At 41.6% G+C, this 72,089-nt stretch overlaps 1 protein-coding gene across 1 annotated transcript; it reads right to left on the bottom strand.

The window, feature by feature from the left end:
• Window positions 1–58,929: 58,929 nt before the first annotated feature.
• On the bottom strand, window positions 58,930–63,330 carry LOC148026863 (uncharacterized). Its single transcript, XM_087690350.1, has 6 exons — window positions 62,380–63,330; window positions 62,218–62,286; window positions 61,185–62,021; window positions 60,748–60,828; window positions 60,030–60,513; window positions 58,930–59,891 (listed from the first exon to the last, which is right to left on the bottom strand). Exons 1-6 carry the CDS (start codon window positions 63,328–63,330, stop codon window positions 58,930–58,932), a joined length of 3,384 nt encoding a protein of 1,127 aa, XP_087546476.1.
• Window positions 63,331–72,089: the final 8,759 nt, after the last annotated feature.

Below are 72,089 nucleotides of genomic sequence, written 5' to 3'. Positions count from 1 at the left end.
AAAAGATGGATCCAGTAATAAGTTTGCCCACAAGTTTTATGGCCCTTACACGATCCTTAAGCGAATTGGAGATTTGGCATATAAACTAGAGCTTCCCTCTTCTACAAAGATTCATAACGTCTTCCATGTTAGTCAGCTCAAGCCCTATTATTGTGATCCAGTGGATATAGTTGATTAGGTGCCACCCATTGATGAAGATGGTCTTGTTCAGTACATCCCAGAGGCTGTTATAGGTCAGTGTGAAAAGAAGCTTCGATCACGTTCTATTGTGGAATATTTGATCAAATGGAGAGGTTTATCATCTGAAGAGGCTTCTTGGAGACCTCATTCTATATTGGATGAGTATCCATACTTGAGGGAGACATTGGTGGCTGAAGCCTATTGCTTATGGAGCTAGTAATGATGCAGACTGGTTCAGGACAGCACGTTGTTTTAGAACAGTTTTAATCGTACCTAATTTTCAGAATTAAGCTATCTATATGGGCTTAAAGTACTTCAAGAGCTTCGTTTTGATATATGGTACATCTCATTTGGACACTTCTATCAAAAGTTATGGCAGATTTGGTCCAGCCAGGGACTGTTTACTCAGCAAGCTGTCTACTTTGTTCTGGGATTATTTGTTGAAGACTTTATGGATCCATTTGCTTCTGAAGTATTTCAAATCATGTATATAGCTGGGGCTTACTTCCGTTCTTCAAATTCAGCTCATGTAGTGGTCATTTTTCATTCATTTCCCATTTGTAAAGCTGTAAAACAGAGTAGTACTCTATTCTATCCATCTTCTTTCTAGTTGTTTCTAGGTTTGTTTTTTAGGACAAAAACTTTTGGGAAGGGATGGATTGTAAGAAGCTGGGAATAACAAATTAGTGTTAATAATATTGATATTATGCCATGTCACACTAACATTGGTATAAAAGGAGAGAAGATGTAATTTTTCACATCTTTTTTGACACAATAATACAATTACAGACTTTCTCTCTCTTCTTGCTCACAGCTTCTATGGCTTCCCCTTCTTTCCTATCTTTCTCTCTCTAAATCTAGTCTTTCTCTCTCCTCGTCACTCTTCTTCTCTCTCTTCCTACAATCTTTCTCTCTCTTTTGCAGTCTTCTCTCTCCTCTTTCTCTCTCCCTAGTTCTCTCTCTGACAATTATTTTGAACCCAAGTGATGCATACATATATTCATGACTAACCTCCCCAAAAAGCTCAAGGGATCTACCTTATAGAACATTTAAGATATTATGTGAGTTCAAAAGAAAGGGCATGATATTTAGTAAAAAAAGTGATTTTTAAATTTTAATTTGAAGAAATATCTATAAGTTTAATAAAGTAAAAGTGGTCATATCTTAGCTATGGATGTGGAGGGGAAAGTGTGTTGCTTCTATGTATCAAAGAGAGGAGTGTTGTTGTCCATGCCATCTTCATCATGAGTTGTGGTAGGCCTACACTGATGGATCTACTACTGGAATATTGAATATAATGCATGGTACATAGATACTGCTTTTAATTGTAAAAAGAAAGTTCTCAATGCTTTGCACTACAATAAAGTGGGTGCAATTATTGCATGGCTTCATGATTAATAACGAGTGGAGGGGTTGACTAATTTTGAGGAGCCCCATGATTTTCTTTTTGGGAAAAAGTATTAGGTGTATGGAGGACTTCGATTATCTCTATGGTGGGGGGAGAGAGAAAAGAGTAGATACCACATTGACAATTTCTTTTGGAGCATGTAGCTTGGCAAGGTGAGTGCATGGATATGGGGACTACGTTTGCATGAGAGGAGCAAATTCTTGTGATATAAGGAAGCATGAAGTCACGATGGAGGTAGAGCTGAGGAAGCTGATGCTAATGAGTAGCATTACAAGGAGCATATTTGTGATGAGAGAGCCACTTTAAGTGGAGTGAACCATATTGTTGAAGATGATCACCATGCTTGTGGGGCTTTTAGAAGTCCGTTCTTCTCAACAGCGAGTAGTAGAGGTGGTACTATTGCCAAAGTGGAAGACAGAAGAATGATTTTGTGTTTTGAAGACAGCAAATGGAGTACTGAGAAGAGGCCTGCAATGAGCTAAAGACTTCAGTTAGACGTGGCAACACTCATCGTGCTACCTAATATTATTAAAGCTATGGTAGAATCTTAATCGAGAAGGCTACGATTATCATCTTGAGAGGCTAAAGATTGTAGAGGCTGCATGGACTGCAATCATCAATTCCTGCTATCCTTAGAGTGAGTTTGATAGAAATCCGGCGCTCATTCTATCCTTAGAGGAAGGATGTGTCATTAATTTACCTATTGTTACAAAATGGGATAGCCACTATTTCTGATTTCGAAATACGTATGTCATAAGGTGCAATTTCGTGAATAAGTCCTAGGTATTATTATTTTATAATAAATTTTGGTTGAAAATGGTTGGAAATGATTGTATTTGGTTGCCAATGTTCTGATTTATCGATTATATTGAAGTAATCAATAGAAATTATTCGTATAATAATTTTATGCTAGACACGTAAAACTTGCGACTATGTAGTTTAAGGGAAATTATGTATTTTTGGGGTTTTGTCATGTGTATGTGGTTCCTATGGGTTGAAATATGATAATAAAATTATTCTCAGTAATATCAATCAATCAAAACTTATGTTTGTGAATGTATGGTAGAACTAAAGCATGCGTTTTAGCCTCAGTTAAGTCTTATCTTATGCCAAAGTGGGTTTTTATTGCTTTTCTAAAAGAAAAATACATGGCAAATATGCCTTAAATCTACCAACAAATACATAACATTCAATGATAGGAAGAAGGGGGTTATTGAGTGTTTAAAATAAGTTGAACTTTCATGTTTTATGATGCATGGCAGGTAGGGTATGTTGTTGTCTAAAATTAAAAGGGTCTAGTAGTATGAGAATGCTCAGTACTAGTCCTAAGCAACGCAACAATCACGGATTATGAAAAAAGCATTAAAAAAACTATTTTTGCACTTTTGTGATGCTGATTGTTAATGAATAAACTTGTTTGAGCATGGTAGTCATACACAATTGCATTGCACGACCATATGGTATCATCTTAGATGCATACAAACTATTTGTAAGAGCAATAACCTATATTAAGAGTGTGAGGTACCCTAAGCTGTAGGGTTAGAGATTCAATTCCTTCAAGAATATTCTATGAAGTCTATCGATTATCTCCTGGATTGATTCAATCAAAAGAATGGAGCTTGTTTCGAATGTGTTTTATGTGTTTAACACATCGCATCTTGGGGCCAATCCTCGAGGTATAGGAGAGCTGTAGTGCAGCCACGATAATTGGCCAAGGGGTGCTCCCTTTGTGTGTGCTTACATAGTGTATAACACCAATATGTTTAGGGACTCCCTCTAAGAAGTGTGGAGAAGGATATCCATTGAACTACAAAATCCTACAAATGTAAAAGTTCTGTATTCAAGGTTAGGGTACTATATCCCTTAGACGCTCCTGGTTGCAAGGACATGTGGGGTTGTTTCAGATGAGTAGTAGTGGCTGGACTGGTGCCATAGAGCCAATGTAGGGCCCGTTTTAGGTCCCAATAGGTGGTACATTTAACGGGAGTTGCTAATAAGTGGCAGTTTTTGAATCTCAGTCAATAGGGACCAATTTATTAGTTATGCCAAAAGGAAATGAGATAGATTCAAAAGACCATCAACTCAAGCTTCAGAAGCAAGAAACAGCCAAATGAGCTAGATGAGAGGCCCAGATTATTAGAAGATATTCTCCTCAAAGGAGTGTTTTGATATCCCTATAAGGGAGGGGTTAGTAATCCTAGCCCTACGCATAGTCCATTAGGAGAAGGAAGTTCTGGTACTTCTCCTCTTCCAGTTACTCAGGCCACTTCGAGTGGAGTAATAGTTCCCATCATTGAAACTTCTTCAGTAAATCCAGTTGTCATTGTGGCGCAACCCATTGCAATCCTTAGAGGAATGCTAGACTTGCCAATTGCCGTAGGATTTTCTCTACCCATCTTTAATGGATTAGCAGAGGAAGCTGCTGTGGAACTTCATATCAATGAATTCCAAAAGTTAATGTTTAAGTATCGAATTCAAGATGAATGATACTTGATGATGTTCTTTAGTATGACTCTAAAAGGACGAGCTTCAGTATGGTATCATAGCCTAGAGGCTAGAACCATAACTTCGATTATGTGATTATCGTGGTATTTATTGCCAATGTGTATGGGTTCTCCCTCTGAGGAATTTATAGAAAGGGAAACGTTGTTATACAAAACTATAAACGCATAGATTAGGCTTTAGGGCATTTTGTCCTTTGGAAAAAGATAGACTCTCCTGGCCCGCGAGGCTGTGAGGGTGTGTTCATCTGTCTCATGAGCATGAGGTCTGGCTAGTGCCATAGCGAGTGCCGGCCCATTTGAGGTCCCATTAGTGGTGCGTCTGCAGGGAGCTGCCAACAAGTGGTGGTTCTCGAATCTAGGGTTGTTAGGGACAAAAAAAGTTGGTTTATGTCCTTTGACAAGGACCATCAAGTCGAAATACAAAAAGCAAAACGTGCTGAGAGGGCTAGACGGTGGTTGGAGATCGTAAGTCGCTATTCTCCTCAAAGGAGTAGCCCGATATGCATAAGAGGCAGTGGTCTTAGTAACCCAACTGCTGCATATAGTCCTTTAGGTGCAGGAGGAAGCGCAAGTTCTTCCTCTCTTCCACCAACTCAACCCACTTCAAGTGGGGGTGTGATCCCATCAATCCAAACTCCATTGTCAATCTGATTGTCGTCATGGCACAACCCATTGCAATTCCTGTAGGGATGCCGGATTTGCCAGCTTTAGGAGTGCCTTTGCACATTTTTAATGGGTTAGCCAAAGAAGATGCGGAGTTTCACATTTGTGAATTCCAAAGATTAATGTTTAATTACTGTATCCAAGATGAGGGACATCTTATGATGTTCTTTAACATGACCTTAAAAGGAAGAGTTGCAGTATGGTATCATAGCATAGAGACTAGAACCATAACCACAATTGACCAATTTTATGCAACTTTTCGAGGAGAATATGCCCCTGAAAGAGGTGGCCAATACTGGTTGCACGTTTTGAATGTAACATGCCAAGACCCCCATGAGAATGTGAAAGCCTATGCTAAGAAGCTTAAGGAAGTGTTTCGTAAGTTACAAACTTACATTCCCATTCCGCCGACTGCCCAATTGCAATACTTTTTGCATGGATTGGATTTCAATATTCAGGTGCAATTGAGCAGTGCGGCTTTGGCTGATATAGACACCACCATCACGTGGGCAGAAGGAGTAGAGTCACGATTACAAACGGCCTACTCCTCTCGAATAAATCTTAATGCGGGCCTAGTACCTGGAGGCAATCTACCGTTGATAAATGAAAGTCAAGGGATGCCTATGAATAACCCTAATGGGAGAGGAAGCATGGTTCGAAATCTACCTTTGTTGCCAGCTCGTCCCAGTGTGACTATGCCTATGGCTAGTCAGTTGGCTCCACCAAATGTTGGAGGCCAAGTTTCGAACCCTAATGTTGTTCCTGTGAGTCAACAACCAATGCCCAATCAAATTGTTAGGCCAATGGAATGACGGATAGACGATCAAGGCTATGAGTCGAGTGCCTCTAATGTCCTTGGCAAAGTTAAGGATATGATGAAGCACTACCCTGACATGATTTTTGAACAATATCGACAAATAGTTGTTGACGTCAATTTCTTGAAGAAGCAGCAGAATCTGATAGGGAGTCGACGCCCTGAAGAGGGTGGTCCCTCAAGATTCAGCTGTAAGTGGTGTGGCGGACAAAATTTCCCTAGAAACTATCCAAATGTTAAATGTGATATTTGTGGGAAGTCGGGCCATTTAGCTGCTACCTATTGGAGTAAGATTAGTTCCCTTCAACAAGGGAGTAAACAGCCGGATCTAGTTAATCATAGAGCGCAAGGTGATAACCTCCAGCAAAGTGATGGACCAAGACAAATATTGCAAAGGGGAAAGACCTCTATAGAGAGGAGTTGCCACAAGGCAATGGAGTCAGCCTTATCGAGGCTGTACGCATCAATGGCACTGAAACCTCTAACCTACGAGCCATGACAACTAACCAAAAGGCTCAAGAGGGTGATAAAGATAATGCAAAACCGGTCAAGCGAGGAAAACCCTATGCAAGGGGATAAGGGGACACAAGTCCTGAATCCTGGCGTGGAAGGTGGACCTTTAAGGCCTGTTGACAAAAAAATCGATCCTAAGAAGGATGAGGAAGTGCCAAGAAAGAAGGCAAGAGCTAAAAAAGAAGCACCAAAGCCGGTCCCGAGACCAAAAGAAAGGATGGTTTGGCGAGAAAAGAGAGCTTTGGCTACCTATCATGATTTTGATTTGGCAAGTTCTCTTTGCGAAGTCAAACCAGATGTAAACCTCTTACAATTGATTAAATTATCTCCAGGAGTACGCAAGGAATTCAAGAAGATCCTGCGTATTGGGTATATTGTAGAACCTTTGGGCATAGCACGAGTAGGGGAAGATTGGTTTAATCATGCTGAAAAGAATTGCCCTAGGGTTCCAGCATACGTGGATGGAATATTAGTGGAGCATGCTATCGTAGACACTGGGTCCTCCGTCAATATCATGAGTTCAGAGTTGATGGAGAGGTTGGGTCTAGGCATCCAAAAAGATAGCTTCACCCTTCTTAGAATGGCTGATGATAGCCTAAGGCAACCAGAAGGCTGCGTTACTAAAGTCCATGTTACAGTTGCAAGTGTAGAATGCTTCTTGGACTTTAGGGTAATAAGATTTTCAGGATGTCCTAGCTATCGAGTCTTGCTCGCAGGCCTTGGATCTTACGAACACACTGTCAAGTCAATATACCCGTAGGTCGAGTGGTTCTAGGTAGAGGTGCTGATCGAGTAATAGTCAATGCTTACCCTGAGTCTCCTCAGAGTGAGAGAGCTCCTTTATCCTCTACTGAATTAGAAACAACAGATGATCCATCTGGTAGTGGGACATCATCCAGTGAAGAATCTAAAGAGGGGTTCACTACTACAGAGGATATTTATCAGATAACTCTAAATGAGCTGATAGAGCCGCAAGATAGGATAAGAGACGCAGATGTGATTGAGTTAGACCTTGGCACGCCGAATGATTCGCGGCCAATTAAATTAGGTTCCATGCTCAGTTCAACAAAAAGGGAGGACTATGTGTCCTTGATTCAAGAATTATGCGATATCTTTGCTTGGAGTTATGACGAGCTGAGAGGCATTCCTCCCAGCCTGGCTATTCATACTATTCCTGTAAAAGAAGGCAGTCGTCCTGTGCGTCAGAAAGTAAGGTGTATGCCTTTTGAATTGAGGGACGGGCTGTTTGAGGAGTTACAGAAGTTACGAAAAGCTGGTTTAATCTTCCCTGTACAGCACACCGAATGGTGTTCACTAGTTGTTATCAGGAAGAAGAAGAATAACCAGATCTGACTATGTGTAGATTTAAGAGAGCTGAATAAGAAGACGGTTAAGGATTACTACCCGTTGCCATTTATTGACCAGATTTTGGATCAATTAGTGGGTAGGGAAATATACTCATTTATGGATTGCTTTGCGGGTTACAACCAGATGGTGATTGCAGAAGAGGACAAGTTGAAAACAACTTTTATTACTATCTTTGGTACTTTTGCATACCATGTGATGGCCTTTGGATTGTGCAATGAACCTGGATCATGGCAACAAATAGTAGACAAGACCTTTGGTGACATCTCCCTAGATAAGTTGAAAGTATTTATTGATGACCTGGGGGCGGCCACTGTAAGGGAAAGGATGTTCATTATTTTAAGAAAGTGCTTTGAGCACTGTAGACAATTTTGTACCGCTCTTAACCCACAGAAGTGTGTCTTTGGAGTACCTTATGGGCTATTGCTAGGCCATGTGGTCAGTTCAATAGGGATCACAATTGACCCTGAAAAGATCAAGGTCATAGTCGCTATGAGTCCACCACGCACTTCGAAAGAGGTGCATAGCTTTCTGTCATCGAAAGGGTACTATCAGAGGTTTATAAATGCCTTGGCAGAAAGGACGTTGCCATTAACAAACTTATTATCCTTTAGCTGTCTATTTGTATGGAGCAATCCTTGTAAAGTAGCTTTCAAGGATGTGAAACAGGAGCTAGTAAAAGCACCCGTTTTAAAAGCACCCAAAAGAGGCAAGATATTTTACATATTTTTAGTAGCCACCATGCATAGTATCAGCTACTACTTAGCCCAAATATGGGAGAAAAAGTGGTATCATCTGATAGCTTTTGCTAGTCGAAAACTGGGTATATCAGAAATTAACTACACCTACATGGAGAAGTTGTGCCTAGAGATGGTCTCCGTGACTAAAAAATTCAGGCACTACATCCTCTATGAGAAGGTAGTTTTCTATACGAAGGCGGAAGGGCTTAGATTGCTTATGAACAAGCTACAACTGCCTGAACATGTGGCAAAGTGATTAATCACTTTTGCAGGAGTTCAATTATGAGATTAAGAGTAAACCACCAAGGTTGCAAGGGATTGTGGAATGCCTTGTGGATTTTGGGGAGCCGAAAGAGACTTTAGCTGAAGGAAGTGATATTGAAGAAATGTTTAAAATTGATACAGCTTCTATCCCATCTTGGTATTCTACTATCACGCATTATCTATCAACAGGAGAGACTGGAGCTAGTTTATCAAAATCTGAAAAGAGGAAAATCAGACAACAGGTTTTGAAGTTTTCCTTGATCGCAAAACACTATATCGGCAGGGTGTTGATGATATCTACCACTGATGTGTGATGCCTGATGAGGTTCCTTTCATCTTGGAAGAGTTCCATGACTCTGCATGTGGAGGGCACTTCGCTGGACGATTGATGTCATAGAAAGCATTAAGAGTTGGATATTGGTAGCTGTCCATCTTCCAAGACTCTTTTGAGTATGTTAAGAGATGTGATACCTATCAAAGACATGACAGCAGAGAGAACATGAAACACCCACTCACGCCTATTATGGCTATCCTTCCATTCTAGAAGTGGGGCATTGATTTTGTGGGTCGTTTCACCCCATCGTCTACTACCCAAAAGAGGTACATTATAGCAGCAACAACTGATTATTTCACAAAATGGTCGGAAGTGCGGGCGACGAGGCAGGACAATGCAAAAGAGACTGCAAGTTTTCTTTTAGAGTAGATTATCTACCATTTCAGTCCACCAAAGGAACTAGTGTCGGACCGTGGAACCCAAGCTCGTGGCAAATCAAGCACAACAAAATGACCCCTTATAATCTACAAGCCAACGGGCAAGTCAAAAGTACTAATAAGCAGCTTGTGGTGGGTATCTTGTCTAAAATAGTCTCGGAGAAGAAACGAGACTGGGACAAGAAGTTGTATGTGGCAGTATGGGCATACAATACAACATTCAAGCGAGCTACCGGCCATACTCCATTTAAATTAGTTTATGGAGAAGAATGTGTGTTACCCCTCGAAATCGAGTTGCCAACCATACGGTTTGCAAATAATCACTCTTTGGGAGATGAGGATTCACTCTTTGAACGTTTCACGATCATAGCCCACCTGGATGAGCTGAAATTGCAAAGCTTATTACACCAGGAGGTAGCTAAACGTCGGATGAAGCAGTTGCAGGACCTTAAAGCAAAGAAGTATACCTTTAAAAAAGGGCAATTAGTTCTGTACTACGATGCGCAAAGGGAGCTGTTTCTAGGGAAGCTGAAACCTAGATGGGATGGCCCCTACAAGATTGTCAGGATAGGGAAAAATAGGTCTACGGCTCTACTACCTGATCTGCAGGGAGTAGAATTTAAAAATAAGGTTAATCTTAATAAGATTAAACCTTATTATTTCTAAGTATGCTAACACGAAGAAATGCATTGCAAGTCCATGCTGGGGCGGATCTGAGACTTGCAAAAGAGCTTAAAGCTGGTTGATGGAGCGGTTAATTCCTTATTTGGACCACCCATATCTGGAGTAGAGATACCATCAGGGGAAACTCATCCGATGGAGCAAAGGATACAAAGTGATTGAGCAAGAAGACGGAACCTTTGTGTGGGAGATCAAAGTCTTCTGCCATCACTGTTTACGAATGTTGACAAGTATCCAGTTGAGTTTAAAGAAGAAGGTGGGATGGAGCCGTCAGTTCACCCTCTAAACATGCTAAATTTTGACTATCATAATTACGAATAGAGGAGTTCATGATGGCAAGCTGTGTAAACCCATTGTGGACGTACACATTAAATTTTGACGGAGCGTCTAGGGGCCCTAATAAAAAAGGGAGTGTTGGAGTAATAATCCGAGATCCCCGATGTAGAGTTACGATGAAGTTAGCTGCTTATCTCGGGGTAGGATTCACTAACAACATGGTGGAGTATAAAGCCTTGATTATGGGACTGCATATTGCCAAGCAAGGTGGTATTCAGCGGTTATTAGTAAAAGGGGATTCCTAGTTGATCTTGAATTAGCTAGATGGGACGTACACAGTGCGGAATCCCATCCTTTGTATGTATCATCGAGCTACCATGGCCCTACTTGAGGAGTTTGAGAGAGTGTCTCTTCAGCTGATTCCACGTTATTGGAACCAGTTTGCGGATTCACTGGCAAACCTTGCTTATGAAGAAGACATTTTCTTCAACTGTGGTCCTAGTTTGGATATTTCTATCAATAATGAGACAGGACCCGGTCGCTTGTGGGGAATGTTATCAGAGCATGCAATATATGGTAGGCGATGGTTGATATGGGTGATGCAAAGAGTAGTCGAGACCCATCTACCGTTGTTGTCCTGGACCAATAGGCTGATTAGACAACATGTTATGCGTACACCTCTTGCTATATATGTAGGAGGGATGGGTCATAATCTTATGCATTTAGCTTAGGACTGTGAGCCCTATTTTTCCTCCTTGGAAAGGAGCATATTATTGTATATCTATACTATTTCAGGAAGGGATGTGTAGGTGCTATTCTGTTTGATCTCGTTAGGCCAAGAGGGCTAGTTTTGTGAGGTGTTAAATGCTTTATTTCATTAGGCCAAGAGGGCCAGTTTTCTATTTAGTATAGGTGCAGTTAATGGGTTTTTGTTTTAGTTCTGTGCTAGACAGGTTTAAAGAAGAGCTTGGAAAGAGCCTATGTCGTGCGGGAGGCTTCTCGTGGCCCTATCCAGGTGATATTTCTCCTTTACGAGTACCGTGTTTTTATGCTATATGTGTCTGTATACTTGTAGGGGATTTGTTTTTTCTTGTTGGGGACCGGCATCCAAGGCATGAAGTCCTAGGTTTAGGTTAGATCTGTCTAAGGGAGGTCTGAGTAGTCATTGCCTCCTGTAAAGACATTGCCAGGCATCGAAAGACATGTTTTAGGAAGTAGCCTGCCGAAGGAAAATGATGATGATGATAGAGGAAAAAAACCCCTGAATATCTCAACGAAAATAAATATATACAAAGGTGTGTAAAAAGGGGTTCTAACCCCTATAAAAATAGAAAATAAAAGAAAGGAAATTTTATAAGTAGTTAATCATCGCCTTGTGAAGGCCTGGTAGGTTTCTGGGGACGAGTCAGACCCAGGGTCGATACCTTGTCTTCCTAGGGATGGCGTCTTGTTGGAAAAGAAGAAAGTAAGGAAGGTTGGAGTGAAAATAAAAGTGAGCGTCAGAAAAGGATTCAATATCGCCTTGCGAGGGCTTGGTAGGTTCTTGGGTACTGAGACAGGACCTGAGGCCAATGCCCTGTTCTCCTTGGGTCACTACGCTCAGCTCCCTCCTTTTTACATGCTCGAGTATGGAAAAATAAAAACCTAAAAGAAGAAATGTGCTAACAGAAATACTACTTGATCAGGCTATAGGAGTCCTCGCCTAGTAGGAGCTCTTGGTTATGTTGTCCTTGGTTAGATAGGTAGTTCAAACCACCACTTAGGGTGACCTCTTTGATAGTTTCTTTTAGTTTGGCCGTGTTGGAGCAGTCACTTAGTGACTAGCTTCAGACCTTCTATCAGATTATGCTAGGCCTACTCCTTGTGGATGTCATGCCTTGGTTTTGTCAGGGGGTAGGGTGAGCATTGTGCTGTGTTTTAATATGTATCTATTTTGTATCAGCTTGATGCTTCCTTTGCTTGTTTTGTGCAGATCTGTTGTGGGATATTTCGATGGGCTGAGTCGCCCTATCCCGTGGTCGCCAATGAGAGCGGAGTTTTGAGCCTGGGATGTGCCTCAAATTTGCCAAAAAATCCGGAATTTAGGGGAAATATTTAACATCGAAGGTGAGAGCGGAGTTTTGAGCCCGGGATGTGCCTAAAATCTGCCAAAAATTCCAGAATTCAGGGGAAAAATATTCAACATCGAAGGCGGCGGCTGCAGCTAGGACGATTTTAAGCACCAAGTGAAAGACGGCTTTTAAAAGGCGCCCGAGCGACACCTGTGGATTTTTGATCATTTTTTCGACTGCTATGCAAGATGCCAGGAGTTGCAATCAGTGCGAGATGCCGAGACAAACGTGCAGGATTTTTCAGAGGCCGAAACGAAGCCCAAACACGGAAGAGGCCAAAAATGGGCCAAGATTTGAAAAGGTGGACAAATTTTAAACCAAAGGGGGGGTGCCCTTTGGGAATTTTAACCCCTCCCCTCAATTTTTGTGGAAAAAACGTGGAGGAAGCATGAGCATGGCATGGAGGAAGGCGACAGCAACAGGCACTGAAAAATGCGCCATCCCCCCTCCCCCCCCTCAAATCATGAATGTGGGCTGAAAGTACCCCATGAATCAGACATTGGGCATCAAATTCTCCCTCTTGGCTGATCATATCGCCGGTCTTCGTGCAAGATATGGCTGTCCAGATGAAGAGATCAGAATCTAGTCTTTCTCTCTCCTCCCTCTCTCTCTTCCCTATGGGTTGTTCATGTGCACCATCTTGATGAAGGAATCGAGGAAGGAGAATGAAGACAGTGGTGATGAAGATTGATGGAGATGCTGAAGATTGATGTACAACATTGGGTTGAGAGCAATGGAGGCTCTGTCTGCTGGTTATGCAGTCATTCAAGGCATCTTGGGTTACGTAAAAACATTGTATGACCATTTTTATGAAGAAAATGAAGGATTTTTGATAGTTTATGATGATAATTATGTTCTTATTGGATGAAAATTTGTTTTTGTTCTGGTTGCATCATGATTAATTGTTGTGTATCAAAAAATATTGATTTTGCAATGATTTACATGCTCTATTTAATTCTCGTAAACCCGAAATGCAGTTTTTTAAGCGATAAAATGGTAGTTTTTCCGTTTCGGGTGGGTAAAAGGTGTTCCCATGGGGGGAATATGGAAGATAAATTGAATGTTAGTATGTGAAGTGATTGGAACAAGAAAAACTAGAAAATAGCATATTTTATTGATAAATAAATCAAGAAAATGGAAAAGATAAGGGAGAAAATAGAAATACGTCTTACAAAAATAAGGAAAAATATAATGATTGTTTGTGGATGTATGGTAGTGGTAAAGCATGAGGTTTAGCCTCAGTTTGCCCTATCTCTTTGTCAGAGTTTGTGATTTATTGCTTTTTATACATCAAAACATGACAAAATGAACCTCTACACCTATGCAATGAAAGCAATACCTAAACGTAGGGGGTTGGGATGTTTGAATGGTGTGATTTTGCGTGCCAATTGTTACTAATTTTCTGATGCATATCATGACATAGAGTTCGTTGTATTTTAATTAAGAGGATAGTAGCACGGGTGTTGTCTCGGTGCTATCCTTACATCACCGCAACGGGTTATTGAAATGCATTGGAAAGCCTGATCGTGCACCACATGTTTCTGATTTAAAATGAAGTTTGAGCACTTTAGGATCATCCACTTTGCATGTGCATGTCAATCATGGTGCCGGAATAAAAAGACTGGATGCATAGCACTTGTTTTCAATGACAATGACTCACTCTTGAGTGTGGAAAGGCATTCTAAGCCGTAGGATAGACGTTTGTTTCTTGGGGGATTATTTGGTAAGGACACATGGTATCTCCTGGAATACTTGCAAAATGAAAGAGCGGAGTTTGTTTGTTTATTCTATATGTTGAGCAGCGCATCAAGGGGCCAATCCCTGCGATGTAGGAGAGCTGCAGTGGGGCCGCGGTGATTTTACCGAGAGGTTGCCTCCCATGTATATGATTATCGTGGTATTTATTGCCAATGTGTATGGGTTCTCCATCTGAGGAGTTTATAGAAAGCGAAACGTTGGACTACAAAAGTGGGCTGCAGTGATTCTACCGAGATGTTGCCTCCCATGTATGTGATTATCGTAGTATTTATTATCAATGTGTATGGGTTCTCCCTCTAGGGAAGCGAAAAGTTGGACTACAAAACTATAAACGCATAGATTAGGCTTTAGGGCAGTTTGTCCTTTGGCAGAAGATAGACTCTCCTGGCCCACGAGGCCGTGAGGGTGTGTTCACCTGTTATGAGCATGAGGTCCGGCTAGTGCCATAGATAGTGTCGGCCCATTTGAGGTCCCATTAGCCTTATACTGACATTAAAAGTGACGAAAATGTAAATAACAAAATTTGCCCATGTCGTCATAAAAAACGTCGTTATTGGCGACGCCATAGAACAATCAGTATCAGTGTCGGTATCAACGTTGCTATTGGTGTCGCTATTAGCGTCGCAAATACCGACGCCAATAAACGACACTGATACCGACGCTCTACAACACCAATAACGACGCCAATAACGACGCGTGAAGTAAATTTACAACGCTAATAGCAATGGTAACATGGAAAAAAAAAAATTGTGGCAGGGCAGCTATAGCACTATGTGTTTTATTTGGGCCATACAGAATAGTTTCTGCACTGTGTACAATGCTCGTGTAAACAAAAACAAAGTATACTGAAATCATAACATTGATACATGAAATAAATACATGATCGCATAATGAAAGTGACTGGTACAATCATGACAAGATATCACTACTACATAGAAAATGTCTACAGAGATCAGGCGACCAAAAAAGAAAGGTGTATGAGCTCCAAGGATCCAAGGGTGAGCTACATATCCTCGCCATCTGAAAGCTCGTCCCGCCGCAAAGGAGCATCGAACGAACTCTGCAAAATAAGAAACAACAACACATCAGTCCACCATACAATAATGCATTCTAATTAAACATTGTAACTATGGACAAGAAAGATGAGTGACTTACAGGGCCGCCGCGTCTATACAATTGGTCGATCAATGCAGTGAGACCGTGCCTGTCTGCATATCGAGTCTCAAGGCCCGTCGAATCACGATTTGTAATGGAGTACTGGAAAGAAAACAAAATACTAACTGTTAGAAACATGATTGTCAGTACAAAGGATATTACAAAAGAATAAATAAGCAAAACAAAAGAAAAACTTACAAAGTCCTCGAGATATATCCTGTGGCCACCACTCCCAAGATGATGGACCACTCTGGTCTCTAGTCGTGCACTCGCCACCTCGCGCTACTGACTCCAATGTCTTGGAGAATCTGTAGCCTCCTTCCTCAATCGGCACTAGTCGTCCACATCTAGCTACTCGAGCTTTGCAGCCCCACTCTTGAGTGCCTTGCGTGTGTCCGATCGTCTATGTGACATATATGTACGCATGCAGTCCATCATCCAGCCCGTAGAAAATCTATCTCCTAAGGCTGGAATCGGAAACTCCTCATGTAAGGATGCTACTATGTAGTCCTTGCTCCCCTCCAGTATGTTCTTCCAATGATCTAAGATGTTGTGTTGAAAAACTTGTTGGCACAACTCTCTCATGCGGGCCATCACCCTCCTCCCCTCATCATTCATGATGATGGCTCTTGACCTATCATCGACAAGATAGGCATATCCCCCTGGGGTATACCTAAGATGGGTCCTTTCCCACCTGCGTCCACGCTCCTGGGCATATCCAGGAGACCTATGTGCATCCGGTGTACCGACCGGGGAAATATCTGTTGGAGTAGCACCCGTAGTGGTTTCCACCTGCAGACGACTGAGCAAAAGCTAGAGTAATTGGAGTAGATGTCCCCACAGGTGTGACAAATCCTGGAGGTGACGCAACTTTAGCAAAATGACGAGACGGAGACACCGCGTTCGTGTCTCCACAACATCCACTTGAGCTTGAGCCATGCTCCCTAGAACCGCCACGAGAGCAAGGAGTCACACATGTATCCCGTGCCAACCACGGACTCACTGCCTCTGTATCTCTGCAGCATCCCCCTGACCTTGAAGCACTCCCTCCCTCTAGCCCAAGTCTGGAGCATTGACCTCGTCTGCTCAAAGCTGAAACATTCGATCGCGCCAAAGTAGATCTAGCAGAGCAGTCTGATGATGTCCGAGACAACTCCTGGTCTGCCATGTCTCTGAATCTCGTGATCTGATCTGGAGACATGTGCGTGAAGATATCCTGCAACTCCTCATCGCTCATCCTGAAAATGTCACCTGCACAGACAAAAAAATGATGTTACCATAATCAATTTAAATCATACAAAGCACGGTAATATAAATCCTAAAAAAATAATCTCACTTAAAATGCATAACTTATGTATCCTTATAAGCGATTAGTCAATGAATTGAGTAAGTGGATGCTCCAAGTATGAAGTATCCTATGGTCCCATGTCAATCTCCTGACACAACTCTGCATACACTGGAAGGTCGATAGACATGTCACCACAAAAGGATGAGTCCACCTCGTTCTCAAAGAATTCTTGGACTCCTGTATTTCCATCATTGTTAGCTAATGCTAGCTCCAAGATTTCAGTGGCCTCCACCCCTTGCAATATCAATCCCTCTATTTGCATATTGTCCTCATCTATGCTCGGAACATCGTTTTGATCATATACTCTCGCATTTCGAAGAGCTGAAGGTATAACATACCACTATCGAGGTTGTTGGGGGTTTGGATAGAAGATTACCTGTTCACAAACACGTACAAGAGAGGTTAAACTATTGTGACATGTACCATGTCGTAATACAATTAATAAATGAGTTCATGCACCTGTTCATAATGGGCCGGCAACACAAAGGTGTCGCGTAAATCCGTCCATTTTTTTTGGAATCTATTTCGAGAAATCCAAATGGACCTCGTCGAACTGTTGCTCCAACTCCTTCAAGTACCACTTTGAACCATTGCACATCGAATAGTATCATGGAGAAGCTATGGTAATCCACTGTAACAATACTTTGCAAGTTCCCAAAATACTCCATCTCTTCTATAACCGTGTTTGGATCAGTTGCTCGTCGTCAGCTCTCCTGCTTCAACCTTGCCATAATACCACATTCCATTGTGGAGCGCATTTTGTCAATATGCTCCATGCAAAAATGTCGTCCGCATGACCACGTTGCACTATATATTTTGTACTATACATTGAAACACTCAAATTAGTTATCACATATAAAATATAGATACGACAAATCCTAAACACCTCATCACCTTTGGACTACATTCCCTCAAGAATTCCCACTCCTCCATTGAGACCTCTGCCCCTTTGCGGGACGCTGCAGTCAAAGCTCCATGCAACCATTGCGTTGTCGTGATGTTATGAGGACATAGTGTGAAAAAGTATGGAATGCATCATCGTCCAACTTCTCTATTGATCTAGAGAGTCAATGTCATCAGAGCCATTAGTACTAGTGTGAGTTGCATGTTTATCCAAAAATACTAGATTTTTGGATAATTTTAGTCTATTTTTATATTATTTATTATAAAAATCCGAAAAATTTAAAAAAAGCTTCTAGATTAGGATGGCATGCAAAAAGCTAGTTTCTTTTTCAGCCAATTAGGAGATTTTTCATAAAAAAGACAGATTGACGAAATCACGCGCGTCGCAAATCGCTGAAAATAGGCTGAAAACTACAGATTGAACGGAAGGAAGAAGAAGTGATCTGGGAGATCCATGACCAGGTATCCTAGAGTTTTACCCCCCTTTCAGAGCCGACGGAGCCATCAGATTTGGGTTTTGGACAATAAAGAAAGAGCTGATTTTTTTGGTCCACGTTTTTGGTCTATGAAGGAGCTCCAGGAGAACTAATGCCTCGAGATTGCTTCTGAGTAGTGCAAAGATTCCAGGTTCTTTCAATACATATTGATTCAATTCATTGTGATTTGTTTTTGTCATGTTTACCACTTGGATATTCTCTATCTTCTCTTCCATCTCCTATCTCTACTTCCTTCTACTTCTGATCCCCGGTGGATTCGACCTTTCGACAAAAACCCCTCCGACATTGGTGAACCCGATATAAAGGGTCGACACAAAAGAAGGAAAGATAAGATGGGAGAATCTTTGAATACATTCTCTAGTGATGTTTTGCAAAATTGGTGCAAAATATGAATATGCTTATGCAGGTACAACAACAACAACAGGTGATTCAAGCTTCAGCTCAAACAAAAAGTGTTGTGATGAATGCTTTGCAAGCCGTTGAGCATGAGGTGAAGTTATTCAATGGCAGGAATGTATCTGCATATGTACATACCTATACTCAGAAGATGGAATTCTTTGGAGTGGCTCAATCTGCATGGAGTCGGTATTTTATACGTGTTACTCTTCATGAACTGAAAGCACGGATAACTGAATTATACTTGCAGGATGCAGACTGAGTAGCCTTCAAGAAGACACTTAGGGAAGAATTTTATATTGAGGACACCAGTTTGATTACAAGCAAGAATTTTCAGGAGTGGGTTATACAACCCAATAAGGGTCTTGTGGCTACAGAATTGTTAAGAGAGTTTGAAAGTTGATTTGAGCAGTTGGATCTTGCAGAACAGCAAGCTCTTGCAAGTCAAAAAATTGAATTATTTCTACAGGCAGCTAATCTTGAGCTTCAAGAGAAGCTTGATGATTTGCTGGAGGATCAGACTACAGAGACAGGTTTGAAAATAGAGTGGAGACATGTCAAGGAAGCTGTTACTGCACTTGTGAAGAAGCATAGAAGAAGATAATGATTGCATGTCTCAAGCTTGCCCACTATTACGGGTAAGATAGCTGAAGTATCCAGTAAGCCACCCGCTTCTGTGGCTAACCCTATGGCTGTACCCCTCTGTTAGGGAAGATGTCTTAGATGAATTGGTCAAAGGGATGCGGGATCTTCAATTGAAGGTTACAAAATTGGATGAAAAATGACAAGAGGAAAGGGGACGTAGCAGTTCCTAAGCCTCGAAAAAGATGTATGTGGTGTGATAGTTTGCAGCACGAGAGAAAGGATTGTGCTACCTATCACGAGGCCTTAGCACGATAGCTTATCTTTTGGAAAGATGGAAAGATCCATGCATAAGAAACGAGGTTGCCTCTTGCTTTGAATTTCGGAAAGGGAGGTATGCAGAAGTTGTTGGAAGACTTGGCTATCCAAAATGCTTATGCGGTGGTACATGCTTCTACTTTTGGTATACAGTTGGATAGAATGCATGGCCAAGTGATGGTTGGTCCAAAGGCTGAAATATGGACACATGCTTTACATGCAACTGAAAAGAGAAAGGTCACTGATAGTGAAATGTCTCATGTAGGGCAAGACATTCATGGCACCGATAGATGCATATTCAGTGTATGCATATTTAGCAAAGGTACAAAATATGGATGTACTTGTGGAAGAAAAATGAAAAAGAGATGAAGATATTGCAGGGACATCTAAAAGAATGACAAGAAGAAGTGTGGATCAGCCTAAAGCTGCAAATCAACCACCTCCCAAAGCATGTTATGGAAGAGGTCAGTAAGAAGCAAAAACAGGATAACAAACAAGAGGGCAAAAAGAAGAGCAAGCAGCCAGGATATAAGTTGCAATCTGACATTGAGATAGCCACAAATCTTAAGAAGGTTCTTAAAGAATGGATCTTAAACAGTCGGGTGGAATTTACCTTGGGAGAGGTGCTTGGCATTGCCAAGCGAGAATTTCATGATGAGATCATTGATATAATTAAAAGAAAGCGTCAGTTTCTTGGTGATACCACTAGTGCATTGCTACAATTTGAAGAGGAAACTGGTTTGTTGGGTATTTGGGCTGAATATGAGCATGAAGTAAGTACAAGATTGTCTATGAAGGATGCTACTAATCAATGGACAGCAAGTGGAAAAGAGAAGAAAGTGGCTGAAAATGCATTGTCTTGTAGCAATATGCATGGTGGAGTAAGGCAAATGCAACAATATGGAGAAGAGACTCTAGGATGTATTCCTCGAAGTCACTACACAAGAAATCATTGGGCTAGAGCTACCACTGAAACGGTAGTGAAAATAGGGGAGCGTGAAACTCCTTGTGTTGCTTTACTTGACCATGGGTCTGAGATAAATGTTATTGAGTGGGGATTGTATGAAAATGGTGCATGGCCTATGGACACTGATCATGGTTGGCATATGAGGGCTGCAAATAATTCTTCAGGGGAGCTCTATGCTGCATGTCCTAATGTAAAAGTGACGATTGGTGATGTACAAGAAGAGCAACACTTCTTTATGCAAGATCATTCCTCATATGTAGTGATTTTGGGACAGTACTTGATGATGGTTCTGCTTATGCAAGAGTCAGAAGCAAAGATGGGAGGAAAGCATTCTAATTTCTTACTGTTTGTGTTAATCATCCTAGAAATCGTGATACGCTTCAAGAGTCTCCTTTGGTTCCAAATGCAAGGGAATTCAAAGACCTGGATTTTCATTAAGCACTGATGTAATGCAGGGCTAAAGTAGTGCTATTCAGAGGGTGTACTCTCCTCTTGATGAAATGAAGCATGTACTTACTATTGGTAATTCTCAGTTTATAGCAAACAGTTCATGTTGGTTTAAGCCTATGGAAGCTATGTTTAGGGATGAATGCATATCTATGAAACGGGCTATTAAGAAACTGAGATCATTGGGGCTATTAGCTGAAAATGATGGCATTTCAGGAATCTTTTATGGACTGAATATTATTGACACTATGACTGAAATTTCAGCAACTATACATGCAGAAAATGAGGCTAAAAACAGAGCGTTGTCAGTATGTTCTTTGGATATGTGTGATGTTATAGCATTGTTTGCTCAGTAGGAAGGATTACAATGGGGAAGCACTTGTGGAGACAAAGTATAAGACATTTGACAAAAAGGTGAAACCAATTGCTTTGCCACTTCCACCAGAGAGTGAGGGTATGTATGAAAAAGTGTCAAGTCATCCAAGCTTACGGGATCCTAAAGATATAGGTCATCAGTTTACATCTGAAACATTACAGGAATTGAAAGTTGGTGCAGAAGGGTTTCTTTTGCCTGCTGAGAGAAACTGTTTTATGCAGATGTTGGCTAGACATGGGAAGGCATTTGCATTTCAACCAAGTGAAATAGGTGGTTGTCTCTCCTATGGTCATATTTACTGTGCCACACGTACCATGGAACTTGAGGCCTATTCCAGTGCCTAAAGCTTACTTGCCAAAGCTGATGGATTTGCTAAATGAAAAGATTCGCATGAAGATCGTGGAGCCTTCCTCAGTCCCGTACTGAAATCGTTGGTCTACTGTGCCAAAAAAGAATGGGTCTTTGAGATTTATTCAAGACATGCAACCGGTCAATAAAGTGACCATAAGAAATGTGGGTACAGGTCCTGTGGTTGATGAATTTGCAGAGGCTTTTGCAGGCAGAGCGATCTATTCTTTGGGTGATCTTTACTCGGGGTATGATCAATTTCATCTTGCAATTGAAAGCAGGGATATCACAACCATGAAGACTCCTTTTTGGGGTTAATACGGATGTGTACTCTCCCACAAGGTGCAACAAACTCAGTGGCATACATGACAAATGCTATGAATAGGGTACTCAGGGATTTTATACCACAATTGACTATGCCCTTCTTGGATGATGTTCCAATCAAAGGGTGTGCAGTGGATGAAAAGAATGAAGAGACGGATGCTCATGGATGCAAACAGTTTATTGTAGATCATATTGTGGATTGTGAGAGTATTTTGACATGTCTAGAAGAGGTGCATTTAACTCTTTCTGTCTTTGGAGTTGAAGAGGTTTTGATTGTTGGGCATATGTGTGGGCCTTATGGGCGAAGGCCATCACTAGCAAAAATAGATGGGATTGATAGAATGCGAGATGTATGCACGAATGTATCAGAGGTGCGTAGATTCTTGGGTGCATGTGTGTCCTATTTGATATGGATTCCTCACTTTGCACATGTAGCCAATGCTCTTTATTAGCTTCTAAGGAAATGTCAAAAAATTTCATTGGGAAAGGAAGCATAAAAAATCAATGAAGAAATTGAAGCAACTCTTAAAATCTACTCCTACGTTAAGAAAGGCTGACTATTCACATGGAAAGCCTATCATTATTACTGTTGATACAAGCCCAATCGGGATTGGATGGGCAATTGGGCAAGATGATGAGGAAGGGCAAAGATATGCAATATGCTTTGGTGCAAAAGTATTGAATGAAAGACAAAGAGGATATCCACAGGTAAAAAAAGAATTATGGGGAATTGTGACAGCCGTTAAATGTGATAAGGAGTATTTTATGGGTGCTCATGTAGTCATTGAGACTGATTGTTTGCCGGTATTGGGTATGATTACTAGTTGTGCTACCCCGGACATTGCTATGCTCCGGTGGATTGCATACATCAAATCTTTGAACCCTGAATTTCACCATATTGCAGGAAGAGATAACCTAGTGGGCAGACATGTTATTGTGAGCATGCTATGAGAATGAAGATGGGATGATGGATGAGGAGGAAGAAGATGACTTTCTTATGGCTAAAAATGATGTTGCAAGAGTGAATTTAGCAATGCAAGGTGTTGCTATAGCATTAACAGAAGCTTGGGAAACAAAGAGAAGACACTTTAGATATTTTGCATCTTGTGCAGAAGTATTTCTGGAAGACAAATATGTAGGAGAGTGGCTAAGAATTGGTCAATATCTCAGTACATTAACAAAGAGAGATGAATGGTCAGATGAGGAGTTTAAGAAGATCAAGAGGAAAGCCTATGGATTTTTCTTAAAAGATGGATACTTATGGAAACGTGCTAAAAAGAAACAGGGTATGCCATTGCAAGTTTTGGGTGATAGAGCTTCACAAGTAAAAGTAATGCAAGAATTTCATGAAAGCTTGTGCGCTGGTCATAGAGGTGTTTGAGGTACTTTTACAAAGATCAAAGAAAGATATTGGTGGCAGGGTATGCATAAGGATGTTGCTCACCTTGTGGAAACATGTACAATATGTCAAATGTATTTAACAGTGAGACATTGGGATGGATTGCAACCCACATATCCATTATCTCTTCATTTAAAGTGGGTGGTGGATTTGGTCACAATGTCTAAAGGTTGTAATGAACGGGGATCATGGGAACATGGCATGGGAACATACCAATCACATTGATGATATGTAAGGTGTAAGAGGGTATTTTGAGGATCACAGAAATTATCAAGAAACTCTCTTTTCACCTTCTCAAGCTTCCATGGCTTCTTCTCCTTACTCTTCTTCTTCTTCCTTTTTCCCTCTTTCTCTCTCTTCTTCTTTCCTTTCTCTCTCCTCTTCCTCTTCTCCTGCAGTCCTTCTCTCTCTCCTTCCCCTTAGTTAGGACAGTTAGGTCTCTTTCATTACAAGTGGTATCAGAGCTTTGTCCTTGATCCTTCTCTTTTCCCATAGATTTAGGGCTCTCATAGTTTTCCCACAGTTAGAAAACTCCAGTTACATCTCTCTCATAGGTACACAGGAGTACTCAGGCAGGCTATCAACTCTCTTGAAGACTATGGCAGCCTTTCTTGGACTTTCCCAAGAACCATGGACACATCTAGAGGCGGGTAGACAAATTTGATAGGTCATCACTAATTTTCATGTAGGTTTCTTGAGGATTTTGGGAAAAAAGGAGTGTAGCACAGTTAGAGAAGACCAAAAGCTCAGTTACTTTTCAAGAAGACCTTCTCTCTCCTCCTTCCTCCAGCTGCCATGGAACCTCCAACCCAAGAACCTCAGAAATCTTGCTTCCCCCTCTTCCTCAGCAAGAATGGTTGGTCCCAGTGCTTCCCCTTCAGCTTGAGCAACATCTAGAGCAGTATAAAGCTTGGCCTACCCTATCTGGAGCCTCCAGGGAGCAGCCCAAAAATCACAGCGCATTTTGCATTGATCTTCCTGGCCTTCTCCCTCTACTCCAGCTCAGCCCCAGTCCTCCCTTGCCTCACTCCTGAGATTTTGCACACCCTGGACAAGATTGAACATGGGTACTGACCCCCCCATCAGTTCTTGGCAGCTCCTCAAGCCCTACTGTGGACAATAGCCATTGAACCTTCAGCCCAACTCGTAACACTCTGAATCCCTTCAATTTACTCTTCATGGGAGCCTTGGGAGCAGCCACAAGCTTCAACAAGTGAATATATAAGACATTGAAGACTACCCCATATAACTTTGGGCAGCAAGAAGAGGGGCAACCACAGAGCTCTTGAAGGAGGCAGCCATTAACTCTTCCCCAGGCTTGAACAAGGTATGTTAATCAGTTCTTCCTCTCTCTTTTACATCCAATTATTGAGCTCAGCCACTTGATGAGAGAGATGGAAGAAATGCTTGGGTCAATGATTGCCAATGGGATTCCCACCTCAGTCCACACCCTCGAAATGCATGCATAGCTGGATAATCTTCAATCTCTTTCCCATTGATCAAGATTTTACTCTAATCCTTAACCATGCTCTTGTTTGATTCCTATTGATAAAAATTGTAAGAAGGGTAAGTCATGCAATCGTTGAGTCACTGAATTGCAGAGGTAATCCCCTTCCCAATCCCATTTCCTTATTGATCATGCATATCATGAAAAGCCCAATCTTCAATTTGTAAATGCATGTCATGCTGGTTGCTTAATAATAAATGCCTACCACATATATTCCGAGTGAGGAAAAGCCTGATACTAGGCGAGGTGGCAAGACAAAAGAGGGGTGATCCCCCTTGCCATCAAAGACCTTGAAGGGGTGCACAACCCGGCCCGGGGGGAACTTTGCCCACCTCCCGGTAATCCAGAGCCCAAAGAATTATTGCAGGTGTAGGTACATTTGATGGAATAGCCCGAGCCCTGATCATTTGAGTCTATAGCCCCCTACATGCATTGGTAATGTCATGAATCACTTGGAAATGTATGGTGGATGCATGCAAGAAGGGCAGGGTATGCAATCATGGAAATGGTCTCAGCAATAGAACTATGGATGCAAAAGATGTATGGCTCCATGTGGCATTAAGGACAATCGTTGAGGCCCTGGATGTTTGGGATAAGACCCTCACCATTGGGACAAGGTATGCTCCTTGAGGGAGTCTTTGCAGGGTATTGCAGACAGTTAGTCCTACACAGTTAGCCCACAAAAGTTAATTACAGCAAAGCCTTCTTGTGTGACTGAGTGCGGTCTCTATAGCTTGATTTGAAGAGGGCATTCTCCCCTTCTATCTGAACCAAAAATCTCCCCATTCTGCCCTACGATTTGGGAGATACGCTCAGTTTTGTGTTTAGAGGTACTATGGGACAGGCAGCAGTCCTACACAGTCAGCCCACAAAAGTTGATTACAACAAAGCCTTCTTGTGTGATTGAGTGTGGGCTCTATAGCTTGATTCAAAGAGGGCATCCTCTCCTTCGATTTGAACTTAAAATCTCCCCATTCTGCCCTACGGTTTGGGAGATACACTCAGTTTTGTGCCCAGAGGTACTGTGGGACAGGCAGCAGTCCTACACAGTCAGCCCACAAAAAGTGATTACAGCAAAGGCCTGATCATTTACTGTTAGAGATATTTTTACATAGCCTCATAGATGGGATTGAGGGATTTCATTTGAATAAAAAATTTTAGTGATCGAAGCTTTCTAGCTTAAGATATCGTCATTTTTGTAACAAGGGGTCTAGTGGACTGCACTTGGGATGGCAGGCCACAAGGGTAAAACAAAGGCCCAGGAGGACTTCCAGCATGAAATAAGGGACTCCCGTGCCTCAATGAACGATCCTAGCTCAGCCTAGGAGGATCGCGAAGACATGTTTGAAGAGGTTGCCCCCGAGATAGACTGCTTATCTATGCTCAACTAAACCTTATGCCAACATGAGACCCATCATGTTGAACGACATCGAGAGATGGAGCAATGCCACAGGGAGATGGAAACCCACCAGGATCACCATCATTTGAGATGATGGCCAAGATGGACTTACTCATAGAGCACATGGGCACCCTCATCCCTGCCATTGCCCCCCCTCGGATCGACCCAAGGAGTATGTCCCTTCCCGTGAGGCTAACCGCCATTCCCCATTGGAGACCGGGCATAGCCCACAAGGTCTCGGTGGTACCCATAGCATTCCCCATAGCACTTATGGGATGGGTGAGCCTTCCACCCGACATGATGAACCCCTCCTTCCCTCCCCTGTTACGAATCTTCAAGCCCATCCTTGGCACCCTAACTCCCTCGTAACGGAAGCTATTTGCACACTTAGGGGAATGGCTCCAATGCAAATCTTGGGCAACATGGAATGCACGAAGTACATGGGCAACATGCATATGGCAATGGGCAGCATGCATATGGTAATGGGGAGCATGGACAGCCGGGGATTGGACAGCAAGGCATGTATGGGCAGCATGTAGCACATGGCATTCATGGGTAGCAAGGCCCAAATGAGCTGCATGACAAGATTGTGTTTACTAAACTCAATGGGCAGTCCTCATCCCCAGCTGAACTAGAGGAATGGACCTCTAAATTGGAAACCTATTTTCTCATCTACCCCTGTACCGATGAGGCGAAGATTATTTTTTCCTCCCTTCATTTAGAAGGTTTTGCCCACACATGGTGGAGATTTGTTCAAAGAGAAAATCAGCAGTTTCATGATTGGAAAGAGTTCAAGATGCGTATGATCCAAGTTTTTGTCTCCCCGGTGGAAAAAGAACACTTGGCTAGGCAATGGTATCAATTTGATCAGTGAAATCTCACCGTGAGGGAGCACACCAGCCAGTTTATGAACCTATCCATGTATGTTAGTGATGAGGCCAAATTGCATAAATACATTTATGGGCTAGATGTGCATCTCTCAGCTGATGTAATGGCTCAAAAGCCAACCACTTTGTTTTGCAGCCATAGAATTGGTTGAATGCTATGGTCGGAAATACCGTCACAATGAGGGCATGCATCCCATTGCAGGACAGCAAAGATACCCTATCATGAAACCCCCATATGCTAGTAATTATTGTAGCAACAATGCAGGGAATGGCAGCCCCAAAATCCCTACTTACCCCACTTTTAATGCTGAAAGGAAATATGGCAGTTTTGGGACAGCACCACCCTCCAAAAGTGATCTAAAGTATGCTGAAGATAAGACACCACCCTCCAAAAGTGACCCAAAGTATGCTGAAAATAAGACACAGAATGGCTTCAATCCTAACAGTAAAAAATTCATTCCTCCTGAAGTTATCAAGGATAGAAAAGCTAAAGGCTTGTGCTTTAAATGCGGGGATAAGTACACGATTGATCATGCATCCAAATGCTGCTTTAAGAACACCATTGTCAAGTTTAATAGCATGTATGTGCTAGAAGATAGTGACAAGTTAGAAGAGGACTTGCATGACAACTCTTCCATGATGACACTTGCTGAAAATGCTGAATATGAAGAGGATCTTGATACCGATCAGTTTTATGACTCACCGGATAGGTTCCCTTTTGACCTCGGTGGCTGCCCCACTGATGACATGCTTGGGAATGACCCTTGGCACCCCTCATTCACCACTATATCAGCCTGCTCAATCTCCTGGATGCATGGACCGGCTCTAGGAGCCCGAACACCCTACGAGTACATGGTAACATTGATGGCAAGAGTGTATACATTCTCATAGATAGTGGCAGCATGCACAGTTTTGTGAGTAAATCGACTCTTGGCTGTTTGACATGTGTTCCCACTGAATTACAGCAACCTCTTCAGGTTCAAGTGGCCAATGGAAATGAGGAAGTGAGCTCCCATGTATGTACACAAGTGTCTCTTATGCTGGCCCAAAATTACACAGCAAAGGTGGACTTAATTACCCTTGATATGGGCCCTGTGGATGTTGTTTTGGGATGTGATTGGCTTCAGCAGTTGGGAAAAATCTCTATGGACTTCTCTCAGCTATATATGGAGTTTGTAATGCATGGGTAGCTTGTACACTTGGAGGGAATCAAAGAAATTGCTGATTTTCAGCTTATAACAACAAGACAACTCAAAAAGGAATTCAAGAAATGCTCCCAAATCTTTGTCTTGCATTTGCATAAGGATAATGATGACCAACACACCTTGGGGAAGCAAAATGCATCACTAAACGCGCTTTTGGCTAAATATGAGGACCTATTTCAGCCCCTCACTACCCTTCCCCCTCAGACATCGGTGGATCACCCGATTGACTTGGAGCCCCATGCCAAGCCCATCAATAAACCCCCATATCGACTCTCTAAATGTGAGAGAGAGAAAGTAGCAAAGCAAGTCAAGGAGTTCATTGAAATGGAATTCATAGAGCCTAGCTCTTCCCCTCATGCCTCCCCAATTCTATTGGTTAAGAAAAAGGACGGATCCTTCTGGTTGTGCATTGACTACCGTGATCTCAATAAAATCACCGTAAAAAATAGATACCCCACCCCTCGAATTGATGACTTGCTTGATGAACTCAAGGGAGCATGCTACTTCACCAAGATTGATTTGCGATCCGGTTACCACCAAATCAGAATGAGGATGGGTGATGAACTCAAAACAGCCTTTCGGACTGACCGTGGCTTGTACCATTTCCTTGTCATGCTATTTGGGCTCACTAATGCACCCACCAGGTTTTAGAGCTTAATGAACAAAATATTGCAGCCATGGATTTTCCAGTTTGTGTTGGTATTCTTTGATGATATACTCATTTACAGCAAGTCATTGCATGAGCATCTGAAGCATGTCAGGAAAAATTTTGATGTATTAAGAGAGCACCGACTATTTGCCAAAGAAAGAAAGTGTGTCTTCATGCAAACAAAGATTGAGTACTTGGGATACACTGTTAGTGAAAAAGGCATCCAAGCTGATCGTAAGAAAGTGCAATGTGTCCGGGAGTGGCCCACCCCCACTACCACTACCTCCTTACATGGTTTTCTTGGCCTCTCCTCCTTTTATCAAAGATTTATTTGCCATTATGCCACAATTGCAGCCCCGTTAACAGACAGGATGAAAAAAGAGGCTTTCCTATGGGATGAATTGGCTTATCGCAGTTTTCAGTAGCTAAAAGACTTGCTCACTTCAGCCCCCATCCTCGTATGCCCCGACTTTTCAAAGGATTTTACCATCCAGTGTGATGCTAGTGGATGGGGTATTGGTGCAGTCTTGCTGCAAGAACATGGGGTAATAGCATTTGAGAGTCGAAAATTGGATGATAAAGAGAGAGAGTTGCATGTCTATGATCAGGAGATGTTGACAGTCATTCATGCTATCAAAAAGTGGCATCACTACTTGTATGGCAGCAGATTTAAGGTGAAAAGTGACCACCGTGTACTCAAATACTTCTTGACTTATCCCAACCTCTCTCCCAAACAACGTAGATGGGTGGCTACCCTACAAAACTATGACTTTGAGATTACCCACACCCGTGGCAAGGACAATGTAGTGGCTGATGCACTCTCTCGCATGTGGGCATGTAAGGTTTCATCCATCACTGAACTCCACCATGATTGGATTGAAGAGCTCCAAGAGGCTTACTTGCTTGATGCTGAATTCAACCCTCTTTTCCAGAAATTACAGCAAGGTGTCATGGATGACAACTCCCAATATCAGCTCCACAACAGCCTCATTTGGATCCATGGCTGTATTGTGATTTCCCATACTTCTCCTTTCACCCAAAGGATCCTTGAAGAGATGCATTATTCACCGATTGTTGATCACTTAGGGGTCTTCAAAACATATGACCGAGTCTAAAAAAGCTTCCATTGGAAAGGCCTATGGTGGGATGTTAAAGACTTTGTGTCTAGATGTGTGCCTTGTTAACAAAATAAAGATAGCACTCTTAAACCGGGTGGATTGTTGCAGCCCTTACCTATCCTTGAAGAAAAATGCACCCACATTACCATGGATTTCATCACTACTTTACCTACAACCAAGAAGGGTTGGGATAGCATATATGTGGTAGTTGATCGACTCACTAAAGTAGCCCATTTCATCCCTACAAAATCTCAGTTTACAGCATCTCAAGTTGCCACTCAATTTATGGAGCATGGCTTACCCCACGTCATAGTACATGACCGGGACACCAAATTTATGAGTCAATTTTGGCAGACAATTTTCAGCTCCATGGGGACCAAATTGGCTCCATCTACAGCCTATCATCCCCAAACGGATGGGCAGACCGAGCGAGATAATAAGTGGCTTGAAACCTATTTGCGACAGTTTTGTCATGACGTACAGAATTCTTGGGATGTATGGCTGCACTTGGCTGAATTTTATTACAACAACTCCACTCATTTGAGCATTGGAGTCTCTCCCTTTGAAGAATTGTATGGTTATCAGGTGCCCTTCCTACCATGATCTTCAATGAAAAGCTCAACCCCCTTGGAAAAGAAGAGTTTGACCGCATGCAAGCTTTACTTCAACAATGCAAGGTAAAACTCAAAAGGGCTCAAGAGCACATGAAGATCCATGCTGATGCAAAAACAAAGACCCCTTGACTTTCAAGTGGGTGAATTGGTACTCCTCAAGGTCCCCAAGTCCCGTTATGCTACACAAAAGGACGGTTCTTGCAACAAGTTGGCACATCGTTACTATGGGCCCTACAAAATCACTAAGAAGGTCGGGGACTTGGCTTACCATCTCCAACTCCCTCCCCCTACTAAGATCCATGATGTCTTCCATGTGAGCCAATTGAAACCTTTCATTGGCACTCCCAAAGATCATGTAGAGGAGCTACCACCCATAGATGAGGAGGGTCTTATCAATATATTCCTAAAGCGGTCATTGGGCAATGTGAAAAGCAACTCCGCACCCGTTCCATACATGAATACCTGATCAAATGGTAAGGCTTACCAATAGAGGAAGCCTCTTGGCGCCCAACATCTATCTTGGATGAATTTCCACACCTCAAGGAGGCCGTATTGGCTGGAACTTAACCATGACACCTGTTTTGGGCTATAGTCTGCGTCTGGACAGCCACCTATTTTGCACCAGTTTTGGTCTTGGTCCATTTTCAGCCCCGTCCCCCATACATGGATTGAAAGTACACCTCAAGGGCTCCATGCCAACACCTTATTGGCCTCGATCGGAGTTCCCTAGAGGAAGTTATGTTATTTTTCTCCAGCCATACCATCTAGGACAGCACACTAGTAATTCTTGGACAGCCCTCTATTTTGTAGCAGTTTTGGTCCTAACCTATTTGCTGCCCCGCCCCACCCACATGGGCTGAAAGTAAATCTCATGGGCTCCATAACGACACCTCAATTGTCCCATTCGGAGTTTCTCACACAAAGTTATGGCTGATTTCCTACAGCACACCCTTACAGGACATGACCACATCCCTTGTTTTTTAGGACAAAAACTTTATGAGACGGGATGGTTTGTAATGAACGGGGATCACGGCAACATGGCGTGGGAACATACCAGTCACACTGATGGTATATAAGGTGTAAGAGGGTATTTTGAGGATCACAAAAATTATCAAGAAACTCTCTTTTCACCTTCTCAAGCTTCCATGGCTTCTTCTCCTTCCTCTTCTTCTTCTTCCTTTTTCCCTCTTTCTCTCTCTTCTTCTTGCCTTTCTCTCTCCTCTCTCTCTTCTCCTGTAGCCCTTTTCTCTCTCTTTCCCCTTAGTTAGGATAGTTAGGTCTCTTTCATTACAGAGGTCTTTGGCAAATGAGGTATCTTGTGCTTGCTCTTGAAGACTTGACTAATCAAGTGAAAGGGAGAGCTCTACGTACTAAGACGACAAATGCCGTATGTACTTTTCTCTTAGAAGAGATATTTTGTCAATATGGCTGTGTGGGATAAATTACAGCAGATAGGGGTGAATTGGATGCATATGAACTTATGATTTCTTTGCACAGTTGGGGATAAAGCTTGCTTTAACTTCAGCCTATAACCCTGAAGGAAATGGAAAAAGTGAAAGAGGTAATCCACCTATTGTGAAGGCATTGGCAAAAGCATGTGGAGAGAAGATAAAAGAGTGGCCACGATTGCTCCCTTATGCTTTGTGGGCTGACAAAACAACTCATAGTGATGTTACGATATATGCCTGTAGAATTGATGTAGGTTCAAAAACCTATCATACCGATAGAAGAGATGACAGTCACATGGAGTGTGTTACCTTGGGAGGAGGAGTTGAATCAAGAGGAGTTGTTGGCCTTACGCATTAGACAATTGGAAAGAAAGTCAGAAGACATAGTGGCAGCAACTGCAAAGTTAAGGGCAACAAGGATACAAAACAAGAAACGGTTTGACAAAAGACATAGACTGAGACCAAGAACCATACAAGATGGGGATTGGGTATTGGTTTATGATAGCAGTTTAGATAACCAGCATAGTGCCATGTGTAAAGTTTCCAAAAGATGGTTTGGACCCTATGTGGTAAGATAGATGTTTGATAATGCTACTTATGCATTAAATGAGCTAGATGGGACAGCCATAAAACTTCCGATAGCAGGGAAAAGAATCAAATTATTCAAAAGGCGGGAATCAACTGCCTATGAGTTGCCAGAATTGGAAGAAAATAGTGGCCATGATACAGGGGCTAGCCAAGAAGATATGGAAGATGAAGAAGCAAAGGATATGGTTGCAGAGGATAAGGAGGACTCAGAATCCGGTGACAACTATGATTTTGGCACATATCGGAGGATGTGCAGGTTCAGAGGGGGTGGATGTCATGATGTTATGAGGACACAGTGTGAAAAAGTATAGAATGCATCACTTCTCTATTGATCTAGAGAGTCAATGTGATCTGAGCCATTAGTACTAGTGTGATTTGCATGGATTATCCAAAAATACTAGATTTTTGGATAATTTTAGTCTATTTTTTATATTATTTATTGTAAAAATCCAAAAAATTTAGAAAAAGCTTCTAGATTAGGATGGCATGCAAAAAGCTAGTTGCTTTTTCTCAGCAGCCAATTAGGAGATTTTTAATAAAAAAGACAGATTGACGAAATCGTGCGCGTCGCGATCGTTGAAAACAAGCTGAAAACTATAGATTGAACTGAAGGAAGAAAAATGAGTGATCTGGGAGATTTGTGAGCAGGTGTCCTGCGGTTTTACCTCCCTTTCGGAGCCAACAAAGCCATCGGTTCCGGATAGCAAAGAAAGAGCTAATTTTTTTGGTCCACGTTTTTGGTCTACGAAGGAGCTCTAGGAGAACTAATGCCTAGAGATTGGTCCTGAGTAGTGCAAAAATTCCAAGTTCTTTCAATACATATTGATTCAATTCATTGTGATTTGTTTTTATCGTATTTACCACTTGGATATTCTTTATCTTCTCTTCCATCTCCTATCTCTACTTCCTTCTACTTCTGATCTCCGGTGGATTCGACCTTTCGACAAAAACCGCTCCGACAACATTGACATGAACCGTGGCATCTCCTCCATGCCCTTGGGATATTGAGTCGGTCTCGATGACGCATAGTACATTGAAATTTAGATCGCGCTTCCTCTCGATCTTGCCTAATGATCTGGTATTTGGCGAGCCATTCTTTTTTCTACCCCATTTCCAACCACCACATCTCCGGTCAATCTATCATCGTCCTTCAACGACCATAGCATTTTGTTGTCTGGATCCACCATTGGTAGTCATTGTGAAATATGCACTAGAGCCTCAGATACCAACCAACCTTTAGCCATACTACCTTTTGGCCAAGCTCGTTGTCGCACAAAGCCTTTTAGGGTTTTCATGAAGTGCTCCAAGAAGAAAATCCATCGCGTATGGATAGGTACAACAATCTCCACTGCATCTACAAGATGCACAAGAAGGTGGATTTGTATCATGAGCATGCTGGTAGGTAGGTATTTCTGAAAGAGACAGACTGTCTCCACTGCTCCCCGCCTACAATAGACATGCATGATAACTTGAGGTAACCAGACCTGTTCCAACACCACAACCCAGTGAATACAAGCTTGAACAAGATAAAATATAGATATTACCAACGAGAACAAAAGCCTATTTACCTGAGCACTCTCCGAATCTCGAAAAGTCATGCATCGTCCACATGAGAATGGCTCGAATATTGGTGGACCATCGACCATTGCGCTTGCTCATATCTTGCATGGTGACCCCCTCCTCCCACAAAATCTTAAGCTCATTGACTAATGGACGAAGATACATGTCCATATTTTTGGCTTTGTAGCGGCCAGGGACGAGTAAGCTAAGGATGAGATGTCCTTTCTTCATAGAAAGCCATAGAGGGATATTGTAGTTGACAAGGACTACATGCCACACACTATAAGAAGTTGAGCGTAGACCGAATGGGTTCATGCCATCCATTGCAAGACCGAGCAGAAGATTCCTTGGCTCTCAAGCAAAGCCTGGGAAGGTAGAGTCAATGTGGCTCCATGCACATGAATCTGCTGATATTCGTTGAGCTCCATCCATGGACCTATTCTGTGTATGCCACGTTGTCAAGCTCGCCATGCCGGACATATGAAACATGTGGTTTATGCGGGGGATAAGCAGAAAGTGTCTGAGAACTTTTTGAGGGATGGTTTGCCCTTGCAAGTCCTGTCGATACCTATGAGCACCACACTTTGGACATGTCTCCATAGTCTCATATTCTCCTCGAAACAGTATGCAATCATTGATACATGCATGGATGTTGTTGTAGTCCATGCCAAGCTTTCGTAAAACATGTCGTGCATTATCACGAGACTCAGGCATGGTATTTGCAGGTGGTAATATATGATATTTCAATAACCTGAAAAAAATCATAAAACACCTTGAAAAAGCACAAATATTTTTAATAATAGTGCCAAAAAGAAATCAACGAAGTGTATGTACAAGGTACCTTAACAACTCGGTCACACTCGCATCGCTCCACCCATATTTTGCTTGCACACTTAAGAGTGCAAGCAGTGTCTTCAGGCGAGATACTCGGCACCCATTATATAATGGTATGGATGCTTCCTCTCTAAGCGGATCAGAAGTCTTGACATACATGGGAATCAATGCATCGATCATTGCCTCCATCTTAGGCTCCAAGATTGTAGGTAGGTCTGGAACAGTGCCTATCTCCTCTGGCATTGATGGTATAGATTGGGTAGTGCCTTGCAAGTGGTGGATTGACTCATGCACTCCATCCATGGCACGCCCACGAACTCTTCTAATTGGCCACAAAGGGTGCACTCCTCCTTGGGACGAGATGTCATCTCCCTGGATAGAAAATTTGCCAGCCAGACCCAATCTTATTGTATATGGTATTCAATTAGCTTGCGAGTACAATGCATGATTGATATTAACTTTTCTTACCGTTTGCTAAAAATCCACAATCGCCTTATTAGTGATCTCAGATTGAAACTCGCCAAATCGTCGTACGTGTTCTATAGACGATCAACGTTTTTGTCTGATTGCCAGCTTGCATTGAGAGCAAGGACATGGGACACGCTGATTAAGATACGCCTCACGATCTTAACAATAGGACCTTCATCATTTTCCATTTTGTCTACGTTACTGTAATATATTAAATATATAAAAGAAGTTTTTTTGCCCCACGGTGGCGTATCGAGCTGGCGTGTGTGAGGGGGGATGGAGGAGCCAGCAAGCTCCTCCTGGAGCTTGCTCGGCTCCCTCGCCATGCATGCTGACAGGTAAGGGGGGAAGGATTCCCTCCCCTCCCCTATATAAGGAGGAAGGGCTGTAGTTGCAAGGGACGAAGAGAGGAGGGAGGAAACTAACACTGCTGCCGTCGACGTGCTGTGAGAAGAGGGGGAGGTCCGCCATATCGCCACTGCCACTAATGATCAGACCGCCGCTGGTACGAAGAGTCGCCACTTGCTTCGCTGGGTCACGGCCGTCTGGCCACGTTTGACTTCATCATTCCATCTCCTCTCCCTGCCATGACTGCAACCTGAAGCTTTAGAAGCTTCTAGAACTTCTAAAGGCCTTCTCCCAAGCCCCCTTTCACGTGGTGCATTAACCCCTTTTTTCGGGGTACAATTAACCCCCTTTCCTGGGTACGTTAAAGCCTTTCCCGTGATGCATTAAACCCAAGACCCTTAAAAATTCACCTTACTCTAGGAGGAGAAAACCCTTAATCCCCATGCCTAAAACCATAAGTCCCATCTTGTGTTTGACCCCGTGTTTTACTCTCATATGCTCTTTTTCTTTTGTACACTTCTAAGCCCTTTCTAAACCCCGTACACACCTTTTTCCCCAACTATAAACCCTTGTGTTATTTTTCAATTTTCCCTTTGGGTTTGAAAAACTCCCAAATCCTTTCATTCCATTACCAAAGATATCCCAAGGGCTTTCAAAGATGTTTGTGAAGTCACACTCACACATAATCTTTCCACAGATTATATCCTATAGATCCTTTATCCCTTAAGCTTACAAACCTTTTTCTCTCTGAAGAAGTTAGGATTTTAGAGGTCTTATTATCCCTTCCGGTGGTCAATTTTTTGATCGACTTCTTGCCTCGAAAGAGAGACGATTGAAATCCGGAAGAAAAAGTAAAAGCTGCCTTCACGATCGAGCTGTGATGCCGCCTAAGAAAGTCCAAGGAGTAGCTGCGGGAGGATCATCTCCTGGTATCCATGTGGATATCTCACCGCAAAACCAGGTTTTTCCTTCTTGTTTTTTTTTTCGATTTTAAGTCAATCAGGCAAAGAGAAATTGTTAGGGATAGGATATATTTTTTCGAGTTATTTACAATGAAGGAGTTCAGTTTAATTGAACAAATGATAATGTATAGAATGTAGTTTCATTCGAATAGCATCATGCATTTATAACGAATTACGAACAAGATTATCTACTTACTATAGTAGTATATTTCAATTTAAATTCCTGAAGGTATAAAAGCAGCATCTTGCACCATTAACCCTATTCTTTTTGCAACAAGTCATGATGAAATTCATGAAAGGTTTTTTTTACGTTGTTCAATTTACTAGGAAATTATCATTGCTAACTGCATTTCTTAGCAAGGAAAAGATTATTATTTGGCATGAGTTCGTTTGCAAGGAAAAAGGAAGGTTAAATTGAATTCATCGACTGAAAAATTAATCATCACAAGGATAACAAATCGTGACGAGGTGATCAATATTACCTTCCAAAAGATAACTAAACCAATCTAAACTTAGAAATACCTTGCTGAAGAGAAAAATACGCCTCGGAAATGATTTAAAGACCAAAGAAATGTTTATACCTTAAGCACTTGACTACTTTTCTTATTGTAGGGTGAATAAATTCGTAACGATAAAGGACTAGGGTTTGTCCCTGAGGTTCTTAAAAAGAAACCCTAGGTTCGACATACGTCAACTTAAAGAAACTTAAACGGATTATTTCAACGCAAGACTTGCGCAGCAAGTACGAAGTCATGTAGTCTTGTGACTTATTCACAAGACGAAAGGGTGAATAACCTCAACAAGGATGGCAGATCCTTACTCAAGTTATCTTGCAAATGGATGTATTCTTGGATATCCTTGTAAATAAGTAAAGTTATAAACCGGAAACTAAAGTATCTAATGAACTTTAGGGTTGACCAAGTTGGGTTAATAAGATATGCCCTAGCCCAGACTATAAAGGATCTCGCCAAGTTACAAGACACCTTGGGAACAAGTTCTGATACACTCAAAAGGAAATAATAATTCCTTAGCAGTTTGCCAAACAACACGGTCCATTTAATGGAAATGTTTGTGCTTGCTAGAGATTTTTGAGCACTGTTTGAATTATGAATTACAAATCAAATGAATACCTATACTTTAGCTTGAAGGCCGGAAGGGAGAGGCAGTTTCAGTTACCCCCGACTGCCTGCCTAACCCTAACCAAGGGGGTTGTTGACCGCACCGGGAACGTGGACTGAACCCGCCGCGAGGACGCTTGGGTGCCAGGGGGGCTCTGCCTGTAAATCCCTCGCCTTTCGGGTCCTCCACAAGAGGCTAACGTGACTCGGGATTGGATCTTGAGGCCCGCATACTAGTCTACGGGCAAAAGCTTGGAATAGTGATCACTGTGGATTATTGGATAGCCTTCGGGCAGATTATGGACAAGCTTACGGGCGGAACTCCTTGTATTTCAAAGATAAAAATGATGATATGTTAATAAAGAACTTGTTTGATATTGTTTTTCTATGTCACGTGATAAGATTACATGAAGGAACTATTGTTTAACGGATTAATTAAAGAAGCTGATTGTTACATGTCAAACTAATGTGTTAGATAATTACATAACTAAAAAAAACCGAGGAAAGTACAGAGGATGGGCCATAGGTCCGTCCTGCGGTTGGGTGGTCCCGGTTAGCCGGGAACTTTTCTCAAAGAACAGCAGGATGATCATCAAAGAAAACGAATAACGAAAGCGATGACCTAGAGTTATGTCTTAACCAATTTACACTATTTTAGGGGAACGGAATGGGACTATGCCTTATGGCAGAGAGGTTGAGCTTTGCATCCCTCTCGTTTCCCGTTCTCCTTGAACCAAGTGCAGCGTGAATCGGCTTTGGACCTGGCGTTTCTGTGTAAAGTAGTTCGCTTGGGTCCGACGCTAGTTGCTGTTAGTTAATGACCAGTCAGGAAAACCCTAATGCCGGTCGATCCTAAGTGGGAATGGCCAGGATACTTCCGCTACGTGGCAGACGCCGAAAGACCTAGATCGCAAATCCCGTAACATTCCATGGGAGTGCCGGGCGGAGCTTTCTAGACATCCCTTCTGATGGACTGCTAAGACGTGTCTTGGATGATACGAAGAGGACACGTTACAGTTGGTATCAGAGCCGACCAATAACGGAATTGCTTTTATAAAATCTCAATTAAAAGAAGTAACGAAATTATTGTTGTCCAAACATTTCCTTACCTTCAATGCTGTCTTGCAGAATTATGAAGCGTGGAACAAGTTTTTGGTATTTCAAGTCGTGTTTATGACTGCAATGCATTCTCCGCTTTATAGACAAAGAATTGGGATGATGAACATCCTGGAGCAGATTTATAATCCATCACCTCTATACATAGAACGAAGATGGATGGGGACTTCTGGAATCTACTATATAGCCGCCCACCGATTTGCTTATCTACAGACCAACCTAAAAAGGATCAAGTGGTTGGAAGACTTGAAAGTCATGAAGCTGTTCGTCTTTGTGGAAGCTCACGTAAAACATATCCAGGGTCGGAGGGTTGAGATTAACTCATATGTATATGAGGAAGTAACCCGTGTAATCCCAGCCCGACAGGATTAAAGTGTTGGGCCGCCATGAGAAGTATGGATTCCAACGGAAAGGGTATCCTGAACTTCCAATGACTTATCAATTCCTAAATATCCATGACCCAAAACCCTACTATTACTCAGTTCCTGTAGATAAATGCAATACAACATTGTTCTCCCCAAACTAAATGTAACAACTGACTTATCATCACACGGAACGTTGTATTCAAAAGGGCTATGCCCATGTAAATACAAATAAAGACTTCTTTTTATCAATATCTGGATGTGCATAAGAGTTGTTAAAAAGTTAAGTAGCTACATTGTTTACGAGATAGCTGAACTAAAAATGAAAGATAAGCTAACGTCGATTATCATATAATAACGTTAAGAAAACCTTTATTCAGGCACAACCCCAGGTACAGGTTCAAAATTCGCCTCCTACATCAAGTATTGCTGTGATCCAGGAGAAGAAATTCCTCCTCGAGCAGATAAAGCCACCCGAGCTTGACGGGAGAGGCAGATTTGTCCAAGCTGATGCTGAAATTTGGATTGAATCCATGGAGGATTACTTCGAAGCAGCCGGTACTGCACCTACCAATCAGGCTATGCTCGCCAAGTTAAAGCTCACCAGCGAAGCCAGACTTTGGTGGAAGAAATGGTGCAGGGATCAAGGGATTTCAGAGGGATCCGTTACCTGGGAGAAGCTGAAGGAAGCCGTGCAGGGAAGATACTTACCACCTGCATATCGCACGCAGAAAATGAACGAGTTCTACGAGCTAAAACAGCTAGGACTTACTCTTTGACGCATACTACTCTAAATTCGTCTCACTTTTAAAGTATGCGCCACAGATGGACATGACGCAGCAGGTGTCCAAATTTTGTGCGGGCTTAAATTCACCAGTAAATACCCGTCTCGAATCTATGCGTCCATCAGATCTTCAGGATGCACTCATTCGAGCGGCGCCTATAATTCAGGAGGTGCAAGCTAGACTAAGGGGTAACAAAACTTGGTCTTATAATGACCCGAACAGAGGTGCATTCAGACCTCAAATGAAGAGAGTTCAAGGTCATAATCATGGACAAAGAAAGAAAGCAAGGACAAATAATGTCAACAACTTTGTTCCTACTCAAAGTAATGGCCGAAACCTTCGTTGTTTCCACTGCAACAAACCCAGTCACTTCAAGACGCAATGTCCCAAGCTCAGCGGAGGACATCGCCAAATGCCTTTCCAAGGAGCAGGCCGCGGTCAAGGAGCCGCCACCCATGAAAGAGAAAGAACCGCCTACATTGCCAATAGGCAAAGATGCGAAGAAGAAGAAGAGGAAGATTCGACTATGAAAGCAGAATTCAAAAGAGCGACAGTGCATGCCGCTTTACACAAGAAAGGGCTGAATCGCCAATTCTCGGTGATTCAAACACCGTCGGACTATCAAGGTAAAGGTTTCAAAACCTTGATTGATTGTGGCAGTACACATTCCTTTATCTCACCAGCATGTGCAAAAAGATTAGGAATAGCCATAGTAGAAGCACCTACCCTGCTTGTGGAATTGGCAAATGGTCGTGAGGTAACTTGTATCAGGCAAACTGCTAAGGTGGAATTCTTTCTGGGAGGAAAGAAGACTTCAGTCAAATTCAGAGTCATGAATTTAGGTATCCATGAGTGTCTACTCGAGATGGATTGAACGATGCCCACATTCACTGTGGAAAGGGTCAAGTTTCCTTTCAAAACTCTGAAAGGGAATTTGTCACAACTCAAGGTGAGGCAGGAGTGCCAAGAATTCAATTGGCCAAAATATCTCGGATCATAAAAGGAGTCAGAAAAGGATTACCCATTTACTTGATCAAACTCAACAAGTTAGATCAAAAGCAAGAGTCTCATGAAGGGCCTTCATGGCTAAAGGAATACGCTGACGTATTCCTTGAAGAATTGACCGAACTTCCGCCTCAAAGAGAAGTAGATCATGAGATTAGGTTAGTACCTGGAGCTGCGCCAATTACAAAGAGACCTTATAGAATGTCCTTACCAGAAGCAATTGAGTTGAAGGAACAACTCAAGCAATTGTTAGATCAGGGCTACATCCGGCCTAGCAATTCACCGTGGGGAGCTCCAGTACTATTCCAAAAAAAGAAAGATGGGACACTTCGACTATGTATTGATTACCGAGGGTTGAACCAATCAACAGTCAAGAACAAGTATCCCATTCCTAGAATAGATGAGCTTCTTGATCGTCTTCAGGGTGCAAAGATATTTTCCAAGATTGATCTCAGGTCAGGTTACTATCAGATAAGGATCAAGGAAGAAGATATCCCAAAGACGGCCTTCAATACAAGATATGGGCACTTTGAGTTCCTGGTTATGTCATTCGGGCTTACAAATGCACCTGCCACCTTCAATAGATTAATGCAGGATATCTTTAGACCATATCTTGATGATTTCGTGCTTGTCTTCTTTGATGACACTTAACTCTATTCTAAACAGGAAGAAGATCATGAATCTCAACTTCGGATTGTCCTTGAGACAATGAGGTCACATAAGCTGTATTCAAAAATGAAGAAGTGTGCATTCTTCAAGCGTCAGATTGAATATATGAGATTCATAGTATCATCAGAAGGAATATCAGTAGACCCAGCCAAGGTCAGAGATGTGCTTGAATGGCCAATACCAGTATCCGTCAAAGAGATACATAGCTTTCTTGGATTGACAGGATGGTATAGGGTCTTCATCAAAAACTATACTTTGATTGCAGCACCTCTTACAGACTTACTAAAGAAGCGGACTTCCATTACATGGTCAACTTCCGAACAAAATAGCTTCGACAGATTGAAGCAAAGTTTGGTATCAGCACCTATTCTAAAACTTCCTGACCTCAATAAGGAGTTCGAGGTAGTAACTGATGCTAGCATTCTTGCCTTGGGGTGTGTACTTATGCAGGAAGGTCATCCAGCAGCATACTCTTCAAGGAAATTAAAGAGTCATGAAAAGAATTATGCCACGCATGATTTGGAATTACTAGCTGTCATCCATGCTCTAAAGCTTTGGAGACACTACCTGTTGGGTAACAAGTTTACTCTAGTAACCGATCATAAGAGTCTCAAATGGATTTTTACCCAGAACAAGCTCAACATGAGGCAACGTTGGTGGATTGAAGTGTTGGAGGAATATGATTTTGAAATCAAGTACCGACCAGGGAAGGAGAATATAGTTGCCGATGCACTTAGTCACAAGGCATTCCTAAATTCCCTAATCTTGCAGAATCCATCAATGGCCAGATCTCTGGCTACAAAAGTATCTATGCCAAACAACCCTATACTTGAACTAGCTAGAGAGGAAGCATGCCATGATTTGGCCTACCAAGCAATGCTAAATGAGATTTCTACCAAGGAGCAGAATCAAAAGTTGCAAGCTAAATATCAGGAATTTTCCATTGATAATGGGCTTGTCTACTATAGAACAAGGCTATGTATACCAGCAAGCTAGTCAGTTAAGCAGAAGATAATATGGGAAGCTCATGATTCCCCTTTCGCAGGACATCTTGGCTATGCTAAGACTCTTAATGCAGCTAGGAAGAGCTACCATTGGGAGAGGCTTAAAGGTGACATTCTCAAATATGTCACTGAGTGTTTGTCTTGCCAACGTATCAAAGCCGAACATGTCATGATGCCAGGGAAAGTGCAACTGCTTGACATTCCCCAAATGAAATGGGAATTCATCAGTATGGATTTTGTTGTAGGCTTACCCCAAGTCCAGGGAGGATACAACTCCATCATGGTTGTGGTTGACATGCTTACCAAGGTTGCACACCTGATTCCAGTAAAGACAAACTATAAAGCCTCCGACATTGCAAGATTGTTTATCAAGGAGATATTCAAGCCACATGGGTTACCTAGAAGAATCATTAGTGATCGAGATTCTCTCTTCACATCACACTTCTGGAGAGCTATCTTTGAAGCTATTGGGACTCAACTTTATTTTAGCACCGCCTACCATCCCCAAACGGATGGCCAAACAGAGCGAGTAAATCAAGTCATCGAGGATATGCTTAGGGCATACTGCTGTCGAGAGCCAAAAAGGTGGATTCAATACTTGCCATTGGTTGAATTTGCCTACAATGCTTCTTACCAGCAGAGCATTCAGATGACTCCTTTCCAAGCATTGTATGGTCATGATTGTCGAAGTCCTCTAAACTTTTTTGATCCAACCCTAAGGGTTGAAGCATCAAGGCAGATGTTGGAAGACATGGATGATCAAATAAAGTCAATAAGACAAGACATACAAGCGGCCAAGGATAGACAAAAGGCATACGCAGATTTGAAGCGTAAAGAAAGAGTCTTCGAAGAAGGAGACATGGTCTTCATTCGCGTACGCCCTAAAAAGAGTTCTCTATCCCTAGGAGATTGCAAGAAGCTAAGTCCAAGGTATTGTGGGCCGTACAAAATCCTCAAATGCCTAGGACCCAATGCTTATAGATTTCAACTCCCTGAGAACCTAAAGGTTCACAATGTATTCCATATCAGCCTATTGAAAAAATATGTACCCAACCCTAATCATGTACTTGATGACCAACAAATTGTAATGCCTAGTCAAGGAGTCCTTGAACTAAGGCAGGATAGGATCTTAAGTGTTAGGGAGAGACAGTTAAGATCTAGAAACTTGAGAGAATGCCTCCTCCAGTGGAAAGATTATTCCGAAGAGGATGCCACTTGGGTAGATGAAGGCACTCTCAACCATCAATATCCCCAGTTTATCTCGAGATGAGAACATCTCGTTTCTTCTAAGGGGGAGAGAATGTAATATATTAAATATATAAAAGAATTTTTTTTGCCCCATGGCGGCGTATCGAGCTGGCGTGTGTGAGGGGGGATGGAGGAGCCAGCAAGCTTCTCGCTGGAGCTTGCTCGGCTCCCTCACCATGCATGCTGACAGGTAAGGGGGGAAGGATTCCCTCCCCTCCCCTATATAAGGAGGAAGGGCTGTAGTTGCAAGGGACAAAGAGAGGAGGGAGGAAACTAATACTGCTGCCGTCGACGTGCTGTGAGAAGAGGGGGAGGTCCGCCATATTGCCACCACCACTGATGATCAGACCGTCGTTGGTACGAAGAGCCGCCACTTGCTTCGCTGGGTCACGGCCGTTTAGCCACATTCGATTTTGTCATTCCATCTCCTCTCCCTGCCACGACTGCAACCTGAATCTTTAGAAGCTTCTAGAACTTCTAAAGGCCTTCTCCCAAGCCCCCTTTCATGTGGTGCATTAACCCCTTTTTCCGGGGTACAATTAACCCCCTTTCCCGGGTACGTTAAAGCCTTTCCCATGATGCATTAAACCCAAGACCCTTAAAAATTCACCTTACTCTAGGAGGAGAAAACCCTTAATTCCCGTGCCTAAAACCATGAGTCCCGTCTTGTGTTTGACCCCGTGTTGTACCCTCATATGTTCTTTTTCTTTTGTACACTCCTAAGCCCTTTCTAAACCCCGTACACACCTTTTTCCCCAACTATAAACCCTTGTGTTATTTTTCAATTTTCCCTTTGGGTTTGAAAAACTCCCAAATCCTTCCATTCTATTGCCAAAGATATCCCAAGGGCTTTCATAGATGTTTGTGAAGCCACGCTCACACATAATCTTTCCACCGTGATTATATCCTATAGATCCTTTATCCCTTAAGCTTACAAACCTTTTTCTCTCCGAAGAAGTTAGGATTTTAGAGGTCTTATTATCCCTTCCAGTGGTCAACTTTTTGATCGACTTCTTGCCTCGAAAGAGAGATGGTGGAAATCCAGAAGAAAGAGTAAAAGATGCCTTCACGATCGAACTGTGATGCCGCCTAAGAAAGTCCAAGGAGTAGCTGCGGGAGGATCATCTCCTGGTATCCATGTGTATATCTCACTGCAAAACCAGGTTTTTCCTTCTTGTTTTTTTTTTTCGATTTTAAGTCAATCAGGCAAAGAGAAAATTTTAGGGATAGGATATATTTTTCCGAGTTATTTACAATGAAGGAGTTCAGTTTAATTGAACAAATGATAATGTATAGAACATAGTTTCATTCGAATAGCATCATGCATTTATAACGAATTACGAACAAGATTATCTACTTACTATAGTAGTATATTTCAATTTAAATTCCTGAAGGTATAAAAGCTGCATCTTGCACCATTAACCCTATTCTTTTTGCAACAAGTCATGATGAAATTCATGAAAGGTTTTTTTTACGTTGTTCAAATTACTAGGAAATTATCATTGCTAACTGGATTTCTTAGCAAGGAAAAGATTATTATTTGGCATGAGTTCGTTTGCAAGGAAAAAGGAAGGTTAAATTGAATTCATCGACTAAAAAATCAATCATCACAAGGATAACAAATCGTGACGAGGTGATCAATATTACCTTCCAAAAGATAACTAAACCAATCTAAACTTAGAAATACCATGCTGAAGAGAAAAATACGCCTCGGAAATGATTTAAAGACCAAAGAAACGTTTATACCTTAAGTACTTGACTACTTTCCTTATTGTAGGGTCAATAAATTCGTAGCGATAAAGGACTAGGGTTTGTCCTTGAGGTTCTTAAAAAGAAACCCTAGGTTCGACATACGTCAGCTTAAAGAAACTTAAACTGATTATTTCAACGCAGGACTTGCGCAGCAAGTACGAAGTCATGTAGTCTTGTGACTGATTCACAAGACGAAAGGGTAAATAACCTCAACAAGGATGGCAGATCCGTACTCAAGTTATCTTGCAAATGGATGTATACTTGGATATCCTTCTAAATAAGGAAAGTTATAAACCGAAAACTAAAGTATCTAATGAACTTTAGGGTTGACCAAGTTGGGTTAATAAGGTACGCCCTAACCCGAACTATAAAGGATCTTGCCAAGTTACAAGACACCTTGGGAACGAGTGCTAATACACTCAAAAGGAAAGAATAATTCCTTAGCAGTTTGCCAAACAACACAGTCGATTCTTCCATCTCTCTCTTTTTTTTTAATTTCTTAAATTTTTCTCCTCTCCTTCAATCTTTCTCTTTTTTCCTACGTTACGACTATGACCACGACCACGACTACGACTAGGACCATGACCACGACCACGACCACGGCCACGACCACAACCACGACCATGACCACAACCACGACCACGACCATGACTACGACTATGACTACAACTATGATGACCATGGCCACGACCACGACCACGACCATGACCACGACCACGACCACGACCATGACCACGATGACCATGACCACGACTACGACCATGACCACGATGACCGTGACTACGACTACCACCACGACTATGACTACGACTGTGACCATGACCACGACCACGACCATGACTACGACTACGACTACAACAACCAGGACCAGGACCACGACCACGACCATGACTACGACTACGACTACAACAACCAGGACCACGACCATGACCACGACCATGACTACGATGACCACGACCACGACTATGACCACAACTACGACGACAACCATGACCACGACCACCACGACCACCACCACAACTACGACTACAACTATGACTACGACCATGACCACGACCACAACCACGACCATGACCATGATCACGACCACAACCATGACCGTGACCACGACTACGACTACGACGACCATGACCATGACCACAACTATGATGACCACGACCATGACTACGACCATGACTACGACCATGACCATGACCACGACTACTATCACGATCACCACGACCACTACGATCACGATTATGACTATGACTATGACCACGACCATGACCACAACCATGACCATGACCACGACCATGACCATGACCACGACTACGACTACGACGACCATGACCACGACGATGACGACGACCACAACCACAACTACGACCATGACCATGACCACCACCACCACCACAAGCACGGCTACGACCACGACCACAACCACGACCACGACCATGACCACGACTACTTATATAGAGATAAAGAGAGAGACAATAGTTAGGGAGAGAGTAAAGTTAGAGAAGAAGAGGAGAGAAGTGAGAGAGGTAGAAATAGAAAGAGAGATAGAGAGAGAAAAGAGATAGGGGGAGATAGAAGGATTTAGGGAGAGTATAGGAAGAGAGAAAGAGGGAAGATTGAGGGAGAGAGAAGGGTTGAGAGAAGAGAGAGGAGAAAGAGAGAGAGATCCAACTAGAGCATCTGACACCCATAGTCAACACACCGTGGAAAACACAAGCACAAATTGACATTGAATTATGGCAAGAAAATCCACCACAAAACAATAGTTATAATACTTGAGGTAGGATTTCAAAGTCTTACTGATTTCAATCGGTCATGGATGCCATACTATGGGTAGGTTGCACTCACTAAGAATAGAATTGGCGATTCACCTCATCTTCTCTCCATCATCAATAGAATTCTCCTTTACCATTTACAACTCACCCACCTTCTCTCCACACTATTGCACACTACAATCTCTATGAGGGCATGAGATTGGGATCTCCACAGATACCAAAGCATGATCTCTAGCTTGATGGTTTCATATATACTACTACTACTCATGGAATAAACCTTAAAATAGTTATTATGTGCAAATATATGCTTGTTAGAGCAGAAATTTGTTCCTAAGATTGTTCTAAGGAAGAAAGAGGGTTAATGATAAAAGAGTGTCCTTCCTTACAAGTGATTTTATATTATATTCTTAAATTCAAATTGATAGTTGAAGATGAATTTCCTAAGAGATCTTGCGGTGATGCTGTTTTAGTTTTGCGAAGCATATGAATGATGCTGTTTTAGTTTTTTGTATTTGTCTTTTTAAGAAGAGATTGATTTTTATGGAATATCCAAAGTTATTTTTGGATTTATGTTATGAAAAATAAATGTTTTTGTAACTGATAGGCTGATTGCTTTCGTTGTATACTTGCGTGGTGGAGGCTAGGACAAGCCCCATGTATGAGAGGTCTCTTTGTAGCAAGAACATTATGCTAGGAGGTGCAAGTGTGCTAGGGTTCTCTAGCCATATATCTCTTAGGTTTGTTGAGGATCGGCCTAACCCCTATGAGCCTAGGATGAGATTATTGTAAGGTCTTATTTCCTTTTCTCTCTTTCTCTCCCTCTCTCATTTCCTCTCCCTCCCTCACCCTCACCCTCTCTTTCTCTCTTTCTCTATTAGGTTTAATGATTTTTTTCTCTTTTTATCTCTCTTCTCCCTCTCATATTTTTCTCTCTCCTCTCCCTCTCTCATTTCTTTTTCTCTCTTTCTCTCCCTCTCTCATTTCCTCTCCCTCCCTCACCCTCACCCTCTCTTTCTCTCTTTCCCTATTAGGCTTAATGATTTTTCTCTCTCCTCTCTCTCTCATTTCCTTTTCTCTCTTCCTCTCCCTCTCTCATTTCCTCTCCCTCCCTCACCCTCACCCTCACCCTCACCCTCTCTTTCTCTCTTCCCTATTATGATTAACATTTTTTCTCTCTTTTTCTCTCTCCTCTCATTCTCTCATTTTTTCTCTCTCCTCTCCCTCTCTCATTTCACTATTATGTTTAATGTCTCCCTCCCTCTCCCTCTCCCTCTCCCTCTCTCATTTCCTCTCCCTCTCTCATTTTCCTATTATGTTTATTATCTCCCTCACCCTCTCTCATTTCCTCTCCCTCCCTCTCCCTCTCCCTCCCCCTCTCTTTCTCTCTCCCTCCCTCTCCCTCTCCCTCCCTCTTCCTTTCCCATTTCCTCCCCCTCTCTCTCTCCCTCTCTTTCTCTCTCTCTCTCTCTCCCTCTCCTTCTCTTAATTCCTCCCTCTCCCTCTCCCTCTCCCTCTCCCTCTCCCTCTCTCATTTCCTCTCCCTCTCTCTCATTTCCCTATTATGTTCAATGTCTCCCTCTCCCTCTCCCTCTCTCATTTCCTCTCCCTCCCCCTCTCATTCTCTCTCCCTTCCTCTCCCTTTCCCTCCCTCTTCCTTTCCCATTTCCTCCCCCTCTCCCTCTCCCTCTCTTTCTCTCTCTCTCTCCCTCCCTCTCCCACTCTCATTTCCTCCCCCTCCCTGTCCCATTTTCTCCCTCTCCCTCCCCCTTCCCCTCTCTCATTTCCTCTCCCTCTCCCTCTCCCTCTCCCTCTCTTTCTCTCTCATTTCCTCTCCCTCTCTCAATATACACAAATTATACAAAAAACAAGTAAAAGAGATAGAGAATGCACTCTCCCTCCCTCTCCCTCTCCCTCTCTCTCTCACTCTCTTTCTTTCTCTCTCCCTCCCTCTCCCTCTCTCATTTCCTCCCCCTCCCTCTCCCTCTCCCTCTCTCATTTCCTCTCCCTCCCTATCCCTCTCCCTCTCTCATTTCCTCTCCCTCCCTATCCCTCTCCCTCTCTTTCTCTCTCATTTCCTCTCCCTCTCTCAATATACACAAATTATTCAAAAAACAAGTAAAAGAGAAAGAGAATACACTCACCGAAGACTGGAAGAAGGGTTTGGTGGTTCCTCTTCGCAACGACGGCTCCTCTTCACCCTCTGTACACCTCCTCCTCTTCTTCGCGAATGGTGGCGGTGGCGGTGAGAAGCCTTCTTTCTCTCTTTCTCTCCCTCTCAGCAAGACGGTCGCTCTCTCTCTCTCGCTCTCTTTCGTGAATGCACGAAATGTAACGCGCTCGGGTTTTGGCCCGCATTTTTTTGCTCTAGGTACTGTCACTATTTGTGACACAAATAGAGATGCCGCTATTTGTCGTCGCTAATCGGCGTCACTGTGGCCTGATATCATTGTAGTGCATGTGGTCACCAATTATGAACTAGCCAAGAAAAAAGAGATGGCACAACAAATGTACCATAACCAAGGATGGACTTAACATGTGTAGTCTAGTTGTAGAATCTCTAGTGCATCCTCATGTTGCTCACCTAACATGCTAGTAAATAATATCTTGCCATAAGACCAAGATGCAAAGTGGATGCCAACTTATGTAGAGCTCCACATCTCAAGAACTATAACCAATAGACACACTTAAAACTAAGGCAATTGAATCTTATACCACTTTAGGATACATTTTAACGTCATCTTAGGAGGTTAAGAACTTGTAACTCCTCACAAAATCATGTAGTGCTTTTTACAAATGCAAACAATTGATACATCTTAATTTCTCCATCTCACATGATACACCCTAAGGGTCTCTAGATGCATTTGAGAACTATGGTTTCTAGTAAATCCTAAGTCTTAGGTTTGTTGCCCTAGGACTAGGTAGAACTTCAAATTTTGAATTGGAGCATGCAAAACTCTAGTCTAGGCCACAAGACCACCCACACACATTAGCAGGTTAAATAGACATAAGGAGTATTAGTACCAAGGATAAGGCATTGTTAGAATAATTGTTATGGCCCCTCAGGATTATAACAGAAAATGCAGGAAATTTGCACTGCAGCGAACTTCCTGACACAGTTTACAGCCATTTTGTACATTTAATCTTCAGGAACAATATGCAAACATGAACTACATATTATATTCATCAATGCTGAACCACTGTCCTGAAAACGATCACACAGTTTATTATCATCATATTCACTCCTGATCAAATAACTTGCAGTAGACAGCGCAAATAGTCAGGACACAGATACACATTATTAGACCAAACATAAGCGACCAGAATCTGGCACTGTCCTGAAAAAGACATTAGTTCTCATCACGCAGGAATACAAAAGACATGAACTCCTGACTGTCAAGAAGGCGCTTGCATGTCAGGTAAAAACCTGAATGCTTCATATGACATCTTAGTTCACTTTTCATATACTGGTTCTACATGTATGCTAGTACTAAGGTATAAAAGTAATAATATCGTGCAATTCGAGCCTCAACACCTAGCACAGCCCGGTGGATGATTGGGACAGTCAAGACTCAAACCCACAAGTATGTAGCTATATAATGGAAAGCATAAAAAGTAAGAAATAACCTAGAGAATACAATTATGCCCTGCCAGAGGCCTTGCACCCCTTGACAAGCCACACTGAGCAACCATGAGTAGAGCCCCTCTAGGATACTCATAGTCCTCTTGTGCAGTTGCATAATTGATCCTAAGTGTTAGTAGAGGTCATTACATCATGTCATGAGAAAAAAGAAGATACATATCAAAGTCAAGTAGTAAACCAACTAGGAGTGTACAGAATAATCTTAAACATGTTGAAGAGCAGATTTTGAAGAATTTGGAAGTAGATGTGGATGCCTCGGTTGTATTGAAGTCTGATTTTTTTGAGTTGCAGCAAGCTTTGATTGGTGATGGTAGAAACAATTGGCAGGCTGGTGATGGGAAAATTTGACACTTTGGTTTCTAGACCTTAAAATATGCTTAAAAATTCTTTTGTTCCAGCTGAGTTTGATGCATCAATTCAGGAAAAGGATGCATTGCTTCAGCAAGTTGCAGATTTGCAAGCTGTCAAAGTGGATCTTACTGCTAAATTGCAGTATACTTTGGATGAGAAGAGAAAAAGTGATGACTATGTAGCATCTCTTTTGCAGCAGAAGGATTTTAAGTTGGAAGATAGGGATGCTACAGAACAATTTATGCTCAACCTGCAATTTAGCATGCATATCAACAAAACTTTACAACTGATGCATACACTTATCTTGCAACTCTTGAGTCCATTTCCCAAACAAAGCAGTTGATATTTTTCTATTATCCACTAACTGCTATAAAGCGGCAATTTTGCCAAGAGACTCTGTTTGCAAAGCACCATACTCATCTTGCTTAATCTTCAATTGTTTAACCAAGGCATCATACTGCTTCTGCTAAAAATCTAACTGGAACTTGACCTGTTTACATTCAGCTGCAGTTTGAGCACTATTTTTGTCAGCCTGCTCAAAAAATGACATCACCTTTTTCATAACAGTACAAGCATCTGACACACTACTGACAGCAATTTCATCCACCCGAGAGCAATCTGGAACCAAGGCAACACTGGGCTGAACAACATCTACCCGCTCTTTAACATCCAAAGATGCTGCAGATACCACAAGGTCTTTAGAAAAAGTTTGCTGCTAAACGTGAGGCTCCTGCATGCTTCTCAACCAAATCTTACCAATTCTAGGTTTCTTTTTAGCATGCCCATAACCAGCAGACTAAAGAAAATCTTCATTACCCTTATTTTCATGAATTACTGCATCATCCAAAGAGACAGAATCCTTTGGAACAAAATCCAAGGCAACTTTATGAGCATAGGCTTCGTCATAACCGACCTGCATCAAGTCCCTGTATATAGCCTTCTGCTGCTCTTGGCCAGCAAAAACCTTATCACTGTCAACATCCTTTTGATGAGAACCAGACTCTACATGTTGATCATCAACATGCACTACATTATCCACTGAAGAGAATGGTTTCAAATCAGACACATTCTCCAAAACAACATTAGGAAATTTGGATTGTGCATACTCATAGAGAGCAGCCAAATAGCATCCCATACACGACTTCTGAAAAACCTTCTTGGGCATAGAGATATTAATCTCAACCATAAGCCTGTCAAACATCAAGCCTGCCCAATTTGGCATACCCACATTCTCAGCATAATAAATAACACCATAAGTCTCTCGCGCTATGCTGTCAGTTTTGATGAATAACATGAAACGCTCAATAAACCATCGTAGCTGCAATTTTCGGACAGCATCAACTCTCTTCAAAATGTAAACATGCCGAGGACCAACAGGCTCCCCAAAGGCCTGATACATCTACTCATCACTACATTTCCACAAAGTTGGATTTTCATTCATGGGTAATGCAAATACCCGTGCAACCACTGCAGCAGTCAATTCCAAACGGCTTGCAATCATGCCCTGACTTTGCCTCATCATGTCCAATTGGGCAGATGCATTAGCATTGGCAACCCATCGAGACCATGGCAAACATGCAAATGCATATAATCCAATGCGCTATAGCCAAGCGCTATGAACTGCATCATCCACGTCAAGAACCAGGGAAGAATCAACAAACGGTGTACTCACAGCACTCGGGCTTGACAACTGAGAAATCGACATCTGTGTTGACATGGCCTCCTTGTGTCGACTAGGCCGATCATCTTCCAACAGCTCATACTCCTCATCGTCCTCCTCCTCTTGGCGAGCACACTTTGGAAGAACCAGCTTTCGGGCAGAACTTTGGCGTGTATGTGTCATGTCGGCACGAATAGGGTGCACTGTTGAGATATCGAGCTCCACTCGTGATACGCCAGGGTGACCGTTGTGCATTTATGTCACCGACGTGTCAGTTGCAGACGCGGTTGGTACACCGCCCATGAATAATAGCTACATGATAGCTATCCTTATCTACTCTAGTTCGTGGCTCAGTTAGTATGCCACCTTAGTTATTTGAGTTTGGTTTGAGACCCATATATAGGGTTCTTCTATTTCTTTGTATTTGAGTTCTTTTGGCTTACACAACTAAGAAGAGAAAAACTGTTTTCAGCCTCCACCCTTGTGTGTCTTCCCCCATTGTGCAAGCAAGAAAGCTTCAAGCGAGACTCCTTCCTTCTCTCCCACAATCTTGACATGGTATCAGAGCCTTGTTCGTGGTAAGGAGCTCAAGAAAGCAAGCCAAGCTCGCAGTGTTCTGGTAAGAGGAGCAGTGTTGCTTTCATTTTCTGTTTTGGGAGCAGATCTCTGCAGGTAGCACAGCCGGAAAGTGTAGGAGTGCATTGTCTCAGGTTGAGACGCCCTTCGCGGTGAAGCAAGAGGGTAGTATATGCTGCAAGTAAGGGCTTTAGCCCTTGGCGACCTTGTTTTTTTGATTTGAGGCCATTTCGGGGCCTGTTTTGCAGATGGAAGTTTTCTGCACGCACTCAGGAAAAGGCTCAGTTTTATGCTGTGCAGCCACTGTTCTACAGGTCGGCGAAAAGTTACTGTAGAAATTGCATCGTATGCTTGTGCGCAGAGACTTTGGGAGTTTCATAATCATCCTTGGTTCCTGTTTATGCAAAATCGTCACTAGGAAGTGACTGTGTGGTCAAATACCACTTTCGCCAGTTTTGCAGATTTGCCCTTGTGAGGGTGAAGCTGTGTTTTTTTGCAGTGACAGAATTTCTTGCAGTATTCTGTAATGGCGTCTGATTCTCTTTCACAGATTGTCACTGAAAAGCTTGACAAGAACAACTTCCAGGCATGGAAGTTTAGAATGACGAATTTCCTTATGGGAAAAGGATATTGGGAATTTGTTGCAGGAAATGAAGAAGAACCAGTTCTTCCTGATGTTCCCAATCAACAGCAAATGCAGGCATTCAAAGCATGGCATGAGAGAGCCAGGAAAGTTATGTACTGGCTGTCTATCAGCATTTCAGACTCTATGATTGTGCATATTCAGGATGCAAGTACGCCAAAGGAGGCATGGGATACTCTGTCAAAGATGTATAGCACAAATACGCAAGCCAGGAAAATGCAGCTCAAGCAAGAGTTGCACAATGTGCAAAGAGAAAATATGAGCATCAATGACTACCACATGAAGGTGAAGAAGATTGCAGATGCACTTGCTTCCATTGGGTCGCCAGTGGAAGATGATGATTTAGTTTCTGTGACCTTGAATGGTCTAGGAAAGGATTATGCACAGTTTCGGACATCCATTTCAGTTCGTGAAAGATTTCCTGATTTTGAGGAGTTGATTGCTCTTCTAATTTCTGAGGAACAGAGAAATGGTGGTGCATCTTCTTCAGGAGGAACTTCAAAAGAAGCTGTCTTCTACTCAAATGCTGGAAGAGGTAGAGGCAGAGGTAGAGGAGGCCGATTTGGAGGCCGTGGTAGAAATCAGAATATGCAGCAAACTCAAGAAAACCAGTCCTATGGAGGAGGACGTGGTAACTCTAGAGGCAGGGGGAGCCAAAGAGGTCGTGGTGGATGGCAAAGAGGCCAAAATGCAAACAGTAATGTTGAATGCTACTACTGTGGTAAAATGGGTCATATGGCTAAAGACTGCTATAAAAAGCAGAATGACATCATGAATGGAAAACTGCAACAAGGGAATTATGCATCTTCTAGCAGACAGGGTGATGACAGAAATGAGCATTTGTTCATGCTGCAGCACATGAACAATTCTGTGACAAGTGCAGAAGAAAGCAATGATGTATGGTATGTTGACTCAGGTGCATCAAACCACATGACAGGTCATGCAGAATGGATGGAGGATGCAAGGAAAATGGAAAAACCAGGATTTGTGGAGACTGGTGATGATACTGCACATCCTATTGTGCAGATTGGAAAAATTACATTGTCTATGCAGGATGGGAAAAAGAAATACCTGTCCGATGTATTTCATGTCCCGAATATCACCAAGAATCTGGTTTCTGTCGGTCAAATGGTTGAACAGGGCTTGCAGGTCAGATTTAATCCTCATGGATGCTTTGTTGAGGATATGAAAAATAAAGGTCGCTTGATAGCAAAAGGAAAGAAAAAGGGCATAATGTTTACATTGGATGCAGACATGTCTGAATTGAGTGCAGCAATGTTTGCACATGGGACCGGTGTAGTTGCATATATTGATATCTGGCATAAACGCATTGGTCATGTTAATGTACAGCGACTTAAATCAATGCAGGCCCAAAATATTGTTGCAGGATTGCCAAAATTCAAGGTTGCAGAAATGCATAAAGTATGTGAAGCCTGTCAGTTTGGAAAACAGGCAAGGAAACCATTTCCTAGACATGTTCAAGAGAGTGAGAAGCCATTGGAATTAATCCACTCTGATGTGTGGACAACTAAAGCTGCATCTCTTGGAGGCTGTCATTATTTTGTCAGTTTTATTGATGACTATAGCAGAAAAGTTTGGGTGTATTTTATGAAAAAGAAAAGTGAAGTTTTTGGGCATTTCAAAACTCTTAAAGCTATGGTTGAAAAAGAAACAGGTCTGCAGATAAAATGCCTAAGGTCAGATGGAGGGGGAGAGTACCTCTCAAATGAGTTTGCAAGGTTCCTGCAGGAGCATGGCATAAAGCAGCAATATTCATGCAGTCATACCCCACAGCAAAATGGAATTGCAGAAAGGAAAAACAGACATATTGGAGAGGTGTCTCGTGCCATGCTCAATGAAAAAGACCTGCCAGATTTTTATTGGGCTGAAGCAGTTGCTACAGCAGTCTACATAATGAACAGGACTCCCACTGCAGCAATACATGGAATGACTCCAGAGGAGAGGTATACTGGTAGGAAACCAGATATTTCTCATTTGAAAATTTTTGGTTGCATTGCCTATGTACATGTGCCAGATGAGTTGAGATCCAAGTTGGATCCAAAAGCTGAGAAGTGCATCTTTATTGGTTACTCTCTGCAGCAAAAAGGGTATAGATGCTATAACCCTTCTACTCGTAAGTTTACAGTGAGCAGAGATGTTGTTTTTGATGAGATGAGTAGCTGGTATAAACCAGTAAATGTGATTGATGATGTAGATGCACAAAATGGTAATGCTGCACAGAATTCACAGCAGCAGTCACAAAATATTAGTGGACCTGGAGCGTCCTCTAGCAGTGGTTCACATTCTTCGCCATGGACAGGCAGATTGAGATCAGGAGATTCTTCTCAAAGCAATGCAGATAGTGGTATGCAAGTATCACGAAAAGGAAAAGAGAAGGTTGATCAGCCCATGTTTGATGTGAATGCAGGTCACTCTTATGTGGATGGTGAATCCAGTGGCTCAGAACAGAGCATTGATGATGAGTTGGGTATTCCTTCTATTGTTACACCTGGAGTAAGGAAGACCAGGGATGTTTTGAGAGCACCTGGGAGTGAACCTACTTTGCGCAGGTCTACCAGAGTTAGGTATCCTGTGGATAGGCTGAAATATGATGGATTTACAGCCATTCACTATGCATATATGGTCAAGGTGATACAGGAACCAGAACCCACTTCTTTTGAGCAAGCCATGGGAAAAGAAAAATGGGAGAAAGCCATGGATGAAGAAATGGATGCCTTGGAAGCAAATGCTACATGGGAATTGGTACCTTTGCCTAAAGGTAAAAATGCAATTGGCTGTAAGTGGGTTTATAAGGTGAAGCACAATGCAGATGGTTCTGTGAACAGATACAAGGCAAGATTAGTAGTCAAGGGGTATGCACAAACATATGGCATTGACTATGAAGAAACATTCAGTCCGGTTGCAAGGATGGCAACCGTAAGAGCAGTCATTGCTATGGCTGCATCAAAGGGATGGTCTTTACATCAGATGGATGTAAAGAATGCCTTCTTGCATGGTGATTTGCAAGAAGAGGTCTATATGGAGCAGCCACCAGGTTATGTGCATGCTGTTCATCCTGAGTTTGTTTGCAGGTTGAAGAAAGCCTTGTATGGCTTGAAGCAAGCACCTAGAGCATGGTCTGACAAGATAGGACAGTATCTTGTCACTATTGGCTTTCAGATTTCCAAGGCAGATTTCTCACTTTATGTGAGAAAAACAGAGAAAGGTATTATGCTACTTGTCATTTATGTTGATGATTTGATTATGACGGGTGACAGTGATGAAGATATCCTTCATGTGAAAATGCTATTGAAGCAGAAGTTTGAGATGAAGGATTTGGGAGAGCTGCGTTATTTCTTGGGCATTGAGGTGATTAGATCACCAAGTGGGATACAGCTCTTGCAGAGGCAGTATGGATTGGACATGCTGTCCAAATATGGAATGACAGGCTGTAAGCCTATTTCAGTTCCTTTGGAGCAGAATGTGAAGCTGAGCACAGATGCAGGTGAGCTTCTAGAAGACCCTACTATGTACAGACGCATAGTAGGAAGTTTGATTTATATGACTATTACCAGGCCAGATTTGAGCTATGCTATTGGATTGGTAAGTCAGTTTATGCAGGCTCCAAGGAAACCACATTTGGATGCGGCTAGACGCATACTCAGGTATGTGAAGTCCACATTGCAGTATGGACTATTTTATGAGACTGGGGTTCAGATACAGTTGCATGGATACACTGATGCTGATTGGGCTGGTAGTATTTCTGATAGACGATCTACCAGTGGATATGTGTTCTCTTTTGGGAGTGCTGCAGTCACTTGGAGCAGCAAGAAACAGCCTATAGTTGCCTTGTCGAGCACAGAGGCTGAGTACAGGGGTGCAGCAATGGCTGCATGTGAGGTAGCTTGGTTGCATAAGCTACTTTATGATATGCATCAGTCTACAGATGGGCCAGTTGTCATCTATTGTGACAACATGAGTAGTATACACTTGGCAAATAACCCAGTCTATCATGCTAGAACAAAGCACATTGAGGTGCATTATCACTATGTGCGAGAGAGGGTTTTACTAGGTCTTATTGATCTAGTTTATGCTAGCACAGAGGATCAGGTAGCTGACATATTCACGAAGGCATTGGGCGCAGAGAAGCTGCGCAAGTTCAGAGACCTGCTTGGTGTGCAGGAATTGGGATTGAGCTCGAGGGGGAGTGTTGAGATATCGAGCTCCACTCGTGATACGCCAGGGTGACCGTTATGCATTTATGTCACCGACGTGTCAGTTGCAGACGCGGTTGGTACGCCGCCCATGAATAATAGCTACATGATAGCTATCCTTATCTACTCTAGTTCGTGGCTCAGTTAGTATGCCACCTTAGTTATTTGAGTTTGGTTTGAGACCCATATATAGGGTTCTTCTATTTCTTTGTATTTGAGTTCTTTTGGCTTACACAACTAAGAAGAGAAAAACTGTTTTCAGCCTCCACCCTTGTGTGTCTTCCCCCATTGTGCAAGCAAGAAAGCTTCAAGCGAGACTCCTTCCTTCTCTCCCACAATCTTGACATGCACAGCACATGGTGATGGAGAAAGAGAAGAATCACGAAGAATGCTTGGTTCCTTCTCCATTTGAAAAGTGAAGTCCAAGTCTTCTCCATAGCAAACTGTGTTGTGTGTCAAATGTCATGTCAACATCATGCACAAGTGACGCTTCACACATGTAACCTTCACAATTTGATTCCTTTATATTAACATGAAAAATTAAATTAACAGGTGGATAATAAGGTTTCAATAGTCTTTTAAGCCGAAAACCATTGACCGCAAGCTTCAGGATAGTGCCCTGTAAATTTTTGAGTAGAAATGTACCTTGCCCAATATCTTTATGAATAATAAATGGTCCAGCATATCTAAGCTTCAATTTGCTGGGAAATTTTCCCAACCGAGAATTATAAACAACTACCCAATCCCCCTCTTTAAAAATTTTCTTGCGGATGTGTCGATTTACCCAAGCCTGTCTCCTTTGCTGTGTGATTCCTGACACATAAGCAGCTAACACTCTGTCTTCCTCCAACTTCAGGAGCTGTTCCCTCCGATGTTGCACTGATTGTTCCGGATCCAACTTATGTTCAACAGCAACTCTTAAACTGGGAACCACAAATTCCATAGGGACAACAGCTTCCAATCCATACACTAACCTAAAAGGTGTTAATCCAGTTGTCACCTTGTATGCAGTCCGGAAAGCCCACAAAGCAGAATCCAACTTGACATCCCAATCCTTCCTGTTATCTTCAACGATCTTCTTCAAGATATGGAGTAGGATCTTGTTGGAACTCTCAGCTTGCCCATTAACCTGAGGATGGTATGGAGTTGACTTCTTGTGAAGGATCATATGCCTGACAGTCAGGTCTTGAATAACTTGATTCAAAAAATGTTTACCCCTGTCACTGACCAGCTCAATAGGACATCCAAATCTAGTCATAATGTTAGTATAAAAAAATTTGGCCACACTAACTGCTTTATTATCCTTGAGGGATTGTGCTTCCACCCACTTTGTGGCATAGTCTGTGCAAACCAAAATATACTTGTTACCTATGCCTTTAGCTGGTTTGATAGGTCCAACAAAATCAATTCCCCATTTTTGAAATGGTTCAAGTGGTAATATAGGATGATCTGGCATTCTATCCCTGTCAAGAGGTTGACCTTCCTTCAAGCATTGCAAACACTCCTTAGCATATTGATGAGCATCCTTCAACACAGTAGGCCACCATAAACTTGCTTGTAGTATTTTCTTGCCTGTAATTTCTCTAGAAAAGTGACCTCCTGATAGTCCAGAATGAGCTTCATGAAGAAGTGCTAGTTGCTCAAATTCAGGAACACACCTCCTCAACACATTATCAACTCCTCTTTTGTACAAAAGATTCAGAATAACCTGAAAGGACTGACTCTTCAAAGCTAATCTCCTTCTCTGATCTGCTGTAAGGTGTGCAGGCATCACTCCTTCCTGTAAGAAATGTAGTAACTGATCATAATAAGAGTCAAGATCTATAGCCTGAACTTCAAAAAGTTCAGCAACAAGCAGCTGATTAGGAACTCCTACTTTCATATCATCATTGTCCAATCTGCTAAGATAATAAGCTACAGCGTGCTCTTTCCCATGAGTATGAATAACCCTGAAATCAAATTCCTGGAATAGCAACATCCATCTAGCAAGTCTGCCTGTTAACTGAGGTTTATTGATCAGGAACAACAGTGTCTGATGATCCACATGAAATATAACTTGATTCCCAAGCAAATAATGTCTAAATTTCTGAACTGAGTACACCATACCAAGTGCTTCTCTTTCCGTTACTGAATAATTCTTTTCAGCAGTACTCAATCTCCGACTTGCATAGTAAATAGGTCTATACTATCCAGACACCTTATCTTGCATCAAAACAGCTCCCACAGCAAGATCAGAAGCATCAACAAAAATATGGAAAGGTAAATCCCATGTAGGAGGCTGCAATATAGGAGCTACAACAAGCATTTTCTTGAGAATACCAAAGGCCTTATCATGATCTTCCCTCCAGACAAACTGCATCCCCTTTTTGGTTAAATTAGTAAGAGGAGCACATATATGAGATAGATACCTCAAGTACCAGCTTTAGTTTTTTGAACCATTGCAATCTTTCTTGGATCTACGCTCATGCCCTCCTCAGAGAGAATATGGCCTAACAGCACTCCTCTCTTTGCTGCAAATACTGATTTGAATGGATTTAAGGACATGCCAAATTTTCTACATCTCTCAAAACATAACCTAAGATGTTGAAGATGATCTTTAGTGCTGCCAAAAACACAGAAATCATCAATAAACACCCTCATAAAAGTTGTCAAATACGGCCCAAAGGTCTTATGAGCAGCTCCCTGAAACTCATGAGGCCCATTCTTCAATCCAAATTTCATGACCGTACTAACATATGCTCCCCATTCAGTAATGAAGGCTGTCTTATCCATATCTTCCGGATGCATCCTTATTTGATTGTAGCCTGAAAAACCATCCAAAATACTATACATTTCATGACCAGCCACATCATCAAGAAGAGAATCAGTAAAAGGAATAGGAAAATGATCAATAATAGTAGCTGCATTCAATTTCCTATAATCCACACAAACCCAAATCTTGCCATTCTTTTTAGGTACCACCACTATAGGGGATAACCAAGTGACCTCATTAACTGGTTTGATGAATCCCACTCTCAGAAGCTTGTCAATTTCTTCCTTGACCTGCTTAGCATAATTGGGATTCATCCTATATCTTTTCTGAACAATTGGCTTGGCATCTTTTTTAAGATTTATTCTATGTTGACAAACAGCTGGATCAAAACCCTTCATATCTGTGTAATCCCACTCAAAGATATCCTGAAACTCTTTGCACAACTGAACAAGGTTTTGCTTGAACTCTTGTTCCACAAAAATACTGACCTTAATGAGTTTAACCTTCCCTTCAAGATCCAAATTGACTTCCTGCACCTCATCTTCTACCACCCTTGCAGATGTTCTCAAGGTATGCTCATATATCAACTCAGCCTGAATAATTGCTTTTTGTCCCTCTTCATCAAGTACTTTAGGACTGTCCCTACATTTATCCACCTCCTTAGGCTGATTTCCAAGTTGCTCTGGCTGAAATTCTTTAGGATAACTACTGCCCTGATCCTGAATCCTATTATATATAGCTCGTAGATATTGAAGAATCTTGATACTTCTGAATAATATTATCCTCATCAATTTCAAACACTGGAACTATAGAAGGATTTGCTTGAAGAAACATTTCCTCCTCATCATCTTCCACTTCATTAGCCAAATTAATAGTCTGAGCTACCACAGGTCGAGAAGAACTCTTCAAGATTACCTTATTAATGGTTGATAATCTGATCTCTTTCAATCCCCGTGGTATACAGACATAATCATTCCCCCAATCCTGCTTCAATTTAGCCAACTTAAACCACGGTCTTCCCAACATCATATTGTAAGAATCTCCAATCTCTGACATTCTTAATACCACAAAGCTTACCCTGAACTTCAGACTAGCAACTTGAATGTCTTGCTTCCTAAGAATTCCCAGAGGTTGTAACCTCCTCTGATCTGCCATCCTGACCTGAAATGGGGCTGGTAGCAACTCTTCTTGCTTAGTTGTTAAATATGTATGTTCAGAAAGGATATTAACTCCAGAACCCGCATCCAATAGGACATCATCAAACTTCTTCCCATGATATTCAGCTTGAATAGTAGGCACTTGATAATCTACCACCTCCTTTTGAGTTGGTATAACTGCTTGACAGTCAGGAAGTACCTGATCCTGAACTGATGTACTTTCAATAACCTCCTGTTGCTTTTCCCTGATCTTCAGGAGTAACTTCTCCTTGAACCCTGGGATCAAATCCAAGATCTGCTCCAATGTTAATTGCAAGGAACACTTTGCTAGAGCCTGAAATAGTTCTGATGAACCTCCCCCCTGAAATTTTCCTAATTCTTTATCTTCAGGAGGCTGCTCCTGATCATCAAGAAACAATGTTCCTGACTCTACCTGATCCTCAGGCTCTTCAAATCTGTCTTTCTCTGCAATTTTCTGTAGTCTTTTGACCTGCTTTGTCACCTTTCTCATGGCTTCCTCTTGTTCCTGCCAATCAAACTTCCGGCCTGCTTGGCTTCTAGTAACCACTAATACCATAGCTTCATCAGGACAATCCTCAACTTTAATACAATTAAAACAATCACACTGAATATGCATACTTGTAGCATTTAAGTTACCTGACCCCCTCTCCTGACCTTCTTGAACCTCTTCTTGCTGTATTTCCCTTCCACTAACAGCTCCTGTATCAGCAGGGACTTGCCATTCCTCCTCGTGCTCAGGTAACTCTATTAGGACTGCTGCAACTGGGGCAGGTGGATGCTGTAGATGAGATGCTCCTGCAGGTCTCCCGTCATTGTGGTTCCTTGCTACTGGCATTCCTCTCTCAGTCATATGCCTTGCCCAAAGTTCACAGTTTGGTCCCACAAAGTGTCCTTGACCTCCACAATAATGGCATGCTCCCGTTTGAGTAGTTTGCTGCTGTGTTCTTAAATTTCCCCAAGGCTATCTTGCATGTATTCTTCCAGATCCCCTGAAAGGTCTTTGAGGTATTGTGTCAGTCATAACCTGATTTACTGCAATTGGCTGCAAAGCCCTCAGCCTAGGCTGCCCCATTGGCATCTGCTCTGGCATCCTAACATTAGGATTGTACCAACATGTCCTTGTTTCATGGCCATTTCTTTGGCATATCTCACAATACTTTTCTTTCCTCTTGGTGTCTGAAAGACCTAAATCCTTCAGCTTTTGCTTGGTAGTTTAATCTCCTCTTCTTTTCTTTCAATCATGTCTTTGGTTTTCTTCCTTCTGGACTTGATTGATCCTGACTTTTCCTTCCTCTTCTTGTGTTTCTTCCTACGAGAAGTTTCACTATCAGAATCACTGACATCATTTTCTGAATCTCAACTATTTTCACTATCATCATCACTAGTATCACTTTCAGATTCTGAATCTGAATCTGTGTTAGACTCTGATCCTGAAGAATCATCCTCTTTATGTCTTTTTGAACGAGAAGTACCTAGCCTTCTCTCCACTCTTATAGCAGCCCTAATCATGGTATCCAGTGTACCATTCTGTCCCAATTCTACATTAGCAATTGGATTCCTGATCTTACTTTGCAAACCCTTAATAAAATAAGTAATTTGCATTTCCACTGATGGTGCATCAACATTATTCAACCTATTCAAGAGGTTCCTGAACTTTTGAGCATAATCTTCCACCAACATCCTCTTTTGCTTAATTCTCTTTATCTTCCTCAAAATATCTCCTAGTGTTTTGTCTTTCCTGAACCTGCCCAAAAATGCATTCTTCAATTCATCATAGGTGTTAAATGCTGCCATGCCATAACTGGAAAACCAGTCCATGGCTTTTCCCTGCAAAGTGGCTGCAAACTGCTGCTTTTTAACCTGATCTCCATACAATTGATTAAATCCACTTGCTGTCCACCTTGTTTCAAATTGAGCTACATGACAATCTGGATCTTCCTTCTTCCTGCGTGAAAATTTAGATGCCCTCACCTTGGGGTTGAACAATTGATTTTGATTCATATTGTGTTTCTTCTTAGGTTTCCTTTGAGGTGGTAAAGGATTAAAATTCAAAGATTTATTAACTAAAACCCTTGCATTCCTTAACAGGAATGTTCTCCCTAGAACTGCATGCTGCAGTCTTTCAAGTGCTTGTTTTGGGGAAGTACCCTGATAGTCAGGAAGTAATACTAGTTCTTCATTATCTGATACATCTGGTATGCTGGAAGGGGTTGGAGGTGTAGGGATGGACTCTATGGAGGTGGCAGGAGAATGATATACTGTGGAAATGCCCTCGGCAGAACCCACCCCCAAAAGATTATGTCCAACATCTGTGAACTCCTCTTCATCCAGCCTGCCTAATTGCACCACTTCATCTATGTCATTAGACCTCATAGATTGCTGTTGCTGTCTTGACAATACCTCCCTCAATGCTCGAGATCTTCTCCTTGTGAAAATAAGATTGGAGGAATGAGGATAATTCTCTGACATAAAGACTCCCCATGCAAGGCACCTTGTACATCTTCAATGCCATTAGCATCCTGAATTCCTGCAGCCAAAATTGTGTAAGTATTCCTTCCAAGCCGCATACCTAAATCATGAAAAATATTCTCATGAAACTGGGCAAGATCGCCAAAGTGTTATGGCCCCTCAGGATCATAATAGAAAATGTAGGAAGTTTGCACTACAGGGAACTTCCTGACACAGTTTACAGCCATTTCGTACATTTAATCTTCAGGAACAATATGCAAACATGAACTACATATTATATTCATCAATGCTGAACCACTGTCCTGAAAATGATCACACAGTTTATCATCATCATATTCACTCCTGATCAAATAACTTGCAGTAGACAGCACAAATAGTCAGGACACAAATACACATTATTAGAACCAAACATAAGCGACCAGAATCTAGCGCTGTCCTGAAAAAGACTTCAGTTTTCATCACGCAGGAATACAAAAGACATGAACTCCTGACTGTTAGGAAGGCACCTGCGTGTCAGGTAAAAACCTGAATGCTTCATATGACATCTTAGGTCACTTTCCATATGCTGGTTCTACATGTATGCTAGTACTAAGGTATAAAAGTACTAATATAGTGCAATTCGAGCCTCAACAATAATAAAAAGACATCTTGTTGTGTGCACATGAAGTAGACTCCAACAACATAGAGGGGAGTTTGTTTGCAAAAGAAAAGACATCAAAAGGCTCCAATACATTGAGGTTCCCTTTTCTTAAGCATGTTGCCTACTAGGGCTATGTGGGCTTTTCTTACACTTCATTACCTAGATGGGTGTCTCTTGATAGCAAGAAGTACTACCTATGCTTCCAAGTCTATAAGTTATGATTGTTGAAGCACACACATGCACACAAAAAGTGAAGAAAAAAAATACTGGAAAAATGAAAAGAAATAAGAATTGTACTATACTAAGATTTCAAGATTGTGTTGCTCGCAATCTAGTTATTCATCAATATCCTCAAAGACTTTTGCTGATGGGACGATAATGCAAACAAGTGGACTCAAGTCTGCATGCCCTCCCTTCTATTTTAAATATAATTTTGAAATTATGAATGCTAGGTTGTATTAAATTTGAAAGGTTAGGCATATCATGTAACATAATTATTGGAGTTAGAGCATTCTTATGATGTCTCGGACCTTTAGTGGGTAGATTAAATTAGTCACCTAAGAGGGAATTTCAAAAGGAGTATCCCCTCATGTAGCCCTTTGGTAGCATATTATTTTTAGATGGTTATAATAAATTGTAGTGCAATGGAACAAAGCTATAGCAATGCTATCAAAAGGTTGTGTGTAGATTGGTACGTTGTGAGGTATTTGTTGACAAGTGAGTTAAGAAAGAGGAGAGAGAGAGATAGTTCTGATTGATCAAGATGAAAATATTTGAGAATTATGTACAAAAAAAGAAAAAACTCAGATTTCAATCCTTGACAATAACTTAAAATCCTAAAGCACAATGTTCTTATGAGAAAATTCTAGATATTAGCCCTCCACTACATCCAGGCACTTTCATAGCTTAGAAGTGATCAAAACATTGCTTAACTCTCCACTTCATCCAAACATGATATAGCTTAGGAGCGGACAAATTTAAGCATCTAAAATTAATCCTGAGCAAGTCACTTCAAAGCTTTAGGCATTGAAAGGACATGTCTTCAAACATGAAAAATAACCTTGTTACCATCATTGCTTTCTTTTCTTCAACCATTGTTTATCTAGGACTAGTTTTTTTGTGAAAGATCAAAAATTACAAAGAAAATATGTACTTTTTATTGGTGTTTTTATTTGTGAAGTGGCTAAAACATGAGGGTATCTCTTTAATTGATAGTGGGATTCCATTACCTATTTTTCACCTCATATGCAAGGAAACCATCATCTCTTCTAAGTTGTGGAAAGCACTCCAATCAAGAATCTTATCTCTTCAAGCATCCCATTAGAGCATCGATACCAACATTACCTTGTATAAGTATTTGATAGCTTACAATCTTCAAGAACAAGTACTAAGACCTTCTTATTCAGCTTACAAAGGCACTAAAGAGAATCATGTTATCTACATCACCCTACTTCTGATTCTGGTCTAATATGACATATGAATAATCGGAATAAGCTTGTATGTTCCTACATCTTCTCAAAGATATCACATCATGAGCTTGTTCTTATTCTTATTGTTCCTCACAATAATGCAAAGTATGGATACAAAGAAAGTAACAAATTCTACACAATTACATGCAAAAATGTGTGTAAGCTTTTGTGCACTCCACACAGCAGGGTTGCTACATGGTCTTTAGAAATTCTCCTTTAGCTCTTCCTCATCGTCAATGATATCATATCTTTATTTTTCAATGTCATCTTCAACATATTCTTGTATGATCAAAGATGCAAAAGTGGTGAACCAACCCTACTATGGGCCTGTGGGTTTTGACTCATTTCTCTATAACACAATTTGGAAACCTCTTGATTCTTAAATATGCTATCATCAAAGGCCAACTAGAGTTTTCTAAGCAACCACTTTGTAGAAAAATGTCACGTTGGATGGATCTTAATATGTGAATGGTCTTTGAACAATCATATACTTCACCATTGATGCTAGATGATCACTTCAAGTCCATTATAGATGCAATAAATACTCTTGCCTCTTTGTCAATTATGCTCCCTCAGTTTGTGTGTCGATTTCATACTCTCTTTTCCTTTATGTTGATTCCACCATACTTCACCCTTGTATGCTGTCCGATTCTCAAAGATGTTATTCCTCAATTGATAATGTGAGCAAACATCATGTGTGTTGTTGCCATCCATACATTGGGATCCATTGGGAAAATCCACAATGGTAGTGAGGAAGGTTGATGATGATAATCACTTTTGTAGTTTACTTGTCGATTTCATACTCTCTTTTCGTTTATGTTGATTCCACCATACTTCACCCTTGTATGCTGTCCGATTCTCAAAGATGTTATTCCTCAATTGATAATGTGAGCAAACATCATGTGTGTTGTTCCCATCCATACATTGGGATCCATTGGGAAAATCCACAATGGTAGTGAGGAAGGTTGATGATGATAATCACTTTTGTAGTTTACTTGTCGATTTCATACTCTCTTTTCCTTTATGTTGATTCCACCATACTTCACCCTTGTATGTTGTCCGATTCTCAAAGATGTTATTCCTCAATTGATAATGTGAGCAAACATCATGTGTGTTGTTGCCATCCATACATTGGGATCCATTGGGAAAATCCACAATGGTAGTGAGGAAGGTTGATGATGATAATCACTTTTGTAGTTTACTTGTCGATTTCATACTCTCTTTTCGTTTATGTTGATTCCACCATACTTCACCCTTGTATGCTGTCCGATTCTCAAAGATGTTATTCCTCAATTGATAATGTGAGCAAACATCATGTGTGTTGTTGCCATCCATACATTGGGATCCATTGGGAAAATCCACAATGGTAGTGAGGAAAGTTGATGATGATAATCACTTTTGTAGTTTACTTCATTTAGTAGCATTCATGACATCTTCTGCATATTACTACTATGATGTTTGCAGGTGGATGTACAATGTTCCTTTGATGCTAATGATGGTATGAAATACTAGATCCCATGCAACTAAACACATAAAATCAAGTCATCATAGTTGCGCTAACAAATCTTTTGCAAGCATCTGAAGCATGGCCTATGCATGATAGATCCTCTCAATGCCTTCTCCTGCACACCATGCCAGGTCCCTCCTAGACATGCATTTTCCTCCTCCTAGTTTCATACTTGTTGTATCTTCCTCTCCAAACACAACATTCCAAGGATAATTTTAGCCTTAGATTTAAAAAGCTAGGCTTTTAGGTACTTACCGTACTTATCTCAACACTCACAATTGCTGCGTCAACAAAATGAATACATAGATAGGTTCCTTAACCCATATTTAGGAACTCATTATAATTGTAGTGACACCAAAGAGGATACATAGACAAGTTCCTTTAGGCTGATCAAACATTGGGTATATCCATGGTCCCAATGTTCATATCCATGATATTTAGAATGTCAAAATGTATTTGTTTCAATCAAAACACATGTTCATATCATGCAAGAGTTGCACCTTAAAGTTTTCCCAAAACATGACACACTCAGAGCTTTCATATAGTGGATGACAGTCCATATGACAATGCTTTTTATTAATGTTGCTATTAGAATCACTATATGCTTTAATATAAGCATCTCTATATATAGTGATGCTAATAGTGACACTATATTGTGAGAGAAAAGAGCCAAAATAGTCATTGGGACAAGAAATTGCAAATGTTTTGATTTATTGAGAAAGAGAGAGAGAGAGAGAGAGAGAGAGAGAGAGAGAGAGAGAGAGAGAGAGAGAGAGAGAGCCTAGAGAAGGAGCTTCAAAAGAAGGCCAAGGGGAGGGCCAATGAAATTACATGGGAGAAGGAGAGGGAGAAAATCATGAAGAAAAGCTTCAAGATAGTGAAGAAGCATGTTCGAACCTCTAGGAGAGATTGTCTATTCATACTAAGCTTTGCACCTATAGGCTTTATGTCTTTTGGTTTTGGGTGAATTTTGATATATTGCTTCTCTTGTTAGATGCCATCATATCTTTAGCAAGCGTAACCCCATGAATCCATTCATCATAATTCAATTGGATGAAATCTCGATGTTGTTTGGCATATCTTATTCTTCTTTATCACTCTTTGCAAAGTTTTTTGATACTAGATAATTTATTAATTGTCTTTTTGGACTTGAAGCTTATGTAATAATTTTAGATTAGTTTCAAGGTACTCTCTACATTCACATATGTATTTGCTAGCAAGGATCTCAAACTATCACTCCTAGTTATTATCAAATAGTAGTGGTTCACAATAGTATTCACATGAACATTCAGAAAATTTATTGCCTAAATCTTTCTAAATAGTTACTTTTTCAAATAGCTCTAGTTCACAGCAATAGTCGTGTCATCTTTTACAAATCTAATTGCCAAAATCTCCCATCGAAATAGCTCTAAATAGCTCTAGAATAGTTAAATTAACTAATTTATTAATTAATTTGGTGGCCTATTCAAGACACCCTACCTTTTCCTTCTCTTCTTTGTATTATTCTTTTCTTCTATTAAGGTGTAACACCTTATTGCTTAATGTCCTTTGTTTCCACACAATTTTTAATGAATATTTTGTCTTGGTTGATAAAAAATGGTGGGGGGGGAACTACATGTGTGAAGCTAGTGCAATTTTTTTTGAACCTCAAGGAGTGTGTATAGTCAAGGAAAAGAACGCAAGGTGTTATGCATACCCCAAGGGAGAAAAAGAAAATGTACAAGAGTACATTGTCATGACACTATGCGTCCACCACTACAAAGCCACTTTGGAGTATCCTGATTCTGTCACTTTTCTTTTGTGCTTAAAAGATGTTGGTGTTACAAAAGATTTAGAGTCAGGCCATCCTTTACATGCTGAAACAATCAAACAGGGTTTGGAAAGAGAGCTTTTTGTGGCCAACACACTTGTGGACATGTATGTTAAAAGCAAATTGTTTTGCAGAAGCACGGCAAGTGTTTGATAGGATTCATATGAAAATTGAAAGTTCATGGAATGCATTAACCACAGCATATGCTGAACATGGTCTTGATGATGAGGTGCTCATGGTTTTAAAAGAAATGCACTAGAAGATGTCATTATTGGATGCACTAATATATGTTTTCATCTTGAAAGCTTGCAATAGCTTCTAAATTAGGTGAATTCACACACTCTAAAATAGTGAAAAGGGCAATGGAAAAAGAGCCTCACTTACACAAAGGATATGTATATGAAATGTGGCTTGCTAGCAGAGGCAACCAAGGCATTTGGCACTTTGCCACTTCAAAATATAGCTGTATGGAATGCACTAATTGTGCATTATATAGAGCAAGGGCTTGAGGAGGCAGTGATTCTAAACCTTTGAAGAGTTGTCCAGAGAAACCACCACCAACATCACCTGCTATTTTGTAGTCTAGGCTCACATTCCTAGGTGAGGTACATGTGACAAGAGAGTCTAGGTAGTCATAGCCTTAGCCCATATATGTGATTGAGATGTGTATGGATGGCCTATACACATTACTAATACATGCATATCACACAAATCTAAGTCCCCTGAACTTGGTGGTTCTAATTGTAGACATGAATGTTACTATGCTTATGCAACATAAGTGAATGTAGGTCTCAAGAATATGGTAATTGTAGTCTTAGCACACATACATGACCAAGCTTTATACTCTGAATGAATGCTAGATTTTCAAAACCTAGTAATCGTAGTTGTAATGCACATACATCATTAAGATATACGGGCCTCATTAATCTCTACGAAATTTATTTTTCCTTGTTTATTATATTGCAATTCCATTTTCCCCTTACATATATTAGTAGCCAACTCCTCTATTGAATGAATAGTTAGCTCAATCATAGTGGATGGGGGTGGTCATGGAACACGTACTTTGGACATCTTGCCATGTACTCCTACCCCATCATCATGCGCAATGCATGGCCTATGCCAAGATGCATCTTGCCTTGGGGCCAAGGGAGAGAGAGAGAGAGAGAGAGAGAGAGAGAGAGAGAGTTGTGTCTAGGTAGTTGCGAATGGTCCCATAAGCAGAAGTTATTGATGAGATAGCGATGAATCTCTTTTAAGTGGCGTGCCATTATGGTTCGAATCGTGTGGCAAGCAACTTTTGGTAAATTTAGTGTCTCCATCCTCCTCGACGACCCATTGAGATCAAGTTGAGACAGCATCGCCTGTAGCCCCACTTGCCACACTCCCAAATTTTTGCAAAACCCTAGGACCCAAAGGCATTCGTTGCTTCCATATATATATATATATATATATATATATATATATCTCTCTCTGCCTGGCCACCTGCCTGCCTGCCTGAAACTACAACATTCTTGCTTCCATCTTGCCTGCGTGCATGCTGAATCACGCAATACACGCTTAATTGCTTGCAAGTGGTCAGCACCAGAGTGTGGACGTCACTAGAATTATGCCCTTCCATTTGTGGGAGTTCATGAGGACATGAATTTTTTCCATTTGCAGTCGAAGATGTACAAATTGGCACAGACAGATCCTCAACCTTATCAGCCGTGATTAT

This window comes from Lygodium microphyllum, chromosome 13 (genome assembly GCF_053477565.2).
Source record: "Lygodium microphyllum isolate KBCC chromosome 13, Lygodium_microphyllum_v1.1.10, whole genome shotgun sequence".
Classification (NCBI taxonomy): domain Eukaryota; kingdom Viridiplantae; phylum Streptophyta; class Polypodiopsida; order Schizaeales; family Lygodiaceae; genus Lygodium; species Lygodium microphyllum.
Note: the sequence above shows the minus strand (reverse complement) of the source record. Positions and strands in the feature narration are given on the sequence as shown.

Excerpts from the sequence above, each read along its gene's own strand:
- LOC148026863 (XM_087690350.1), bottom strand. The coding sequence starts at position 63,330 with ATGACTGAGAGAGGAATGCCAGTAGCAAGGAACCACAATGACGGGAGA. Across the intron at positions 62,287-62,379 it reads TTGCTAGTCTGAAGTTCAGG|GATTGGGGGAATGATTATGT; the intron begins GTAAGCTTTGTG and ends AAATTGAAGCAG. Across the intron at positions 60,514-60,747 it reads CTGTTTTGATGCAAGATAAG|GAATTTGATTTCAGGGTTAT; the intron begins GTGTCTGGATAG and ends TTGCTATTCCAG.